The sequence below is a fragment of the Zeus faber genome (genome assembly GCF_960531495.2).
Source record: "Zeus faber genome assembly, chromosome: 14".
Taxonomy (NCBI): domain Eukaryota; kingdom Metazoa; phylum Chordata; class Actinopteri; order Zeiformes; family Zeidae; genus Zeus; species Zeus faber.
In genome coordinates, this window is record NC_137200.1 from 2,009,119 (window position 1) to 2,080,000 (window position 70,882).

The 70,882-nt window shown below is 42.7% G+C and overlaps 4 protein-coding genes across 7 annotated transcripts in view; 2 read left to right on the forward strand and 2 right to left on the reverse strand.

Annotated features, from left to right (window-relative positions):
- Positions 1-10,325: 10,325 nt before the first annotated feature.
- Positions 10,326-21,661, forward strand: pafah1b2 (platelet-activating factor acetylhydrolase 1b, catalytic subunit 2). 3 transcript variants are annotated; one of them, XM_080013989.1, is made up of 6 exons: positions 10,326-10,494; positions 11,238-11,319; positions 13,458-13,547; positions 17,006-17,122; positions 17,996-18,118; positions 19,224-21,661. In XM_080013989.1, the coding sequence occupies exons 2-6, from the start codon at positions 11,239-11,241 to the stop codon at positions 19,500-19,502; spliced, it is 690 nt and encodes a 229-aa protein (XP_079870115.1). In that variant the 5' UTR covers positions 10,326-10,494; position 11,238; the 3' UTR covers positions 19,503-21,661. The 3 variants fall into 3 exon arrangements, with proteins under 3 accessions (XP_079870115.1, XP_079870114.1, XP_079870116.1); XM_080013988.1 differs by lacking the exons at positions 10,326-10,494; positions 11,238-11,319 and adding an exon at positions 16,441-16,570 and having other exon boundaries at positions 13,463-13,547; XM_080013990.1 differs by lacking the exons at positions 10,326-10,494; positions 11,238-11,319; positions 19,224-21,661 and adding exons at positions 16,441-16,570; positions 18,289-18,934 and having other exon boundaries at positions 13,463-13,547.
- A 3,214-nt stretch (positions 21,662-24,875) lies between these two features.
- Positions 24,876-26,224, forward strand: apoa1a (apolipoprotein A-Ia; the record flags this gene model as incomplete). Its single annotated transcript, XM_080013162.1, has 4 exons — positions 24,876-24,888; positions 25,182-25,233; positions 25,325-25,469; positions 25,636-26,224. Exons 2-4 carry the CDS (start codon positions 25,191-25,193, stop codon positions 26,222-26,224), a joined length of 777 nt encoding a protein of 258 aa, XP_079869288.1. The 5' UTR covers positions 24,876-24,888; positions 25,182-25,190.
- A 1,660-nt stretch (positions 26,225-27,884) lies between these two features.
- Positions 27,885-33,269, reverse strand: LOC307239680 (transgelin-like). Of its 2 annotated transcripts, none has more exons than XM_080013193.1 (5): positions 33,144-33,269; positions 29,202-29,389; positions 28,908-29,079; positions 28,601-28,703; positions 27,885-28,467 (listed from the first exon to the last, which is right to left on the reverse strand). In XM_080013193.1, exons 2-5 carry the CDS (start codon positions 29,379-29,381, stop codon positions 28,314-28,316), a joined length of 609 nt encoding a protein of 202 aa, XP_079869319.1. In that variant the 5' UTR covers positions 29,382-29,389; positions 33,144-33,269; the 3' UTR covers positions 27,885-28,313. The 2 variants fall into 2 exon arrangements, with proteins under 2 accessions (XP_079869319.1, XP_079869320.1); XM_080013194.1 differs by having other exon boundaries at positions 29,202-29,422.
- A 30,144-nt stretch (positions 33,270-63,413) lies between these two features.
- The window catches only part of LOC307239800 (gap junction delta-2 protein-like), a gene marked incomplete at both ends in the record, with an annotated part of 17,341 nt that continues 9,872 nt past the window's right edge, over positions 63,414-70,882 (reverse strand). The window contains one exon of the mRNA XM_080013366.1: positions 63,414-64,269. Within this exon, the coding sequence (XP_079869492.1) occupies positions 63,414-64,269 (856 nt within the window). The remainder of the gene's footprint in view (positions 64,270-70,882) is intronic.

Consider the following 70,882-nt stretch of genomic DNA (forward strand, 5'->3'; position numbering starts at 1 on the left):
AGGTGGCCGCTGCGTTTCTGTCCAAGCAGCTGCTTGATGACTCCAAAAGGGTTTGCGATGAAGGCAGACCATTTCTTGGCCCTCTCTTTCCCCCATCGTCTGCGCCATTCTGCCCTTCGAAGAAAAGGTGAGCTTCTTCCTGAGGATGTTGAGAAGTTCTGATGGTGCATCCCTCTCTTCTTCTCACGCTTCCTTGTACTACCGCTTCAGGACCCACAGCTCCTGCGTTATCTGGCTGATCTTCCCTGCGCTACGGTTGTTCACGTAGGGGGTCTTGGTACCCAGCTTCTCCACTGACCAAACCTCTCGGCAGCAAGGCTGATGCTGACGATTACCATGGTTTGGAGCTTCCTGTCTGCATCACCCTTGGCTGCTACTTCTAGGATGTTGTGCACATCATCATTGAACTGGAGCCACTGTTTGTCCTTATTGGCCGGAGGCCACTTGACCCAATGATCTGGGGTTCAGTTACTCTGCCTGGGGCTGGGGCTATTTGTACGTGGACATTCCGGGCACTGTCGGGTGACTCTGGGCCTGACTCCTCCTACATCTCACCAGGGATAATCCCTGCGCGCTGTACCACTTGTTCCTCATCCAAGCATTTAATCTTGTCCTTGTGGATATTGTATTTTTGTGTTAAATAACTGCATATAACATGATTTTTGTAAACAGTGTTTTATTTGACAATTAAATACAAGTTGTAAATTGTTTATTTTTCTTTTTTTTATCACTGAAGATTTACATTTCTAATAATACACAATTAGTACATGTGTGATTGTGTGATCTTTATCAATACTGTGGTATTTTTTTGATTATTTTGTCCAGATGTTTTGGAAAACTGCTTAATAAAACAATTGTCTGACCTGCCTTGTCATCTCTTCTCCCAATGACCCAATGTACTCTGTTTTGTAAATTCTAAAGAGTTTGACTTAAATATGTTCAACTGGTCCAACATTTGCAATCGAAAATTTTGTAGCAATACAGTAAAATATATTTTACAGACCTTCAATGACTTGCAATAGCTATAATACACAAATAATTTACCTTTTGTTGCAGAAATCACTGATTATGACACACTACACAGGACAAAGATGACTCGGATGATGATCAGGCTGAATCCATGTAGTTTTATGTATCACTAGGGAACATCTTCAAAATGTACTTTGTCACTTAAACAACCAAAATGGACCATGTATTTTTGCCTGCAGCTATTATTATTATTATTATTATTATTATTATTATTATTATTATTATTATTATTATGTTAGGATATCACTGCTGATTTTCTGCTCTTGAGATTTTTTGTATAATAAATTATAAATTAATACTATTTGAATAATAAATATGATATATACTACTACTACTACTAATAATAATAATGATAATAATAAATATACCTGCAGGCAGCAATACACAGGGTCCAGTTTATAGGTTTTACATTTCATAACAATAACAATAAATACATTTCATTTAATATATATATAAATACATGTTATTTGTAATTACTTCTTTATTGTACTTTTATGTTAGTAATGTACAATTGTAAAATTCTAACCAAAAGTTTAATAGATTAGTTGTCTATATTGTAATGCAGACAACATTTATATAACTTTAACATTAATTTGCAATTAGAATTTTTATGAAATTATTTATCAAGATTACACTTTCTGCCTTTTAATTACAGTTTGTTAATTGTAGGTGTAGGAAAATGTTTAAACATGACATTTATTACACAAAAAATTTAATCTATACCCTGTCATTGTTATAATTTACCTTGTTGCATTGAAGTACATCTGGAGTATCAGTGACGGTAGATGGTTGTGTCTCGTATAAGTAAATTATGACGTATTCATGTTGATTTACGGTAGTATTGTAATTTACGTAATTTTTTGTACAGTTGAGTTGAGTTTTTCATTTGGATTACATTTTCAGTAAGTTACGTTTTCATGAAATACGAAAAATGTAGGAACCCAGGCAAAACCCTCTTCTAACGGCCGATGCGACCTATGCAAGGTTGCCTCTAAGAAGTAACAGTGCATGTGACGTAGTTTATTTAAACCCTCGGGCAACTTGGCTCGGGGGAGATGCTCTTTACTATTCTGTGTGACCTGTAAAGTGCTCCCCGCTGATCGATCTTCTATGCAACAAACTTTGACCAAGTGAGAGTTGTCGTATTTTCTGTTTAACCTGAACTATCTCACCCCACACAACCACCTGAGGGGCTGGAATTTCCATGACAATCCAGATCCATGAACAAACTACGCGTGGAGAGGTGAGAGTACAACAATTGAATATACGTCTGGGACATATTTAAGGTTTTGATGTCTGGAACACAAAACTGCTAAAAGGTTGTTTAACATTGATTGTCCCGGGGACAGGATAAACTTCCCTCTGTCAGTGTCCTAAATTTAATTATTTAGGTCGCAAATACAATCAATAAAGGAAAGCGCTGTAAGTGTTAAATGGTAAACGGACAGTATGGGAAAGTCTGGGACCCCTCTGAATGGACAGGTCCAGCAAAGATTATGGTTGATAAACATGATGGGACAAAATCAGAAAAATCAGTTTCCTCGCAAATGGTAGTTTTAGCACAAGACAAATAGACAAGTTGAGAATGAAACTAGAGGAATATGGTAAGGTTAAAAGGCGCAAGAAACATGGCCTTAATTAATTTTGGTGCGTGGGAGAAAGAAGTGATAACAAGAGACAAGAAATGTGTGATTAAATCTGCAGAGCAAAATAAACCTGGCTCCGGTACTGTATCCGCTATTGATGACCACACCACTGTCCCCAGCCCCGTCCTACAACACCTACATCCGGGAACCCATCCTGACTAGAAGCCATACAGCCCGGAGAAACCAGACGACTGATCTGAATGACGTGGGCGCCCCAATCACCTTTCAGAGGCCCATGGTCTCCTGTCCTGATCTCGCCAGCCCAGCCGGGGCCGTCATGAACGTCTTCCGCCCATACAAAGCTGAGGAGGTTGGAGCGATCGCAAACACAAAGAAAGACGGCCCAGAAGACTTCATCCAAGACTTTCGCGCCCTGATCCGTATGCATCGACCCACCCTCACAGAAGTGAATGGAGTTCTGCGCCGCAAACTTGGCGCAGACTCGGACCGTCGCTTGGGGGATTTCGCGGAGGAGGATGGACAGGGTGCAGAGAACCAAGCCTGACGCAACCAGTATCGGGACCTGGAAGACCGCATCAATGAGCCTTTCCGTCGGACCATAAATTGGTCCACCGTCCGGGACTGTACACAGAAAGACGATGAACTGACGGGTTCATATCATGCCTGGAAGCCGTGTACAGGCAGGCTAGTGCAATGACGACTCCCCAAGGGGGGATTCGGGGAGCAAACCTGGACTCTCCCCATGAGCAACAATTAAAGTGTTGTTTCCTGGATGGACTAAAACCTGAAATCAGCCGAATGGCTAAAACCACCTGCATCGGGTACGAAACAGCCCGCCTGCACGGTGTGTGTCCGCATGCTGTACAAGCCGAAAAACAACTGAGGGAGACGGACAGAACGGATGGGAAGCGGGGAACAGCCCAATGGGACCGATTTGAAGAGCTCCAAATGGCCCAGCTGCAATACCCTCAAGGGAAAGGCAGAGGACGAGACATGGACAGAAACCAGAGGGACAAATGAGATCGAGGACCTGTGAGGGGCCAGGGACTTAGACAGAGTGAGAAACGACACCTGCTATGTTACAACTGCGGCCTGGGCATTTTGCCCGGGACTGCAAGGAACTAAAGAAGCGTGACAGAGGAGATAGTGGGGGGAGAAAAGTGGGACAGAGAGCACAGCAGCGAGGACGAATGTTGACAGGGCAATGGGCATGACCACTCCACGGACCATCCAAGTAGGGATCACCAACCACACTAACAGCACCACATAGACCCCACAAAATGAAAATGAAAAAGATAATGCCTCATGTGTGTAGTTTTCCTATGATAACTGCAGCTGCCGAGCTGCCCATAATTACACTCTTGGTAATGGAACAAAAGTTAAAGTTTTTGGTAGATTCCGGGGCAAGGCATTCTGTCATACAGCTGTCTGAACTGACTACCTTCCTGGCCTTGAACGCCCCAAATTATTTGTACCATTGGGACAGGAGGGACCAAGCCGGTGGAGCCTTTCACCATCCTCGTTCTTGTGGAGGACAGGGAGGGAGAGGGCCCTGGCTGGTGAGTGAAACACTTGTTCATACAGTCAGGGATTAGCCCTATAAATCTGTGTGGTTGAGATTTAATTTGTGCATTAGGTATTTTGGTTGTATGTAACGGGGTAGGGTACATTTGGTGAAAGATGTGAACCCCTCTTATCAGATGGCCAAATTCAGCTCGGGGTCCCCCTTGTTGTATTATTCCTGGGATTTAGAAATGGATTGTCCAATGTCAGTTACGACAAATTTATTATGACATGTGCATATGGTATGTCTGGGAGGAGATGTCATGCCTGCAGAAGATTTACATGTGACAGCATTTTTAGCTGCCAAAGCAGAACCCGAGATGGAGCGTAAATTGTTTGAGAAAGGGAAAGAGACAACCCTGGCTAGGGCTATATCTCTATTGGGATGAGACACGGGTAACGGCAAGTGTAGGATTGTATGAGGAAGAGTTTCAGTTTTTCGATGTACCAGGAAGCATGCCCCACATGTTGTAACGAAAAGACCCTGCCCAGGATTGGGAGGATCTGGGGAGGACGGTTGGCTGGACGGACTGGGTGATTGGGAGGCCAGGACCCCGGACCCTCGTGGTCACCAAGGGGCCGGGCCTACCGAGAACCTATGAACTGGGTGTTTCTTGCATGCCTAGCAGTACATTTGGTAGCAAGTAAACAAGATTATAGCTCCGCCACAGGGCCCCTACAGTGCTTGTTGACAGAAGCTCAGGAGGTGCTTCTGGCCTCAGTGCCAGAGCAATTGTCGATTTGTACAAGACCTAAGGGGAGTAAATGATGCCGATCATTGCCGTGCACCAGTGGTCCCTAATCCCACTACCATGCTGGCCCAAGTACCCGGTGACGCGAAGGTGTTTACTGTGATTAATTTGGCAAACGCATTCTTTAGTATAAAGGTGGAAGAGACGTCTCAGCAGTGGTTTGCGTTCTCATTTAAAGGTAAACGTTCCACCTGCACCCACATGCCCCAGGGGTATGCAGAGTACCCCACAGTATTCATTGCGGCATTAGGCGAAAACCTCAATGGTTTCACATTCAAACACGGCAGCACACTAATCCAATATGTTGACGATTTATTAATATGCTCCCCTAACCAGAAAGCCTGCGAGGCAGACACAGTACTTTTGCTAAAATATCTTGCAAAAAATGGCCACAAAGTAAGCAAGTCAAAATTACAAATAGCCTGTTCAGGAGTGACCTATTTAGGTCACGTCCACTCAAAAAACGGGATGGAAATAGGCCTCGAGAGGGAAAAGGCAATTCTAAAAATACCTCGACTCCACACTAAGAAACAGTTAATGTCATTTCTAGGGCGTACCGGCTATTGCATGAGCTGGATAACCGACTATGCACGACTGACACAGCACCTTCAGGACATGGTCCACGGTCATGACCTGGTCCACGGTCATGACCTGAAGGGCAAGGAAGAAGTGGACTGGACTGACGTTGCGGTGTTTGAGGACCTGAAAAGGGCCCTCAGCATGGCGCTGTCATTGGGTTTACCAAACCCAGACCAACCATACACTATGACTATGGATGAGAAGGAGGGGTTTATGTCAGCAGCCCTTATGCGACCCCATGGAGACAAATTGAGGCCGGTGGCCTATTACTTTCAACAAATGCAGTAGCATGGGCTGTGCCTGTCTGCATGCGGTCGGTAGCCGCTGCAGCAGCAGCAGTCACAGCATCCGCTAGCATTGTGGCTTGGAGCCCTCTGCGGCTATTTGTTCCGCATGCGGTAGCAACTATACTGATTAAACAAGAAACAGCCCATCTGCATCCGGCTGGACAGCTACACTATTCTTACATACTTTCACTTCCTCATATCACCCTTGAATGGTGTTAAATCTAGCCCCCCTCCTGCCTGCAGAGGAGGACAGAGAACCGCATGACTGTGTGGCAGTGATATCAGAACAGACGACGCCCCGGCTGGACTTACTGGAAACACCCCTCCCCAACACTGATCATATCTGGTAAATCGATGGCTTGGCCTCCTGAAACCCAGACACGGGGAAGGCGGAAGGAGGCTACGCAATAGTCCATGATAATCGGCTGGTAGAATCAAACCCACTTACTTCTCTGCCCAATAGGCAGAACTGTATGCCCTGCCGCAAGCCTGCACCATGGCCACAGGACATTCTCTTACTGTCTACACCGACAGCCAATACGCTTTTGTTCAGTCGTTCACGACTTTGGTGCCCTGTGGAAATTAAGGGGCTTTTTGCAATCAGACGGTAACCCAATACTAAACAAAGAACAGGTCAAAGATCTCCTGGAAGCCATCGGTTTGGCCATATGCAAATGCACGGCGCACACCAGGACAACTGATCCAATTGCCCAAGGGAATGACCGGGCCGACAAAGTGGCAAAAAATGCAGCATGGAAAAACACTGCAGGCGCCAGCCATAAAAACAAGAGTGAGCTACACGGAAGAACAATGACGCCCTGGTAAACGGGATATGGGAGGGGCAAAATGGCAAGCCCTTCCTCCCAAAATGTTTATACCCTTATTATACGAAATTTACACATGGGAAGGACCATGTGTCCAAGGGGGGGTTGGTGAGTGAAATACAGAAGCATCGGTACATAACAGGAGGGGGATTAACAAATTACCCTACAAATCTTTGTAAAAAATGCTTAATTTCTACCACTAACAACATTGGTCGCAGCGAACCAACGGCGCTGTCTGCAACATCGGTCCTGGATGCACCATTCGACCACCTAATGACGGACTTCGTCACCCTCAACTTATACCGAGGTAAACAACATTGCCTCGTAGTCATTGACGTGTTTTCAAAATGGATGGAAGTATTGCCGACGGCCAAGGCCGATGCAGCAGCAGCAGTAGCTAAAGCACTGATTACGAAGATCATTCCCTGGATTCCCTGGGGGATTCCCTGGAAAATCTCCACAGATAATGGCCCACATTTCGTAAATGGGGCCCTCAAACAATTTGTGGCCTACCTACATGTAAATCTCTTAAACACACTGTGCCTTCCACCCTCAGAGCAGAGGAATGGTAGAATGCACTAATGGTATGATAAAAAACAAACTGACTAAGGCAATGGAGGACACAGGCATGGACTGGGTGACGTATCTACCATTAGTGCTAACCGCTTTGCGCAGCCACACTAACCCCTCCACAGGATTATCATCGTATGAGTACCTGCATGGCCGGCCCATGAACATGGGCCTGGCTCCACCCACTGGTCCTCAAACACTAGAATGAATAGATGATGTAATGATGACTTACTGTCGTAACCTTCTCACTGTTCTTAGACAAACCTACCTACAGGTCAAAGCTTCCCTATCATCCCCTGTGGAGGGACCACTCCACGACCTCCAACCCGGAGATTGCATAGTGGTCAAGGACTTCTGGAGGAAAAGGTGGAGTGTCCCCAGGTGGAGAGGACAATACCAGATGCTGCTCGTCACAGCATCGATCGGGAAGGTCGCAGAAACTCCGCCAGCCACTGTCGGAGGGCCTGGAACCCCCCGAGGAGGGGCAGAAGAGCCAGTCGTAGGCCCCAACGCTGGACTGGACAGCAGTTTAAGGAAGGTTCAGGCAGAAGGGGGAAGTCCAATAGAGAGGCGAGGAGATATCCAATAGGGACTCTGGTCACCTACAGTTGGCAGAAACCTCTCCCTGAATGCCCTTATACAATGCAGCCGCGAAATCCACTATACCAACAGGAGGGATGCAGCCAATGCTCACAGTCCTGACAATCGTGACAGCTAGGGCTCCTGCTGCACCATGATCCTCAAACACACATCCCCAGATTGGGAGTTCACAAAGGCCCTCAACAAGCTGGAAGTCCTGGCCATCTGGATGAAGGACAATGCAGAAAGAGGAGGCAGGCGAAACAGCACCAGTTGGCGTGTTTATTCACAAGTCTCTCTTTGGTCGAAAATAAAAAACTCAGGGCTCGCAGGCCCATATATATATATAAATAGTTCTGGGATATCCGTGGATCTCCAGCTGTCTGTGTCGGATGGTGTCCCTCAGGCTGACTCGCCTGCGAATCATCGGAGTGGCTCCGCTGATTAGGCTGATCCCCAGCAGCTGAGTGGTGGGAGACTGCACCGCCTGTCCACGCCCCCTTGGTCCACCACATGCGGATCATAGTGAAACTGTTATAACCGCCTTGTGACCAATAGGAGAAGTCACCTTTCACTCCTGACTTATCACACTCCACAAGAAGGTCTAGACAGGAACCTGGGCTGCACCCTCTTCTAATGGTCAACGTGACCTATGCAACGTTCCCTCTAAGAAGTAACAGTCCATGTGACGTAGTTTATATAAACCCTCGAGCAACTTGGCTCGGGGGAGATGTGACCTGTGAAGTGTTCCCCGCTGATTGATCTTCTATCCAATAAACTTAGACTAAGTGCAGTTGTTGTATTTTCTGTTTAACCTGAACTATCTCACCCCACTTATCGACTACCAACTGAGTGGCTGGAATTTCCACGACAATGTCATAAAGAGTCTTACTGTAAATCTCATCTCGTACATTTTAGGTTATTAGGTAGGTTTTAGGTAGTTTTAGGTTTCAAAATTCCGAGAATTCTTTCCCGAACAATAACAATAGGGTTCCAGCCCAAATGATAATATAATAGTAACTCATCTGAGTAATAAGTTATATTCACGCCATTTACGAAAGTATCTAATGGACAGTTAAAGAAAAAATAGAGCGAATAAGACTGGAATAACAACAAATCTAATAGCAATGATGAACAAAACCTGGAGCAAAAGCCTTCGTGGGCAGTTCTGATGCCATCTCTGGAATATCAAACATCTCTGGAAGATCTCTGGAAGATGGAAAAGGTAACTGATCTCAAGGCCTCTGTACAGTATGGAAGCTCTCATTATCATCACAGCACAAGATCAGGCACTCCACACCAAATGCTGAGGCGACTAAGGGCCCAAGATGGCAATTGTCCATGGATTAGGATAAGGCAATGACCCACCCCCTGACTGTGTTTAAGGATACGGTCTGGTGAACCCAAATGCAGGACACACATGGTTTTAGGAGGAGGTGCAAGGTTTAATGTTGAACCGGCAAAAGATCAGGATCCGGGGACAGGCAGGGAATCAGGATCAGGAAACAGGCAGGGAATCGGAAACAGGACACAGGCAGGGATTCAGGAACAGGCACGGGCAGGGAATCAGCATCGGGAACAGGCAGGGAATCAGCATCAGGAACAGGCAGGGAATCAGGGTCGAGGAGCAGGCAGGGAATCAGGATCGTAGACAGGACCGAGAGTTCAAGAGACACAGAGACACACACACGACTGAAGATCACTGACACTGAGTGTGGCAGACAGTGCCTGTACTTATGGGCATCAAAGCATTACCAGTTCACTCGACATAGACGTAGATAAGCCTTGGAACTGTGACAGAGGATAAGAAAGCCGAGATCCCGTGAATAATTCCACCGACACCAAGTAGGGCATTATCATCACAGGGTTCTGACACCAAACCGTAAAAATGTCTGTCGAATGTGCAGGAGAAGATCAAGACGTACCAGGACCTGACAATTATTATTCCCAAAATCGACACTCTTTGGGGTGGTTAATGACAGATTTAATCCTTCGGAGCCACACCCTGTCATGACCTATTGGTACAGTAGCCTGTGCGTGGGTTTTCATACTTTTTAATGATCTGATATTCTTCCGTAAACGCAGAATGGAAATAATCGGGTGTAATGTTTGAATAAAACCCTTTTCTTGCCGGGCGGCAAAGCGTGGGGGAAGGGGAAAGAGACCCAGTGACCATGATGCTTTGCGGTGAACTGTGACAGTCACCAAACACCTTTTAAATGTGGGAAGATAAGTCGCCATCGCTACAGTCTGCCGGTACAAATATGGCGTCCTTCAGCCTGTGGCATCTGTTCAATTGTTTTGTTTTCCCTGAAGTCGAAGCGCGACACTCGTTTAGCAACGAGTCCACCCGGAAAAAGAACAGAGAACCTCCAAGACACATGCGCACAGGGTTGGTCTTCACGAGAGGAACCATTTATTTTCCCTTACAGATGACTCCTCAGTGGGGGGGGGCGGATCCCATGATGCATTGAGCGGATACGTAGCCTGGTCGTCGCGGTTCCGGCGCCGTACCTCCCTCATTTTAGAGTCTTCGGCGAAAGGCGTCCTGACACGCCTTGTGTGGTGTGGTCTGCGCTCTAAGGGTTAGAGCGTCAACCATGCAGCTGCTCTAACACAACGGGCGAGTGGTCGAGCTGCAGCGCACACCTGCTTTGTGTCCCTCAAACCAAGGGCCTCGGATTGGCGGATAGCCGCTTACAAGGTATCCTCTGCAACTACGACCCCTAAAGTGTTAAAACTGGAAATATCAACATCAAAGACGGGTGTGTCGTGTAACGGCGATTGTTTTCACTAGCAAGCTAGCAGGCTAACCGTAGAATGCGTGGTGTAGTCACTAACCACTGCTTCTAATATCTAACGCTATTTACGTTTTTTTGTGTACGACCTGCAGCGGTTGCACTCCCCTCGAAAGTAAAAGTGACGCTACGTGCTTCCAGTCGGACAGGGCGATTAATCGATATTACGATATATCGCCTGTGAGTTATATTATCGCGACAGTTGCAATATAGGTAAATGTTGTCTTCAAAGCAACGGGCAACTTTAAGGCTTTACAGTAAAGTAAATACATTTTCTGACTGTTCTAGCTGTGGGTTTTCCTGTCAGATTGTGAATTGTTGATACAGAGGTTTGTTGCATATTGCCATTTATTATTATTTATCTTTTTAAAATTACTTATTATTGCCTAGTGGCTTTGATCTGTGTAATCAGTACCTCTACATGCTTGGTCATAACATACGCTTAGCCACATTTCTCAAATAATTCTTCCTTGTATGCAAGTATGTCTCCCCAAAGCGGCGTCAAATTATCGAGGTGTTTGTGAAAAAAATATTGTGATATTTCGATTTTTGATATTTCATTTTTTGCCTTATCTTCCATATGTAATATGAGATCTTATGTCCATGTGCATGGATGTGTCCATGAGCAGTGACGTGCTTTTCTTTTTAGGATGAGCAGTGATGCGCTGAATCCAGCTGCAGTAGCACAATCAGTTGAAGATGTGCAAGGGGATGGACGCTGGATATCCCTGGTTCGTGGTGTCTAAATGTCCTAATTTTACACTGTTTCCTTAAACCTCTCTTATATACGTGTCCTAAATAATGGTCTTAAAGAAGGAATGTTTTTTTTTTCTTTCTAAATTCACTAAAATTCAAAACCTAGTCCACTCAATTGTTTGTAAACACTGTATTTCCCTCACAGAATATGAAAGTCAAATTTAGTTCTTCTTTTTCTTCTTATTCTTATTATTATGTAAAGTTGGTGATGGGTAATAGTGTTCCGACAGGAGATTTCCTGGCCCAAAGGATTGGGTACACTAATCCATAGAGAGGCATTTGCACCATAGAGAGACAACCGTTTTTACAGTGGAATAAATCTCAAATTTAACCGGTGTAACCCTTTCCCAAACAGCCTCAGGATGGCACACAGGTCTTCAGTCTCCAGAAGCAGTTTACACTTGCAACATGCAGAACAGTGCTTGCACCTTAAAGCACCTTACAATTGGCCATAAGCTTCCAAATTTGAGGCCTTCTAGTTTATTTAAATGTAAAAATGAAAAGCTTAAGCGTTTTCGTAACACGTGTTTTATTTGAAGTTGATCAGGGTGGAATCATATGAGAGTCAGTCTCAGAAAGTTCATCGTACGAATTTCCTTCTCAAGATCTTGCGCTAGGGCTGTTTTTAAAGATGGAGGGGAACGTGACATGGGCTAACAATAACTTTATCCTGAGGATGTTACTTCTATGACCACAGTGTCTGCGTTAAATAAAGAGCCAGGCAAAAATTCTATTGACCTATTCAAGTAGCGTTGTATACTTCCCCATGGCCACCTTATGGTCTTTCAAACATTCTCTTGGCCTTAAAATAAAATCACTGTGCTCCAATGTCTTCACACCTTGATCTGACAGCATCAACAAAGACATTTGTGTGTTTACAATCTAACGGCAATAAGGAGACATTTTTTGACTATGTCCTTCTGGGGGTTTTCTCTCAGATAGTATAAAATACATTGTGTTTTATTTCATCCATACTACATTTGATATATTGTGATATATATATATCTATCATATGGGGTTTAAGCAATTTGTAGTCATTCCTGCTCAGATATGTTATGTTGTAAAAAGACATGGTAAATGCTGGAATTTCTTTCATCTGCGTGAGTAAATAAATTAATTGTAAATTTGTAAATTCCAGTGTGTGTGTGTGTGTGTGTGTGTGTGTGTGTGTGTGTGTGTGTGTGTGTGTGTGTGTGTGTGTGTGTGTGTGTGTGTGTGTGTGTGTGTGTGTGTGTGTGTTAAGTAGGGCTGAGCATCATAAGAACATGTTAAATAACGGTATCAATACGGTAACTTGACTGCCCCAAGTGATACTTCACCAATAACACTGATTTAAAAAGTACTAGCTTCAAGGTTATACAGTGGCTTACAAAAGTACCTTTGTACTTTACCACATTTTGTCACGTTACAACCACAAACGTCAATGGATTTTATTTGGATTTTATTTGATAGACCAACACAAAGTGGCGCATAATTGTGGAGTGGAAGGAAAATTATACATGGTTTTAAAAAAAAAAATTACAAATAAAAAACTGAAAAGTGTGCCGTGCAAAAGTATTCAGCCCCCTTTACTCTGATACCCCTAAATAAAATCCAGTGCAACCAATTGCCTTCAGAAGTCTATCACATAAAATCCCAATAAAATACATTGATGTTTGTGGTTGTAACGTGACAAAATGTGGAAAAGTTCAAGGGGTATGAATACTTATGCAAGCCACTGTATGTTGCTTTAACAGAAAAAATGCCACATGACATTCTTACAACATATTTGTATATTGAATGCCATAGAATGTTTTGCTACTCCATTCTATCGGAACAATTTGGACGATATTAAAGTATAAACTTTCAGTAATGTTGTCAGGATTACATAGAAGGCTGTGCAAGGATTGTTTTGAAACAGTATATGGAACCAATAATAAATGTATCCATATAAAGAATTCAACAGCCCTAAGCCCCCTCTCTTTACATACATCATGAATTAAACATGTATACGTATATGTTATATATACTTATTCATATCTTTATTTATCAATTCATTCATTTGTTTAACTATTTATTTATTTATTTATTATTATTAATTTTATTATTATTATTATTATTATGTATTTTACAGCACACAAGGTTTGTGCAGGAGTGTAAGGATGCCGAACCAGATGTGCTCTTTGTGGGAGACTCCATGGTGCAGCTTATGCAACAGTATGAGGTGAGAGAGGACATCACGCTGCATAATTCATTTATTCTATTACTTATCTATTATCACAGAATCAGAATCAGAAAAGTCTTTATTGCCAAGTAAGTTTACACAAACAAGGAATTTGTCTTGGTGTTCGGTGCATACATGAAACATAAATGTAAAACAATAAGTAAAATATTGGTTAAACATATATAAGCATATGAAAGCTGTACAGTTTGTGCAGGAATGTGCAAATGTTAAGTATAAAGTGTAACAGTATGTGCAATGTTCACAGATAAAAGTCCAGAGAATGAGGAATCTGCATTAATGTAACGCATTGACATACTCATTTCGTTTAAGGCAGTGGGGGGGCCTTGTTGATGAGGCCAGTTGCAGAGGGGAAAAAGATGTTCTTGTGGCGAGAGGTTTTGGCCTTGTTAGACCGCAGCCTCCTGCCAGAGGGAAGTGTTTCCGGGGTGGGAGGGGTCAGCCACAATCTTACCTGCCCGCCTCAGGGTCCTTGAGACGTACAGGTCCTGGAGACATGGCAGATTGCCAGATCACCTTCTCAGCAGAGAAAATGACAAGCTGCAGTCTGTCCTTGTCCTTGGTGGTTGCAGCAGCGTGCCAGAGGGTGATGGAGGCGGTGAAAACAGACTCAATGATGGAGGTGTAGAAGTGCACCATCATCGTCTCTGGCAGGTTGAACTTTCTCAGCTGCCGCAGGAAGTACATCCTCTGCTGGGCTTTTTTGATGATGGCTCCCACTTGAGGTCCTGGGAGATGATGGTTCCCAGGAAGCAGCAGGATTCCACAGAGTTGACTGGGAAATCACACAGGTTGATGGGTGAGTGGGGCAGCGTTCTTTCTGAAGTCCACAACCATCTCCACTGTCTTTACAGCGTTGAGCTCCAGGTTGTTTGGCTGCACCAAGTCACCAGATGGTCAAGCTCCCACCTGTAGGCGGACTTGTCCCCACCAGAGATGAGCCCAATGAGGGTGGTGTCGTCAGCAAATTTCAGGAGCTTGACAGACTGGTGGCTGGAGGTGCAGCTGTTGGTGTACAGGGAGAAGATCAGAGGAGAAAGAACGCAGCCTTGAGGGGAACCGGTGCTGATGGTCCAGGAGTCAGAGACGTATTTTCCCAGCTTCACATGCTGCTTCCTGTCAGACAGAAAGTCTGTGATCCACCTGCAGGTGGAGTCAGGCACGCTCAACTGGGATAGCTTGTCCTGAGTGCCGGGATGATTGTGTTAAAGGCGGAGCTGAAATCCACAAAGAGGATCCTGGCGTAGGTTCCTGGGAGTCCAGGTGCTGGAGGATGAAGTGGAGGGCCAAGTTTACTACATCGTCTACAGACCTGTTGGCTCTGTAGGTGGAGAGGAGAGGGTCTGTGGTGGATTTAAGGTGGGAAAGCACAAGGCGTTCAATAGACTTTATCACCACAGAGGTCAGGGCAACGGGTCTGTAATCATTAAGTCCTGTGGTCCTTGGCTTCTTTGGGACTGGGATGATGGTGGCGCATTGAAGCAGGCTGTTACATGGCATGTCTCCATGAGGTGCTCAAAATGTCTGTGAACACTGGAGACAGCTGATCTGCACAGTGCTTCAGGGTGGATGGAGAGACAGTCTGGTCCGGCTGCTTTGCGGGAGATCTGCCTCTTGAAGAGCCTGTTGACATCCCTCTCCAAGATCGAAAGAGTCGTCACTGTGGTGGGGGAGGAGGGGGGCTCTGAGTTGAGTAGGTTTGAAGAGGTCCAGTCTCCTGCTGTGGTCGGGGAGGTGGAGCCTGAAGGCTAGGGCTGGTGGAAGGTGTCACGGGGGATGGTGTCAGGACTGTCCCATTGCCTTTCAAAGCGACAGTAGAAGTTGTTCAGGTCGTTGGCCCAGGCGTGAGTTGTTCAAGGAGTGAGGTGTTTTTGTTTGAGGTTTGTGTTTTGTCTGAACCCTTTCCAGACAGAGACAGTCATTGGCTGAAAAACTGGTGTTGGAGTCTCTTTGAGTACAGTCGTTTAGCAACTCGCACCTCTTTGCTAAACCTGTACTTAGCCACTTTAAACATGTCTCTGTCCCCACTCCTAAACGCCTCTTCCTTCTCTAACCTTAGCTGTCTGAGTTTAGCTGTGAACCGGGGTTTGTTGTTGTTATAACTCACCCTGGTGCGTGATGGTACACAGCTCTCCTCACAGAAGATGATGTATGATGTCACAGCCTCTGTGTACTCATCCAAACTGTTGGTAACAGTCCTGAAAAGGTCCCAGTTGGTGCAGTCCAAGCACGGCTGAAGATCCTCCACAGCTTCACTGGTCCACTTCTTAGATGTCCTCACCACAGGTTTACACAGCTTTAATTTCTGCCTGTATGCAGGAATCAGATGGACCATGACGTGGTCAGAGTGTCCCAGTGCAGCTCGGGGGACAGCGTGATAGGCACTGCTTTCTGTGGTGTACCAGTGGTCCAAAATATTCTCCTCTCTGGTGGGGCATTTAATAAACGGTCTATATTAAGGGAGTTCATGGCTGAGATTTCCTTTGTTAAAGTAGCCTAGGACAATAACTGGGGAGTCCAGGTTTGTCCGTTCCAAACACCGTATCTGGTCGGTGAGCATGCGCTGTGTGTCCTGCACGTTGGCTTGCGGTGGTATGTAAACACTGACCAGTATGAATGACACAAACTCACGGAGAGAATAGAGGGGTTTGCAGTTAATGTTACACCAGCTACTGTTAGTGTAAAAACACAAACCTCCACCTTTTGTTTTGCCGCCGGAGAGTTCTGTGTCCTGATTCGCTCTAAAGAGTTGGAAGCCTGCCAGCTGCAGCGCAGAGTCCGGTATCATTCCACTCAGCCACATCTCCGTGAAGCACAAAACAGAAGATGAAGAAAAGTCTCTGTTCTTCCCCAACAGTAGTTGAAGTTCGTCCAGTTTGTTTCCCAGTGAAAGCACGTTAGAGAGAAATATTCCAGGTAACGCTGTGCGATGTCCGCGTCGGTGGAGGCCCACAAGCGCACCGGCACATCTCTATCTCCTCCGGCGTTTCACTGCGTGCACAAAGGTGAGCGCACCTTTGACCAGAATGTTCAGTAATTCCACTGGTGTGGAGATGAAAGTGGGAAATAAATCCACAGAGGTTGTAGCCCTGATGTTCATGAGCTCTTCTCTGGTGTACGAGCTCCCGGAATTGTCACAAAAAACTAATTTAACAAACAAAATGAGACATAACGGTATAACATAACATAACAGTCAATATTAAAAAAACATAGGTTGCAAAAAACAGAGTGCTTTTTTGTTCTTCAGATATGAAAGTATACGTAGTGCAGATTGAGACATATCCCACACCCTCCCTTTTTATATGCGCACCTGACCTGTGTACTTGATAATTCAAAATTGTTAAAGTTAGTGGCGATACTGACACTTCCTGGTAGTTTGGATGAGGCAAACGACTAAAACTTGTATATTGAAATGTAGTTCTTCTGTTTGGCTCCTGCAGATCTGGAGAGAGCTGTTCTCTCCGCTTCACGCTCTCAACTTTGGCATCGGGGGAGACACGACCTGCAATGTACTCTGGAGGTTACAAAACGGAGAGCTGGATAACATCAGGCCCAAGGTGAGAAAAGCCACGTGTGTCTGAATGCCACTGTGTAGCTCAGGTGGGAAAGTATCAGTGTGGGCATAATCCATGAGTGCAGTTATTTCTTTCATTTATTTCACTCAGACCTGTGCACCCAGGTGAAAAATCAGGCATTGTATCCTAATTCTTAATGTGTTATCCTTTGAAAGAGGAAGAAACAATTTGGCACCTTTTTCTGTCTTGATATTGAAGTTATGCTGCTGGATGACTACGATGAAATATCTACAGTAATGATGCATATAAATACGACAACTTTGTTGAATTATGCAGCATTCCATTCTTGCCTCCTCCAAAGCCATAGCTAAATCTAGATCATGAAATGGATGTCTTACTATCTGTCCTGCTGCTAAAACGCCACCAAAGATAAAAACTGCAGCTTTAATTCTGCAGGGAGACAACACCATTACTGCGCCATCTAATCGCCGCACACTTACACAAATCAGCCAGCAAAATCTGTGCTGTCACTACGCCGACACTCTGATGTGACATGATTCCTATTAGGTGTGTTTCCTCCTTTTTGATTCAGGCAAATTACCTGTCTAATTGAATTTTTATGTCAGTTGTTTGATTATAATCAATAGCTCTTCTGCAATGACTAGACATGTTTTATTGCACTGATATATGCTTATACTATTATGGTGGCATACAATTAACACAAAACATGAGAATGAATTATTATTATTATTATTATTATTATTATTATTATTATTATTATTATTATAAAGCTGTAGGCCTCAGGTTTAACCTGGAGTCCTTACAACGATATTCAGAACACTTAATAACAGCTTTGGCAGAAATTTAGGCGGTAGTTTTAGTTGAGGTCAAAGTGAAGGTCTCCGTCTCGTCCAGGTGGTGGTGCTGTGGGTCGGAACAAACAATCACCACCACACAGCAGAGCAGGTTGCGGAGGGAGTGCTCACTATTGCCCAGCTGCTCACCAGCCGCCTTCCCAAAGCGAAGATCGTCGTGCTGGTAAGCTCTGTCACGCTTACCTCCTGTCTGAAGTAGAAGAGGGATGTCTTGACACTTTAGTCTTGCTCATGCTGAAATGAGTCTATAGTTGATTTGAAGGTCAAAGTTCATGTGAAATTAAAATGCTGTTAATGTTAAAAAATATATATATATCTATATTTTTATCACAGTTGGCACGGTGGTGCAGTACATTGCACTGCTGCCTCACAGCAAGAAGTTTCCTGGGTTCGATTCCCGCCTGGGGCGCTGTTGGCACCGTGCGGGTTATCTCCCAAATAGGAGCCTTTCTGTGTGGAGTTTGCATGTTCTCCCCGTGCTCACTTGGGGTTTCCTCCACCTACCATCAGTAAGGACCCCCACCAAAAACATGCACCCATCATCGTCTGACCAGCGATAGACACTCGTTACCAGGTCCCTGGGCGCGTTGACGAATGCTGCCCACTGCTCCTGGCTGCCCCCCGGAGGAAGGACAAGCCAGGATGGGTCAAATACAGAGGCCTCATTTCACTGGCCACCATCCAAAGCGTGTGTGTGTGTGTGTGTGTGTGTGTGTGTGTGTGTGTGTGTGTGTGTGTGTGTGTGTGTGTGTGTGTGTGTGTGTGTGTGTGTGTGTGTGTGTGTGTGTGTGTGTGTGCATGTGTTGTAGTGTGGTCTGTTGCATGACAATTAAAGATTCTTCTTCTTAGTTGTTTGGTCATTTTGGTCAAAATTTATCCTGAGCCATAAACAGCCATTTAAAACAGTTTTACACCTTGATTCATACTTTTTCCACTCAAAGTGAAAAGATTACCGATTACACTTGGACTTAAACCCAAATTTTAGCACCCTTAATAATTAAAGGACAGATTAAACATGCTTTTATTGCTAAACCTCACCTTATCAAATTCTGTCAGATATTTGGTTGTCTCTTTCTTAGGAAGATAAATGACCATGATAATGGATTAATTCCTAATTTTTATATGATATAAATATTCTTCTGAATTCCAAATCCAATTTCAATCTATTCCATAGAAGTAATGGTTATTTAAAAATGATGACAATCCTCCTGGATCGTCCTGTAAGACTCAAACACTTACCTATCGTCATAACACTCCGTCCACATCAGGGTCTGCTGCCGAGGGGTGAGCGTCCCAATCCACTGCGCGAGAAGAACGCCACCGTCAACGTCCTCCTGCGTTCCTGGTTGCCGCGGCTCAGCCAAGTCCAATTCCTGGACGCGGGTGCCGGCTTTGTGCACTCCGATGGAACCATCACCCAACAGGACATGTTCGACTTCCTACACCTGACGCCTGTCGGCTACCGAGCCATCGCCAAGCCCCTCAGCGACCTCCTGCTGCAGATCCTGGATGAGATGCCAGAAGAGAGGAGGGCATCGCTGCTCTGAAGGCCAGCAGCCACTTGGCCAGAGGCATGCCTCACCTACCGAGACATGCCCCTGGTGTCTCCAGCACCAGGGGCCCACCCATAAGGCATGGATGAAGGACTAGGTCCTCGATATGGGAGGCCCTCTGAGGGAGCGTGGGGTCAGGGCTAGGTGTAGAGCAGACCTGGCTGCTGCTCCTCCAGTCGTAGCACTAGCCCAGCAGGGTTTTTCAAGTTCAGACACTTCAAAGCACAAAATGTATTCATGCTGATCTCACAGGTGACTTCTGTGGCACACAAGCTTCAGCATCGTGAGAGAGAATCACAGTGTTCCCCCACTTTGCCAAATGCGGTTAGCAATGAGAATATCCCCATTCAATAGTACATTTTCGACACATTCCCAAATGTAAAGCATGCTGCTCCAACAAGACCTTTCACAAGGTCAATGAACTGTGACGAGTTAGCCTGCACAATTTAGCTGTGGTACCGTAGGTCAAGAAGAAACCAGCAGCCATTACTGGCCACTTCAGATAAATGCTGCTGAAATAAATAGCCAGATGAAAGCGACAAGAATGGATACAAACGATCTTCAAGATTTCCTTGAGAATTTAGTACTTACTTGAAGCGATCACCAATGCATGTTAGGGTTGGCAATATGTAGGGACCTGTATTTCAATGGAATTCAGATGCCAATTTCATAGGTCTGGTCCACATTTCTCATTTCTCATATCATTTAGAAATGTTGGGTATTTAAGTCCTTACAATGACATTTCAAAGATGCAGTGAGAATATTTGCACAGTAACGGCAATCCAAATCTCTCTAAATCCAAATCAGTAACTCGATCTGAAGCTGTCATTCTCTGATTCAACAGCAATACAATCAAATACATTTTACTTGCTTACAAGAGACAATTGCCAAGAAATAAAATCCAAGTACTTACATTTCTGGTCTGTAGTGTGTGACTCAGCATTGTCTTAAAAGTGAGTTGTTTAAGTAGGCTTCCTTGGGAAGGAAAAAATACTGTATATATTAATGACATTCTTTTTTTTTTTTTTCTTGTGTTGTATTTAATTTGACCATTTACATCATGCATTTCTGCCCAGAAACACAGATGGACAAGTTACAGTTTTTTTCCTGACAAACGGAAAACAGGCGAAATCCGCTTTTCACTGAAAATCAACTGTTTAGGCTTTCCATGTGAAACCAATGTTGAGTTTACTACAATTCAGTTGAGAACCATAAAGATAACGGAACTGATATTATCAGGTCTTAATGAGAATTGCACATTATTAAGAACTTTTGTGGCACCGTTCTCAAAATAAAATCCTATATCTTTGTTCCAGGTGCTGCTAGTTCTCCAAATTGAGTCACTGTGATGCGATGTTATTTATCTGATTTTACCTCGGTTATCTGTTGCAATTTTTTATGTGCATTTTTTTATTAACTTCTCCATAAAAAGTACTTAATCACTATCTTCTATTTTATCTTATTTTATTTGAATACAAGTAACCTTTAAATCATAAGATCCATTATTATAGCATAACAGATTCTAGTCAACACCACCACTCCAAAGGTTTATGGAACCCCACAATATCCCAAACTAATAGAATTTGGAGAAGTTACTCCTTAACAATTAAGTGTCTTACTTGTTTAGCTAAGCTGCTTCTCACGATTTCTCTCTGTGATGTTGTATACCCATCTGCTCCTCACCCAGTCCTTGCCCTCCTGAACACAAAGTTGTTGTTTCAATAAGTAGCTTCACGTACAAGCCACTGACACAGCTATGTCTGTATCACAGTAAACGCTGCTATAGGTTTTAAACCATGTCATGTCTGAGGTTACAGTATGCATTATTGGATTTTTATTATCCAAGTCATTGCCGAGCCCCCTGTGTCAAGTATCATAGCTGTCATCACTGTCTTAGGATCTCTACATCCTGTGATAACCGTTGAAATACCTGTTACTATGAATGTGCATTTGTGCTGTGGGCCTCAAGAGCTCTTGGGGAGTAAAGTTGTGCTTGTGTCGCTGTATCGGTCGAGTGTCTAGAAAATATGCCAGTTGTATATAATATACATGAAACCTGAGTAAATGACCAGGGATGGAATGAAGGTGCATTATTTGCGCTGTTTTCGTTAGTTGTCACACACTGTTGAGAGTATTCCAATAATAATAATAAAAAAGCGTATGTAAGTACATGTTGGTAGTGTTTTTTGTTCATTAAAAAGTATAAATAAATTCATACTGATCTGTCAGATGCAAATAAAAACAAATAGTGCTGTTTATATGCTGAAATAAATCACATGGCAAAGGTGAAGTTTGAAGCATAGTCGTGGTAACGATGTGTCGCTGTGTGTCGATGTTGAATTATAGCCTACAGAGGGAACCATTTCATTAGGGAAACAAAACTGATAAATCTATTTGATCTCTCTTTCCCGCTAACTTATCGAGCCAAGAAATGTTGTTTGTCAGCACTTCATAGTGGTTTGCTGAGCACTGGAACCAGCCACAGGAAGAGTTCAATATGTACAGTAGCTGAGCACTTTCCTCACTGGAATGCTTAGCTACCAAGTAAATATTTGTGTCTCTTATGATAGTGCTCTGTGTACTTTTACTTTGGACTCAAAACCTTCATAACTGTAGGACCTTTTTGTCCGACTGACATCTTAACTGTGCATTCTGACAATACTTTCACATGAATAGCTTTTACAATAGCACAATAAACACATAAAATTCCAGTGCAGGATGGTCGACTGTGAAAGGGGAAAAAATAAAAAAGAACTTCAGGCAAAAACAATGCTGATAAGGTTTCACAGATTTACAGACAAGAAAATTCAATATGGAATGTGGTCATTAAGTCCTGCGCTCAACCACAAAACACTTCAGGTTCTAGTGGCCCAAGCTGGATGATCAATTCATATTTTCTTGAAATTATGTAAAATGACCCAAAGGTGCTTCTCTGCATGAGGGGTTCAAGCTGCAATCTAACTAATGAACACCATTGTTTTCCACAAATAATGACACAAATGAGACAATTTCACAGTTTAATGACACTATATCACATATTTTAGTTTAAAGGATCTTAGAAAATAAAGGAAAACATAACAGCAATGATGAACCAACTTTTTTCTTTTTTTCCAAAGTTGGTAGATTATTAACCCAATGGCCTTGAATTAAAATAGGGCCAAACAAAGTGTCTTGCAAATGTTTTCTACAATGCTATAGCATGTTCCCTATTTCTGGCTTTCATCAGGTCGATAGGTGGGTCTCCATATCTTATCTGCCACGGTGCAAGTCAGCACCGTATCTGATTTCACAATGCTTTCTACGGTTTTGCCACCAGTGGAGCCAATTTCTGCTCACGTGGGCAAGCCTCATAAACATACAATCCAATATTCCCGCTGCCTTCGATAGGCTCTGTGAATTGGAATTGGAGCCGAAATAAAAAGTGGTCTAAAACATGTCTTAAGATGACCCACATTACAAGAGAATGTGGTTTTAAATGATTATGAAACGCTATATGAATGAATTGTCTACAGTAAATAACATGATTTTTCTTCAGCCAGTAATTCTCCAAAGGTCACCACAGAAACATAAATGTTAATATCTTCAATGAATATTGTCTTGAAATGGACAGTATATTAGAGTTTCATCCACAGGGATATTTAATTGTTATTTTGATTACATTTTATGTATGCAAGATTTGTTGGGACATCTTTAATACACTATAAAGCAAGTTATATTATGTGGTGTTGAAAAATCCGTCACCTTATTTAATAGATTATTTCAATGTTTTAACTCGTATAGTGGTCTGTACATATATACAACATTTTCAGGAAAATTGAGCAATAACAAGCTATCTGTTTAAGCTTTCTGATAACACTGTACAAACGACAACAAACTTTTATCGACAAGTGAAACTAATTTTTCAGTGACACTGACTTTTTTTCTGAAACAAACACCACTAATGACAAACAACAACCCAGTGACATACTTGTATCTCATTTTTGTCATAGGCCTACATGTATTCCAAAACGTGGTACTAATATGTAGAAACAAAATGGAACAATTAGAAAATCCCCCAAAAAGACAAATGGCTAATGAGCTTTTTTGTTTATTTCACATTCATTGAGAAACGTGTTGACCCCCCTGCCTCGGAGTGTATAACAACACTTCTGTTTTAACGGCAAGTGTTTTTTTATTGTTGTTGTTGCCTGTAATCAGCAAATGAAAATGACACTGATACACACGGATGGATACGTGAGATTTTTTAAGTAATATATATAAATATATAATGTATATAAATAATATCTATAAATAATACAAATTAAGTACAATTGTATACATATGTATACGGTTGTTATTTTAATATATGGAGTGTAGACTTTACATTTAATTTCTCTATGTTTTCTAGCATTTAAAACTTTTAGGTGAGTTTTTCATATTTTCAAGCAGAAAAAGAGAATTAGAAGAACATGTATGACATGATGTCATACACGTGTCGCGACATGACCTTCTAAATCAACGTGCTCTTGAAACAACATCATGTTACAACTTTCATAACGTTCTGTACATTTTAGGTCACTTCCCGAAATTTTCACTGATTTTAATTCCCAATCAGTAAGTCAGGGCTGTTGAAACAATATGATCAATACGATTTCAAGTGAACGCTTCAACTAGTGAGGTTATTTTCAACTTGTTGACAATAAAATAAAACAAGGGATCCATTTTGTGACTCAATTACCAGATTTTTCTTCAAATATTTGATTATATAGAAGCTGATGCAGGATCTCATTCTTATTACACGGGTCCTGGGAATAATAATTATATAACTACGCGCAACTTGTGTAATGCATCTAACATGAACTTGGGTTTTAAAGGTAGATTATATAAGTATCTTATTAGGATAAAAGCCTTTGGATGTTTTCTGGATGCTAAAATTTAATGAAATGGTCTACTTTTGAAACCAGAAAACCATATGTATACTCACACATGTATACACACACTTGTATACTTACACAAGTACTTTGAACCTGTTTAATGCGTTAAGTCTCAACTTAGGTTTTGAGGGTAATAGGTAATCAATGTATCACTCAAGGGAACAGGATGGCTCTGTTAGGAATTACTGAGTGCATCAGAAAGTACAACATGTGCCAAGGCACTGCAGCATGTACCTGGGACTCGAGATAAAACTATGGAATGTGTGATATGTTATCCAGATTGCCTGCTTGTACAGTACATCTGGGTTGAAACTTGATGACATCCTGTCTTCTCCCGGTGACCCTTGATCCCGCTCTTCCAGGTGGGTGGTAGGGGGGTGACGTTCACCTTGTAGAGAAGCTTTTCCACTATAAAAGCCGTCCGACCCTGTGGATCGTTCTCACTCATAGAGCAGCAAACCCTCCAGGTAAGACAAGCTCACACTCTATGATGACAACAAATTCTGATTTTGATTCCGAATTGATTATAATCATTGGGAGAGATTCACCTGATAGTGGTAGTGTTCAAAGAAAGTGTTTAGTTTCACATAGGGTATTTTTATTTGACAATACCCTATTCACAGAAGGCCATTTGTGGAAAATTTATATTTTATTTCAAATATGTGAAAAAATTGAGTTAGATGTTTGATGCCGCCAATCAAACTGTCTAAGTTTAAATTGAAGTCATATTTAAATTAGCTTTTATCCCTTTAATTCTCAGGCAACCACCATGAAACTAGTGGCTTGCGCACTGACCCTTTTGCTGGCTCTTGGTAAGTATTTGTGTGTCCACTGTTGCAATGTGCTGAGAAACATGCATCTCATGTCTCACGGCTCTTCTTTTTTGATCTTGACCCTGCGCAGGCTGCCAGGCCAGGGCCATGCAAAGCGATGCTCCCTCCCAACTGGAGAAAATGAAAGATACTGCCATGGTGTACCTGGCCCAGGTGAAGGAGAGCGCCCAGAGGACTCTGGACCACCTGGATGGAACTGAATACGCTGAGTACAAGTAAGACTCCAAAATTAGTCGAGTGCTCTTTTTCCCAGCGGGAATTTTCTAATAAATTGTTCTGTCTTTTCTTATCTGTAAAACTCCTTTTTCTTCAACGATTCACTCGTAAAAACCCTCCCTGCATATTTCCATTGTCCTCCCTCTTGTCTGTGGTTGGTTTCAGGATGAAGCTGTCTCAGAGCATGGACAAGCTCAGTGAGTTCGCTCAGACTCTGACCCCATACGGCGACACTTTCTCAGTCCAGTTCCTCGACACCACCAACCAGGTACGTCAGAGGGTGATGACTGATATCGAGGATCTGCGACTGCGCCTGGAGCCCAAGCGTGAAGAGCTGCACCAACTCCTTCAGAAGCAGTTAGATGAATACCGCACCAAGATGGAGCCCATTTTCCAGGAGTACATGACCCAGAACCAGGAGAAGATGGATGCCCTGAAGGCCAGGCTGCAGCCCATGATGGAGGAGATGCGCACCAAGATGGAGGCCAACGTGGCGGAGACCAAGACCAAGGTCATGCCCATGATCGAGACAGCCCGCACGAAGCTGACCGAGCGCCTGGAGGAGCTGAAGACCATGGCCACCCCCTATATGGAAGAGTACCAGGAGCAGCTGAACAAGGCTGTTGGAGATGCCAAGGACAAGATCGCTCCCCACACCCAGGACCTGCAGAGCAAGCTGGAGCCATACATGGAGGACCTGAAGGCCAAATTCATGTCCGTGTACCAGACCATCAGCCAGGTTATGACGGCATAAATCCCAGAGTGTAGTCAACACTCCCCTGTCATCCCTGCCAGGACAAATGAACTGGGATAACTGATGAGATTACAGTACCAACCGTAATGATAGTAAAGCAACATCTCAGACACCAGCAGACGTTCAAATTTGTGAATCCACTTTGTTTTGATGCCTTGTTGCCTATTTAATAAATGTCTCTGTCACAGTCACATTTTGTGCTGTGAATAAATTGAAAAGTGTCTGAAAAACAGAAATTGTTTCTTTCCTTATTATATCAAATTGTGGTGTTTTTCTGCTTGTGGTGTATGAGAGAGAATTGTCTGTTTTTCTATTGTTTTTCTTGGTACATAGAGTACTTGTCTTTATTATTGAAAATGTTGAAAACACTTTTTGCAAATATTTATGTAGATGCAAACATGTTCCAGAATGGTAGGCACTGAACAGGTTTGAGTGTTTTTTTAGCAGATGACTGCAATTCTCCTCCTTTAATTCTCAAGTATTTCTCAATTCTTATGGCCTACTAGTATTGCATACTATTACAGCCTTGTGCATGTACTTAAAAATAACGGAAATATCTGTCCGTTGCGGTCTGTTATTTGAGTTTGTTTAGTATGTTTGAAGTTGGCTGGCTCATTCTTGGAAAGTAATATAAATTGAGGTCACCGAATGTCAAACAAAATACAATGCCCGTACTGTGACAGTTCCTACTACCTTACTCTACAGTCACCATGCAGCATTTTCATTTGGTTTCTACGATCTAACTTGTTTGTGATTCAGTTCAGTTTCTTAAGTCTAACTCAAGGTTAAAGGTTATTGAAGGACTTACAACTTAAAAATCAAATTACTGATTTATAGTAGCAAACTACCAATATTAAGTACAATACAAATCAAAAACACATGACTTTTGCAATACTAAACAATACATTTACAAATTGTCAAATTATTCTACGAGTCTGTTTCACTCTGTTTCACTACTTATGTAACTGACAAAAGGCTGACTATAGACTACTGGCCTGTTAAAAAAATAAAAATAAATAAATAAACAAGAATGAGAGAGAATGAGAGAATGAGGGAATCTGTCCTTTTAAGGAAATGTTCTCTGTTCTAGTCAAAACTCTATTACTTTGTTTCTTTTTCAAATAGGAACTCTAGCTTCTGTCCGCATTTGTGTGGAATTTTCTAACCTACTTTTTTAACTTCCTCTCCAGGTCCTTACCTCATGCTAAACAGCTTAGTCTGCAATCACCTTTAAAGCCAGTAGAAACAAACACTTGGCAAAGGACCAGCATGATAAATCCTCCATTGAACCCCCCTCCCCCTTGTTTCACCCTGCCCTGGAAAACACGCACACGCACACACCCACGTCTCCCTTTTCCTCCGCCCCTCAATTTCACATTCTTTGCTACAGCTTTTCCCTATCACATCTCACATCTACAACAGTGTGGCCGCACACCGCTGTGATGTTATTCTCTAACGCCAAACACAACGAAAGGTCATCACAGCCTAGATATCTGTCATGTTTAACATCGATGCAATGTGATATGTGTTATGTGAAACACATTGAAACATTCAAGTGTGCAATAATATTACAACATTATTGGTAGATCTAGGAAAGTCCATGATGGTCTATCCATGCACATTCACCCTTTGGTTGTCAATAATCAGACGCTTCTTTAAATAAACTTTGAACTTTATTTCAAAACCATCATAGTCAGGATATGATGTAGTAAAAAAAGCTAAAAAGAAAAGTCCAATGTCTATGGGGGAATTGGGGATTGACACTTTTTCATGTATGATATGATACAATTGTCTGTTGTATTCCAGAGCCATTCATAATATACTCATGAAAGCAATGATCATTTCTCTGCGTAAATGTTTGACTAAGTCATATTAAAACTGAGCATATCTTTAAATGTTAGCCATAGCTTACTACACCTATGATTGAGTGTGTTGTGTGAGCATATTGTAGTTTGTTGAATGTGCATATGTCCCAATTTAGGTCCTATTTAGTCATGAAAACTTTAAGGTCACGTGTCTCCTCTATGAGAGGGGAAGGGGGTGAGTGTAACACGTTTGGGACGAGAGGGGGGAGAGGTTCTGGCTGGGCTCAAGGGTTGTTGTTGATGATCTGCCTTTGTCGTCCATATCCAGTCATGCCCGCCTGTGATGCTCCCTTATTTGTGCCCATCTGCAGGCCAATGACACTTTTCCCCTCACTCAGCTGCTCGTCTGAGAATTCCCTCTTGTTCTCCTGCGCCTTCCTGCGTGAACACACAGATACACATCTCACAGTCTGAAATAAAGCTCTCCCTTTGTTGTAGTGAGCAGATAAAGCCACAGTGATACAGGGGAAGTCTTCCACCCAAAAAAAGACAAGACAATACTTCGACTCACTTATGGAACCAGTTAATGTCTCCTTGGTAATTCCCATCGCTCTTGGTGACGGCCAAACTCCCCAAAGTCATCAGGGTCCTCTGGACAGCTGTCAGGTCCTTCCCTAAAGATGAACACCATTCTCATATTAGAAAAAAACACTGAAGCAATAGTTATTTTCTCCGCCCACCACCATGGAACACTGGGCCAGATCAACTGACATACTGTATATTTCCTCCTTGAACCACAGTAAACCATTGTGTGATGAATGTCAACATCTCTCAGTGCTGGGAATCACTGTACAGATGTGCTCTGCTGTGTGCCTCACCCTCCCAGAGGTCCACTGTCTGGAACATGTCGGTGGGGATGACTCCGTATTTCTCAGCTGCTTTCAGGAACTGGGAAATTTGCTCCATCTGCTTGAAAGCCACTGTGGAGCTCTGGATCCTTTTAATTGGTTTGTTGGCACTGCACAGTGAGTTGATGAGTTCACAGAGGATCTGGAGACCGAGGAGGGAGGATAAGGTTCACGTGCTGGCCAATCAAGCACCCACACCTAACCCTGACAACAACCATCTCAACACTAAGCGAGCATCACAACAACATACTGCAGAACACTCACACATCCATCCTTGAGCCAGTTCTGGAAGCCAGTCTTCCCTGCATCCGGCTGGCCCACTGCGGAGCCACACTGGGCTATGATCCACTGAACCAGCCTCTCCTCCAGCTCCGGGTCATATTTCTTGTCGATTTTACTTTGTATTTCGCGGCTCAGACCATAGGCTGGACCTTTGTTTGCCATGGCGGATCCTGTTTGGAGGAAGAACTCTTGAGTCTTGAGTCCTTTGAGGGAGAAAACATGCTTTTGCGACATGATTCAACATTGATATTTAATAGATGAAACATTCACAGCAAGTCCTCAGCTCTCTCCAGTCAAGAAAGACAAATTGAATTTTAATTACATCTGTTTGTGTGTGTGGGTGTGTGCGGGAGTGTGTGTGGGTGTGGGTGTTTTCTGCTATTGTGTAGCACAGATGAGCATAAACCTTAAGAACATACACTCCTAAACGTCTAATACCTAGTGGCTGTGGCAGCTGCTGTGAAAAAAAGCGATCTTAACCTTTTGCAGAGAAATTCAGGTTGGCTGAAATATCCACCTCAGAAAGAACTTCCTGTTAGCAGTTTGACCCGACTCCCTTCATCCTGTTTGTATTCAAATGCTGCTTCCTTCCTTCCTCCCATGTCTGTACAAAAGTACAAATTCCATGTGTACTGTACAAGACTCTCGACAAGATAACACGTTGCACACTGCTAGGTGAACTAGTTTAAAGCCAAAAAGCACTGAACTGGTTTTAAGCCAAAAAGCAACATAATATTTAACCTAAAGTTAGCTGATTGACAAGCGTAACAATCAACACAAACATCCAAGCTATATTTATGTTATGTTAACTCCAACAGGTGATCAGCTGTTGCATGCATGAATGGTTTATGACCAGGTATATGTAAGCGACACACCAAGTTACTGCGTAACACAGTGAGCACACGCTCCGGAGAAGAAACATCTCTCTCCTCGTTTCTGAAGCACAAGCTGTCCATGTTGCTCAAGACAGGATGACGGATGGTAAATGACAGATCACTGCTGGAGCCTCTGGCTGTGCACTTTAGCAGTGGCTTTCATTTAGTTTGTAGTACGCGGTGGTTACGTCAGCATGTTTTCGCCTCCATCTGCCAAATTATGCCACAACCCGAGACAGTTCATTACAGAAACCATTGTAAATACCATCCCCATTAACAAATCGTACAGTACTGGGACCATTGAATCTCTCTCTCTCTCTCTCTCTCTCTCTCTCTCTCTCTCTCTCTCTCTCTCTCTCTCTCTCTCTCTCTCTCTCTCTCCCCAAGCATTCCCCTGGAACATCGGTGCCAGACTTAGTGCTCAGCGACATCTGTACATGGAGGCCTTAGATTAGCTAAGTGATACTCAACCTTTTTCATATCAAGGCCCCTCAATTTGATGATAAGGACAGAGACCCAATTTAATCAGATTTTGTCTCTGGTTAGATACTGTATGATCTAGTAGTCCATACTTGTCCATATGTTGGCCCAAAATGTCATATCTGTCTATTATAGTTAACTGGGAGATAACAGTGAAACTAGGATCAAAAGAGTTACCATTGTACGTTCTCTAAAGTCTTGTAAATTAAATAATGGTGAAGTTTAATTATTAATCATTTTGCTTGGCCATTTAGCTTTTAGCATTTAGCTTGCTCTGGAACCTCTTGAAGGACCCCTCGGAGGTCTCCGGGCCTCACGCCCCCCCCCCCACTGGATTAAGCCATATTGCTCTAATTCGCAACCGGATCTCTGTATGCAGGGACTGCACGTCTGGGCATTACAAGTTTAGTTCTTGTATTTATTTTATTCAGGCTGATCCTCCCCTTCACTTCACAGTTTTACTGCAGATGAAACTTTCAAAGAGTGTTGCAATAACTTGGCACAGATGCATTTTGTGAGTGCGTTTACGGACATGAGAGAGTGTGAGCTTGTACTCTTCAAATCAGACTATTATGTAACACTCAAGTGCAAAATCTAGAAGGATGGCGATTAGAAAAAGCATTTAAAGGCGTTGACTCTCAGTAAAACAGTGATGGTGACTAGAGTTAACTGCTGGAAGATTATTTTCCATCGTGTTATTTAGCCAGTATTGTAGATACTGTTATATATTGATATTTCCTATGGGTTTAAAGCAGGGAGGCACCTCTTTTTCACTGCCTTTTAACATTTAACCCCTCTACGAAGCCCCTGTGAAAAAAGCTCAATCACAAACATTTGCACGAGAAAGGCTTTGTTTGGCCTGAGCGATCGATCTTACCTAAACGTATGGGAAACGCCAAATAGTAACAGAAGAATGTTGATGTCAGCGTTTGTGGCCTTGTTACTAAAATACCAAATACTAAATTCCTTAATCTCATGACGCAGCGATACTGGTCTTGTGCAACACTGGGATAAAATATGATTTTGTCTCATGTTGCATACAGTAGTAATCCGATAATTTTTTGTTGTGTCACATACAAGTATGAATTTTCTAATGGAGAAATAAATGGAATGTCATTATGTTAGAAAGACCCACAACTTATTCTCTAAAGGTATTGTGTTACACAAAGTCCCCATTGTGTCAGTTAACCTCAATTGATTATATTGTGATCAACCGCTTATCAGCACTAGGGATCCGAGAGATAAGCTGACATCAGATTTAATTAATTATTCCTTCATTCATTCAAGCTGCGTAAACACAGCCGTTCCTGCCGACCTCACCCTGCAGTGTTCTGTCGTACCCTCACATGGGAGGGAGTCCAGTGAAAATGGCCATGAGTGAGAGCTCACACTGCCTTTGGGGCATTTTTCAATGTAAAAATGGCCTTTAGCCAAAGCAATCAACATCTGATTGGTCATTCGGTTCTCGCAAATGGTGAAATTGCAAGATGTCCTACGTTAAAACAATACTGACTCTCAGTCAATTCACCTTGCCTCCAAAAACAGATTCATCACAGGTTTGCATTTCACTGTGACTACTGCATACAGGTGATTCCATGATTTGGATGCCATTTGTGTCCAACTGATAACATTTTAATTAAATTTAAATTTACAAATATGCATGTAAAGTAAAGGTAAAATACTTTTTACACTTGAGTGAAGTGTCCAAAACGCCAACCTGCATGCAAATTTTGGATAAACAGCTTAACACACGAATAAAAACTCGCCTTTCATGAGGTTGGGGGAAAAAAGTAATAATTATACTGGCTTTTGAAATACTTCTGTCAACAACTTGGTCATTAAAACAGAGAGAGAGAGAGAGAGAGAGAGAGAGAGAGAGAGAGAGAGAGAGAGAGAGAGAGAGTGGGTGGAGTGTGTGATATACAGATATGCACACACACACACACACACACACACACACACACACACACACACACACACACACACACACACACACACACACACACACACACACACACACACACACTTCTCTTTTCTCATTTCCGTTATGGAATCTTCTGAAAGCTAGAGATCAGTGGTGAGGGAAAAGTACGCAGAGCGTTCACTAAAATAAAAACACAAAAATGACTCCAATCAACGTGGAAGTACCACGTTGACATTTCTACTTATGTAAAAGTATTTGAGTACTTGCTCTTAAATGTACTTAAATGATTAAAAGTGAAAGGTACAAAGGTACAAATTCCGTACCCTGAGCCTATACCACTGCAGCATATAGTGTACAGTAAGTGCTGCTGTACAGATGAGTGCTCAGGGAGATCCTGATTGCAGTTTACATATAAAATAAATACTACGTTATAGGGGGGTTTTTGTAGGAAAGAAAACATAGGATATGCTTTTAAAATATATTTTAAAAACCCTGATTTATCTATTTGTTAAAACTAGCGTAGTGTGACCTTGTTTGGAGTGTAACGGAGTAAACTACAGACTTTTGGGCTTTCCACCGCTGCTAGAGATATAAAGGAAGTATTGCCAAAGGCAGTAATTATAATGTAATGATATCGGTACTTACAGAATAGTGCGGGTGGAGGTGCACGCAGGTGGATGTGGGCTCTGTTCCTCCTTTCTGAGAAGAGGTGTCACTGGAAGTCTGCAATGACTTCACCACATTCAAGAGAAAGGGAGAACCAGAGGGCTACGCCTGCATGTCCTCCTATTTCGTTCTTAGACACACCCTTTTTCTTTTCCCCCTTTTTCTCATTTTTTCTCCACCCACACCAACTGTAACTCCTTATTTAGGAGAATGGCAGGGAGGAAGAGGAAGGGAGAGAGGGAGGGAGGGATGTGAGCGAAGGGGTTTTGGTGTGGTCATTGAAAAGAATTCTCCACATTTCTCCCAGCACCGCCAAGGCCGGATGGGGGCCGTGACAGAGGGTGAATGATCAACTAATACTACAACAGAGTCTACTTAGAGAGAAACAGGGACGGAGTGGTGTCCGTCTAAAGGTTAAAGTTAAAGTTCTGGAGTTAAAAAAATAAAATAAAATTGCTTGTTTTTGGGACTGTGGTTTTTGTTTTTTTCCTGAAAGCTTTCAGGAACTAAAAGAAAACCCTGAGCAGCCGAGGAATGTAATCTCCCACCCCAACAAATTGATAACACAAAATGATAATGCAGGAACATGTCACGGCACATCAGGTACATACAGTATAGGTTTGTTTAAGGAGTTGTCATTTACAAGGGAAATTCTGAGAAGGCTCTCGAGCTGTCTTGTTATTTATTTAGTGTTTTACTTTTCCTTTTCGACACAAAGGGTGCACGGTGCAGCGAAATACACAAGGATATATGACATCATGGGGGACTATCCTTCCAAGGCACAGTGGAGCAAGCCGTCTGAGGTTACACATTGACTCTGGATCGAGATGCAAGATTCGCAAATGACTCGTTCAAAACAAACTAATATTTTAAATGACTCTGGAATCAGGAGTCAATCTGGCAAAAGAATAAATCATTTTGACAGAAGTAAATTATTTTTCAGACTTTGCATTTGGAGAGAATTAAGTAAAAATATTCTAAGATCCGTTGTTTGCATTCTTCGGGCTAAATACATCACTGTGGCTGTGAATTCATTTATTCCTGTGAGAGTTCCATTCACTCAACTCAGAGCCTAACAGACTCTTCCGCCTCTCGTACAGTGTTCACCAGAAGTCCTCCCTCTCTCACTGCGTGTTACATCAACTTAATCGAATGAACGAAGAGTCTGAAACTTGGGCGACTCCCTTTACAAAGTCACTCGTCAAGAAGTGAGTCTCAAAAAAAGAGTCAAACCTTTCATCACAAGGAGGGAGCCACTCACGTGTGAAGTCAGGATCTGAGCCCATGTATGTCACTTAATTGTGGGCTTTGAAGAATTCTGGGTTACAATTCTGCCTTTCAAAGTTTTAATAAGTATCCCTGTTGTTTCACTGGTATCCAGATGTGTGTGACTTTGGGTTTTCTAGGCATAACTTGACTGAGAATTTGAATTTATTTGCACTTACTATAGGGCACTTGATGTAGACATGACAGACATATACAGTGTGGGAGAGAGAAAGAGAGAGAGACATAATCTGCCAAACCTATAAATGGTCAAATACACCCAGATGAGAAATTCCACAAGTGGATGAGCTGTGAGTAAGGGAAAAAAGAAAAAACCCTGCTCAGTCGTCTATCGACCCCGGCTACAGTGAGCTAAACAGTGTTATGTTAAAGTTAAGAAAGAAGTGCAGTTAGTTCTGAGTTTATCAGTTGGTCTCAGTGGAACACAAGGTTTGATGATCACATTTGATCATGTCATTCTTTTGACAGTTCAGGTGTAAGTCAGTTGTTCCAAAAGGGGAACTCAACCACAGCTCATTCAAATTCAAAGTGGATACAGATTTGAAACTGAGAAAGACTATTAGCCATTTTTAGGGAAATTTAATTCTAAGCTAAAATACTTTGCATATAAATAAATATAAAAAATAAATATACAAACTACCGTCTACCACATTATATAATGGCTAATTAATCCAAAAGAAAATCTGCTACTTAATAGCATTGGTAGTATGGTTAAATGTGGAGTTGGAGACTGCACTTTTTGTTTTTATGAATCCATCTACATTTAATTTGGTGGTCCACCAGATGCAGAGAGACATCCTGTGCACACATCTTAGAGTACAGTAGTTGTTTCACAAATTTCCTCTTAAATTGTGTACTTCTTCCCCCTTTTGTTAAACTCTTGCAGCACTCAAACTAACCCTTTGAAAAAAAGTTGGAGATCGTTCCTACATTTATAGCAAACTCTCAGACGTTGCCATGTTGTTTTTTTCTTATTTACAAGGGGATTACTCAAAAAAATAAAAGTGTTTCACTTGTGCTCATAAGTTTACATACCCTGGGAGAATTTATGATTTCTTGGCCATTCTTCAGAGAATATGAATGATAACTCAAAAACCTTTCTTCCACTCATGGTTAATGGTTGGGTGAAGCTATTTATTGGCAAACAACTGTGTTTACTCTTTTTAAATCAAAATGACAAAAGAAAGTACCCAAATGACCCTGATCAAAAGTTTACATACTCCAGTGACTTTGACCTGATAACATGCACAAAAGTTGACACAAACAGGTTTGAATGGCTAATCAAGGTTCCCATCCTCACCTGTGACCTGTTTGTTTGTAATTGGTGTGTGTGTGTGTATAAAAGGTCAGTGAGTTTCTGGGCTTCTGACAGACCATTGCATCTTTCATCCAGTGCTGCACAGACGTTTCTGGATTCTGAGTCATGGGGAAAGCAAAACAATTGTCAAAGGATCTGCGAGAAAGGGTAATTTAACTGCATAAAACAGGAAAGGGGTATAAAAAGATATCCAAGGAATTGAGAATGCCAATCTTCTTGGCATGGATTCCACAAGATGTTGGAAACATTCCTTTGAGATTCTGGTACATGTTGACATGACTGCATCATGTAATTCCTGAAGATTTGTCAGCTGCACCTTCATGCTGCGAATCTCCTGTTCTATTACATACCCAAAGTGTTTAATTGGATTCAGATCCGGTGACTGGGAAGGTCACTGAAGAACATTAAACTCTATGGCAGACGAGGGGGCGTGGTCAAACCACGTCTGCAGGGGACGGGGCTGGCTTGGACGGGGCTGGCTTGGCTGTGGCAGCGCAGCTTTTTCGGGTCTGTCCAATCAGCCTCTTTAGCACTGTTCTGTCTTTCATTGGGAAGCTGAGGCGCATAACGCGGAAACGTTCACGGTCCTGAGGACGATCACAACATACAAACTCTGTTAATGTATTTTAGTTTACCTTCCTGTTGTGCCTGCGTAACTTTGTTTCCAAGCTGAATAAAATCTTCGCCATGTCGGCGCTCCACTGCCCGAATGACTCCATCTCCCTCCCTGAGATCACTACCCGACAAGCCGACCACCCCACAAGTGGCGTAGTCGGCAGGATACGGGATGGACAGGGCACCGGAGGAAAGGCGCCCAGGAGCTGATCCGCTGGCTGCAGGAGCACCTCGCAGACCTGGAGGAGGAGCGGGACTTCCTCCGCTGTCGGCCAGAGCGCGTCTTCGCCAGCGTGCGTACCCAGAGGGATGGAGCGGACCCCCCGTCTGGCGGAGCAGCTCGGACATGATGAAACTCTGCAGTGGATAATGGCCTTCTATTGGCCGGGAATTTGGGCAGATGTGCAAATAGTGCGCCTCTTGTCCTGCTTGCCAATTAGTCAATCCTCCGGCTACACCAACTGCGCCATTGAGGCCCCTTCCCCGAGTCGAGGCGCCATTCAAAAGACTCAGCCTTACCGGGCCGTTAGACCGCAGTGCTAGTGTATCGTTTTGTGTAAGTCCTAGTGAATTATGCAACCCAGTACCTCGAAGCAGTGGCCCTGCGCGGATGGGACTACATGGGACCCTGTGCAGTATTACGGCCAAAAGTGCAGACGCCGTTTCAGATCATCTCCCGAGTTGGGATTGAAAAGGAAATCCTGACCGACCAGGGCAATTCCTTTATGTCGCATACACTTCGGGAACTTTATGAGTTATTGGGCCTCTGCGCAATTCGGACCAGCATTGAAAAACATGATTCAGAAATTTGTTCACGACGATAGCCGTAATTGGGACACGTGGTTGGACCCACTGTTCTTTGCTGTGCGGAAGGTTCCCCAGGCCACCACGGGATTCTCTCCCTTTGAGCTCCTTTTTGGCAGGAGACCCCGGGGTGTTGTAGACCAAATTAAAGAGAACTGGGAAGAGGGTCCTAGCACCAGTAAGAATGAGATACAGTACGTTATGAGCACAAAGCCACATGCGCTGGGACAGCAGTCATGGGAGAATTTGCTCCAGGCCCAGGAACGGCAGCACCGCTTATACGACAGAGGGGCTAGCCTCAAACAATTTGCACCAGGAGACAGAGTATTAGTGTTGCTCCCTATGTCCAGCTTGAAATGACTTACTTAAATTACTTAAGTGGCAAGGGCCCCTTGTGGTAACACGGTGGGTTGGGTAGGTCGATTATGAGGTCGCATGGTCAGACAGGTGCGGGGCAACGCAGATCTATCACCTGAACCTCCTGAAGCAGTGGAAGGAGGCAGCACTCATCTATCTCTGGCCTCTCTGGCCTCTGGTGATCGAGGGGGATGAGTTGGGGCCGGAGGTTCAGAAAACGACCAATTCCACCCCGGCCCTTTCCAGTAACCATCTCCTGCCGAGCTCGAGCATGGGTGTGGCCATGTTACAATGCTAGTTTTCTGATGTCTTCTCCCGGCCGCACGTTCCTCATACACAACCATGTGGAGATCACCCCAGACATGAGAGTATGCTCTCAGCCGTATCGTCTGCGCGAACATAAACGCAAAGTCGTGCAGGCAGAATTGAAGGCCATGCTGGACATGGGGGTGATAAGAGTCTACAAGCGACTGGTGTAGTCCCATCGTGTTGGTAGGTAAGCTAGATGGGTTTCGTGTCTGTGTAGACTACCGGAAGGTGAACGCCGTGTCGAAGCGGGTCGACGAGCTCCTTGACTCATGAGGCACAGCTCAGTTTTTTACAACACAGGATTTACTAAGGGCTACTGGCAGAGTCCCTTGTCGCCAGAGTCCAAGGAGAAATCGTCTTTCTGTACTCCGCAGGGGAACGGTAGAATAGCTATTGCCTTGGATGCACTGTGCCATCACCCCCTAACTAGCTTCAATGACACCCATTAAGTTTGTTAGTTGGAATGTAAGAGGCTTGGGCTCACATGCTTAACGTAGCAAAAGTGACCTCACCAGGATGAACCCCAGCTTCTGTCTACTGCAAGAAACCCACCTCACTGCATCTGATCACCTCAAACTCCAAGCTAAATGGGTTAATAAGATGTGTTTCGCATCAAACTAAAAAAAAAGAGGTGTATCAATCTTGATCAATAAAAGTATCCCATATCAAGATAAAACCACAATATCAGACCCAGAAGGGCGTTACATAATGATTAATGGGATTTTAGGTAACAGCAAATGAATCATAGCTAATATTTATGGCCCCAATGAGGATGACCCAAATTTCTTTCACAATATATTTTCAAAACTCTTAGAATTCTCTGAATCATATATCCTATTGGGAGGAGACTTCAACACAGTACTGGATCCAAATTTAGACCATTCTCAAGCCAGAAATATTCACAAATCCTGGCGTTTGTCAGACACTATAAAACAATATATGAGTGATCTTGCTCTTGGGGATTGTTGGTGATCAAATAACCCACATTCTAGAGAATACACATATTATTCACTCCCCACCAAAGTTTCTCTAGAATCGACCTTCTCTTGACAAGTAACTCCGCACTGTCCAAAATCACTAATCCAGAAATCCACCCTATTGTAATTTCCGATCACGGGCCGATTAGTTTCAACCTGATAAATGAAACAAACTGGAACCTTCCCGGCAGGTGGTGGTTTAACACCTCATTTTTGACAGATAAAGAATTTAACCATTCTTTTTCCAGAGAATGGACTTCCTTCATTGAACTGAATGACAGAAATATCCCCATCCTTACTCTGGGAAACAGCTAAAGCAGTTCTAAGAGGTAGTATTATTTCATTCTCCACACACAAGAAAAAGAAAGGACAAGAATGCCAAAATAAACTCGAACAGCGACTAAAGGAGTTGCACTCCCAACCAGCCCACTCATCTTCTGAGCAAATCCGAAATGAGATCAGGACAATTACATCTCAACTTCATACTATCATCCATCAAAAGACACAATTCCTTATGCAACGAACAAGAGCAAATTATTTTGAATTCAATGACAAATCAGGTAAATTTCTTGCCAATCATTTGAAACGTGATAGAGAAAAATCAATTTTTACAGCCATCAAAGATTCACAGGGCAGAATAACATACTCTCTGCAAAACATCAATAACATATTTAGACTTTTATAATAACCTATATCACTCGGATAATGAATCGAATATATCAAACATTCACTCATTCCTTGATGACATTGACCTTCCTAAACTTTCGACGGAGCAGGCTACCACCTTAGATCAACCACTTACTCTTGAAGAACTCAGGAAAGCGCTCTTCTCTTTGCCCAACAATAAATCACATGGATCAGATGGCTAATCAGTGGAATTTTATAAACATTTCTGGCCACTTATCTCCCCGTTATTCATCAGAATAGTTACAGAGGTCAAGTCAACCTCCACCATGCCTCCGCACATGAATACTGCTCTCATTTCGGTTTTGCTCAAACCCAATAAGGACCCAACCCTCACCTCCAGTTATAGACCCATAAACCTTATTAATTGGGACCTTAAGATTATAAGTAAAACACTAACCAACAGAATTGAAAAAGTAATTCCATTTATAATTCAACCCAGACCAAACAGGCTTTGTCAAAGGCAGAAACTCATCCAGCAATATGCGTCATTTATTCAGTCTGATCAGCATATCTCAAAGGAACAACTTTAATACTATTATTGCCTCTTTGGATGCTGAAAAAGCATTTGACAGAGTTAATTGGACATATCTCTTTTCAATCCTCAACAAATTTGGCTTTGGAGAGTCACTCATTCAATGGATCAGAATCCTCTACAACTCTCCATCTGCTTCTGTCATCACCAATGGTTACACTTCAGTGTTTCACTCTACAACGCGGCACAAGAGAAGGATGTCCGCTCTCCCCTTTACTATTCGCCATCTTTATTGAACCTCTCGCGGTGGCCATCCATCAAAACAGTAATATCGTAGGCATACAAACAGGAAACTCTGTTCACAAAATCAGTTTGTATGCAGACGATATCCTGTTGTACATACGGAACCCAATATCATCCCTACCAGAAGTGTTCAATCTTATATCTAAATTCTCAGCTATCTCAGACTATTTAATAAATTGGACTAAAACCACAGTCTTACCACTCAGTGGGGGGGACTGTAATGCTGCAACCCAGAAACTTCACTTAACCATCACAACGGGCAATATTAGGTACCTTGGTGTTGATATCTCCTCCAATCTATCAGATTTGTTTACCCTCAACTTCACTCCATTGCTCAAATCCATTAAAAAATACCTTATTCGATGGAACAACCTACCCATCTCACTAATTGGTAGGATAGCAGCAGTGAAAATTAATATACTTCCAAAAATAAACTATGTATTTTCAATGACCCCAGTGCAACCAACAGTACATTGCTTTAATACTCTGGACTCAATAGTCAAATTTTATTGAAAATACAAGAAACCGAGAATTAAACTAGCAACACGACAGAAAAACTAAGACTGTGGAGGCCTAGCAACCCCAAACTTTAGATACTACTATCTAGCAAACCATCTTCAATTTATAATTAAATGGTAACAACCAGAGCAACAATTGGCCCATGGATGGCGAGACATTGAACAAACTAAATGTCAGGAGTTATCATTATCCGATCTCCCATTCCTTACTGAATCTATAAGGAAACATAATTGTTTTCAAAACCCATTTATCGCAACAACTCTGTTAGCCTGGTGTAAATTCCTCAATCTCAGTTGTCACACTATCTCTAAACAAATTCATGCCAATCTGGCACAACCCAGATTTCCTGGTGAACAACAGACCAATAATCTTTAGATCTTAGAAAAGACAAGCAATTACTCATCTGAAACACATTTTTGAAAACAATTCGCTCATATCATTCCCAACCTTAAGCCAAAGGTATAATATCGTTGGCCACGGCTTCCTTCAATTCCTTCAATTACAGCAGTCTCTACAAGTTAAAATCAAATTGACGGACAACATCCTACAACCACCTCAAATGATTGAACATCTCACTCATATCGGTCACTTGAAAAATCCTTTTTCCAGAATATACAAACTTTTATCTAAAACAGACGACACCTTATCTTTACCTACAATGAAATGGGAAAGAGACCTTGCTGTTCCCACCGATATCAACCTGTGGAATCTTATTTGCAACAACATATTTTCTATGACCCGCAACTCCAAAATGCAACTCATCCAAAATAAGATTTTGTACAGAGCCCATATCAAGGAACACAAAATATTCAAAGTGGTTTTGTGGATGAAGACATTTGCTCTCATTGTTCCCTTAATACCAGAGATGACTACTTTCATGCCTTCTGGCTATGCCCAGAGGTATTCAGGTACTCCCTGGGACGTGCTCCGGGGGAGGACCTGCAGCTGGCGTCCGTGTGTTGGTTTGGGGCGTGGTTGTGGGTTCTGGGGCTCGGGTTGGGGGCGGAGGGTGTGGGTCGCTGGTTCGGGTCTCGCCCCCGTGGTTGGCGAGTCGGCGCACCGCTGGGGTGGGGGGGGCTTGGGGCCCCTTCCGCTGCTTGGAGGCGCTGCGACATATTACCGACCTTCTACACCAATACCAATCTTACACACACACACACACAGGCGGTCCCATCACACACGCACATACCACCACACCTGCTTCAAGTGCACCCCAGCACCCTCCTGGTTGCATTCGTCTCCTTTCCTCCCTCTTTTGCTGCCATAATTATAACAGGAAGAGGCTACGTGACCAGTTGTAGTTCCAGTTTTGCTGGATCTAATTCACTGTTTTCAATACATGTTGTCTTCCAATGTTCATTTTTTTGTGTAAATGTTGTTTGTTTCTATGTTTATTTGTCTCACCCGTGGTGATTCTCCCCCTCTTGGAGTAGTGATCAGTTGTTTATAGACCCAAACATGATAAATAGTTCTCCAAAGAGGGGGTTTGGTGGTGGTTATCCATAACCAACAACTATGCTCTTTTCATTCTACAGGTCATCCACAGGACAGAGTTATTGCAGCAGTTCTTGATGATTTAAGAATTAAGAAAGAGTTGCATTGCAGGTTGAGAACTTGAACTCCACTTGCAGACTAACTATGTCCTGAATGCAATGGCATACAAATACTCAGTGTTGTATGCTCAGCATGCCGACAGCACAGGTTAAACAAAAAAAAATAATAAAATTAAAAATAAATAAATAAATAAATAAAAAAAAGACTTATTTACCGGGTTATGCATCCACACATGGTATACGCAACCACCTTCTTAGATGACGGCGTTACTATTCACAGTGATACCTGGGAGCAACACATGCAGCATGTGGGTACAGAACTCGAGTCCCTGAGGTGGGCAGGGCTCACCGCCAACCCTATCACTAATCTGGGGTACCACTTGGGTGGGGGACTGGTTCGACACCAGATCGATAAAAGGGCGGCAGTCGCAAACAGTCCAAGACCAAGAAGGTGGTAAAATGGTTCTTAGGGCTGGCAGGTTACTACAGAAGCTTTGTAGCTGACTTTTCAGCACTGACCAACCCTTCGTCTGATTTAACTCGAAAGGGGTGGGCTGGCCGCTGTAACTCCCCGGCCTAAGTTGGGCAGTGAGGGGTATGTGGCGCATGAATTCCCCACTGAAAGAATTCCCCATCCATAACAACACCGCCGCCAGCCTGGACTGTTGACACAAGGCAGGTTGGGTCCATGGATTGATGCTGTTGGCACCAAATTCTGACCCCACCATCTGTGTACCTAAGCAGAAATTGAGATTTATCAGACCAGGCTACGTTTTTCCAGTCTTCAACTATCCAGTTTGGCGAGCCTGTTCCCACTGCAGCCTCAGCTTTCTGTTCTTGCCTGAGAGAAGTGGAACCCGACGTGGTCTTCTGCTGTTGTAGCCCATCCGCCTCAAGGTTTGACGTGTTGCGCATTCTGAGATGTTGTATTGTACAGAGTGGTTATTTAATTTACCATAGACTTTCTGTCAGCTTGAACCAGTCTAGCCCTTCTCCATTGACCTCTCTCATCCACAAGGAGTTTCCGCTCACTGGATGTTTTTTGTTTTTCGCACCATTCTGAGTAAACTCTAGAGACTCTTGTGCATGAAAATCCTAGGAAATCAGCAGTTACAGAAATACTCAAACCAGCCCGTCTGGCACCAACAATCATGCCACGGTAGAAAACACAGAGGTCACATTGTTCTCCATTCTGATGGTTGATGTGAACATTAACTGAAGCTACTGATTTGTATCTGCATGATTTCATGCATTGCACTGCTGCTACACGATTGACTGATTAGATAATTGAATGAATGAATAGGTGTACTGTAAAGATGTTCCCAATAAAGTGCTCAGTGTCGATATATTGACCTATTCATTTCTAGCGAATGAATCATTTGAATGATTCTCATGAATGATTTGTTCATAGGGAACCATTTCTTTAAATCATAGACAATAGATAGACGGATTTCGAAATGTCAACATTATCAATGATGTTTCATATGACCACAACCAATAGCTCATCTGTGGGGGGTGGGGGATTTTTTTTAGGAATGATCCTGTCTTAAAAATCACCACTTGTATTTATCTGAATCAACTATTTAAACAAGCGCACTCAACCTGATCTTTTCTCAGTTTACCTCGGGGACTGAAATTGGGATGAAATGTTGTTCCTGCCTTCCCTTTCTAATCACAGGTTTTATCTCCACTCAGTTTGCGGCTGCTGAAAATATATCTGCGGTTTGGGGCTGATAGCAGCGTCTTGCCTTCTCACTTAGGAGAATAATAATTAAAATAAAACCCCTTCATTAAGAGCAACGTTTTAGGGTTACTTTACTACATCATCCAGCAAGCAGTCAATCTATGGAGTGGGAAGAATACCAGAAAGATGCAGGTAATGATTAATGAAATGTACTTCAGTTGCAGCTTCATACTTATTCGTTCATAACAACTGATGATTTTGCTGTTGTCTGCTGAAATGTTTATTTTCTTACTTTTATTATCTATTAATTATGTTTTTTATCTTGTGCATCTGTTTTACATGCAACTGTAGGGGTCTTCATCGCTGGTTCTTATAATATACAGTGGCGAGCTCACGCAGTGAAACTAATTAATTCGAGACAAAGCGTTCTTGTACAAGTCACCGCCTGCATCCCATACACTGCACGTCCAGCAGGGGCAGCTTCCGTTTATTTTTACAGATATCAGAATCCCTGAGGCTACAACTGGCTACGTCAGTCCACGCCACGGTCCTGTCCTACTCAGCAACAGCAGTCAACGCTGTCCGGGTCACCCCCCAACACCAACAGAACATCCCGAACAACTGAAAACACATAATAAAACACAACGGAGACCCATTACATCTCTCGATCCATAATCCTTTGCGTCAAACATAACAAAAGGCCATGGCCCTTGGGTCGCTTCATAGCCCCCACCTGAGCGGTCAGTCGCTCCCGACGACCCCATCATCCAATACAAAGTTTGCGAAAGTTTGCGGACTGGCCCCGCAGCAGCTCTGTGATCGCCTGCCGGTCCAGCGCCTGTTCCCTTGCCATCTCCTCGAACTGGTGAGCTTGGGCTGCTTGCATGGTGGCGAGGGCGGTGACCATCCACTCCAGCGGGGGCGGAGAGCTGCCTTCCGTGTTGCCTCCCTCCATGAGTCCCTGTTCAGGTGCCACTTGTGGACTGCTCCGTCCACATTCAAGGGTTCAGGGAGGGAGATGAAGACTTCCAGTGAGGTGCCTACACGGCGGGGATTTTATTATAATCAAACAACAAAAAGGCTCACTGGCCAAATGTGAACAATAACAACAACAAATCATAAATCAGAATTCTTAGTGTGCGATCTAGTCCGCAGGCTCTTTGATCCTGCATCACGAGCGCCTCACTGCAAGACTAGCAACACATAAGAAAACTCTCCCAGCTGACTCCGACCATCAGCGGCGACAGGCTGATCGGCCGAGGCGGATAGTGAGTTATCCTACTGATTCTGTCAGCTGCAATGGTATTAACATACATTTTCCTTTCCAATGTCATCTTTATGCCATTCGGTGCACACGGCCTGGTAGCACGCACCGCACCATGCATCGAGACATGCTGCTGAGGTGATCTAAGAGTATAAAGAAGTTTGGATTAGTGTCAAGCTGTGCGGCTGGGTTTGATCTTGTGGAACATAATCCTGATTATTAGGTGGAAACAAAGGATGATTCTCAATGCCTAAAGCATCCAGGACCTTTCAATCTGTAAGTCTGTCAGATTTCCATTTCATCAAAACATGTACTTGTACATTACGAGACAACAACTGTTGACTGTATACACATCGACTAATAAATATTTACAATTAAAATTAAATAATATTTACATTGTAATAATTGATCTTGTGTATTACCAATCTTAGTCAATTAATTTATGAACGCGCAACAATTTGTGGTGTGAAAACACCTTGTAGTGACGGCCGTAAACCTCTTGGGGGCGCTGCGGGACAGTGTGACAATCAAACACTTGGCCCTTGAGAGCCAAAAACTAAAAGAGACTGGAGACGAAAAGAACACATTGAAAAGAACACATTTCATAACAAACACATTGTTTGTTATAAAAATGTTACCTCTGATGTGATGAGATCAAACACATTTTCACAATTGTAACGCTTTCACTCGTTGAAAAACTCTCAAACGCTGTGAGGTGTATGTGACAAATCTCTTGAATCTTGAATCTTGTAAATAGCCTCCCTTGTGACTTCTGCATGAATCAAGATTGACAGATTGACCTATTGTACGAATCATTTGAATGATTCGTTCATAGACAACCATTCATTTAATGATTCAGGGGCAAAAGAGTGGGCGATCAAGTGAATCTTCGACTCAAAAACTGAAAATAATTACTGAGGACTAAATTTAAGTAAGGCAACAAGCCAAGGCATTTGGCACAATTCATGATTTACATTTTGCATTTCTCTACCAAAAAAAATATGTTTGAGAGAATAAGGCTGGGATTTACAGTTTGCATTTTTCTGCCTAAATAATAACTTAAAAAAAAAAATAACTAAATGATTCTTGTGAGAATTGCATTCACAGTACAACACCAACAGAACATCCCGAACAACTGAAAACACAACGGAGACCCATTACCCATTAGTACGTCGTGACTTTCTTGCATCCTCCATCCTTCCTTTACACGTTAAAACGCCTTAAACGTTGCCTCACTGAATCAAATGAACGAGTAGTTGGAAGATTGAACAAATCTTTTTACTAAGTCAAGACCCGAAAGCTTTTATGGTATCTTGGTATTTTGCCGTCAGGTAACAGAGACCAACTCCTGGTTTGTTCACCTTTTATTAACCGTCTTCAGCAACATGTGGCGCGGCCGTAACATGCCAGGCTGGCTATCAGTACTACAACTGACAGAGCGAGCGAAGGGGCATTTACTTAAGATAGAGTCCCTCTACTGGCCAAGTCATATAACTGCACTCTATCACATCCCTCCCTTCTTAGCTCTTGCTTTTCTGTTCTTTAGTTAACCAACGAAAATAATAATACACCACAGCATTTTCTTTCCCGTCTAGCCAGTAACATATAAACTTATATATATATATTTTAGCTTGCTGTACCCTGCTTCCTTTATATAACTTTATGTAACCATCACAATGTCAGAACACCTTTTATTTCTTCCGAACACTTTGTTATCTACTTTTCTTTCTTTTTATTTATTTATTCAAACACTCATCTCTCCCTTAAGGAGACTAGGGCACATTCTTGCGCCTAAAGACATCCACTTTATGTGGAGTAGTCTTTCAAATGGTTTGGAGGACTTTTGTCCCTCCTTGATCTGTGCAATCCGTCGGCTGTGGACCCCCTGGTGCAGTATCCTCCTGGGTCATCACCGGCACAGAACTGTCCTCTCCTTGGTGAGAACTTGCGCCCTCCAGTGCTCCAGCAGCTGGTGGACTGGGTTCTGTTATGTCGTCCTCTGTAGTACTGGACACTGGTGTAGGAAGCTCCCCTTCCTGCCTGCTGAGCTGATCGACATGTCGCCTGACCACTTTTCCATCCCCCAGAAACACAGTATAGGAAACTGGTCCTGTTAACTCCTGCACTCGTCCAGGTATCCATTTAGGTCCATATCCAAAGTTCTTAGTGTAGACAGAGTCACCTTCTTCAAAGTTGCGATGTTTGGCATGCCTGTCATGGTAGTTTTTCTGACTTGTTTGTTTTGACTCGAGTTTTTGTTTTAAATCTGGGTGCATCAAGTCAAGTGCACACCTCAGCTTCCTTCCCATCATCATCTCAGCTGGTGACAATCCAGTAGTCGACTGTGGAGTGATGCGATAGCTAAACAAAGCCCTATCCACCCTTGTCTCTATTGTTCCAGCTGTGCTCTTCTTCATCAGCTCCTTGAATGTTTGCACTTCTCTCTCTGCTAGACCATTAGATGAGGGGTTGTATGGTGCTGATGTGACATGTGTGATTCCGTTCCTGGACATAAACTCTTTCATGTGTTCACTGACAAAACAGTGAGCATTGTCTGACACGATCATTTCTGGAATGCCATGTGTGCTTAAACTATTCCTCAAACCATTTACAGTCACTGCAGAGGTGGATGAAGTCACTGGATAAACATCCAACCACTTGAAATGCGCATCCACAATTACTAAGAACATCTACCCATGAAGGGACCTGCATAGTCTATGTGGAGTCTTCTCCAGGGCTTTTCAGGCCACTCCCATGGATGTAGTGGTGCACTCAAAGGTGCTTTCCTATGTTCTTGACATGTAGCGCATGATTTTACTTTAGTCTCTGTATCCGCATCCATGTGAGGCCACCACATGTAACTTCTTGCCAAACCCTTCATACGGCTCATTCCTGGGTGTGACTGGGGTACTTCTTCCAGCATATGAGCTCGTCCTCCTTCTGGTATGACTACCCGGGCTCCCCCAACATACAGCCATCTTGTACACTCAACTCACATTGTCTCTGCCGATAAGGATTAAAGTCAGTGTCATGGTTGCCTGGCCAACCTCTCAGGATATACTCTCGTACCCTGGAGAGTATTGGATCTGTTGTTGTCCATTGTCGTAGCTTGGTTGATGTCATCGGCGGACCATGGTCCTGATCCATCATCAGCACTTGCTCCTCGGATACTGAAACAGGACACTCCGGTAGTGGGAGGCGGCTAAGAGCATCTGCGTTGCCATTGTCTGTACCTGCTCTGTAAGCAATGCTGTATCGTACGCTCTCAACAGCACAGCCCATCTCATGATTCTCTGTGACGCCATCTGTAGTACCGCTTTCATCTTGTGAATTAGACTTATCATAGGCTTGTGATCAGTGCAAATCACAAACTTTCTCTCATAAAGATACTTATGGAAGCGCATTACAACGAAGACAATGGCTAGACCCTCTTTATCTAACTGGGAATAGTTCTTTTCTGCAGCGTTGAGCGTTCTTGACATAAACCCGATGGGTTTCTCCTCTCCATCTGGCATGCGGTGTGCTAAGACAGCTCCAACTCCATACGGCGAAGCATCGCAAGCCAGTATTAGTTCTTTGTTTTCATCATAGTGAACTAACACACTGCTTGACTGTAGCAACTCCTTGGACTTAGCGAAAGCTTTCTCCTGCTCTGGCCCCCAAGTCCATGGCTCCTCTTTTCTCAAAAGCTTGTGTAGCAGTGCTAGGAAGGTCGATAGGTTTGGAAGGAATTTGTTGTAGAAGTTTAACAGTCCCAAGTAAGCTTTAAGCTCAGTCACTGACGTAGGTGCTGGCGCTTCCTGCACTGCTTTCACCTTTGCTGGCACTGTATGAAGTCCCTTGGCGTCCACTCGATGTCCTAGAAATGGCACTTCCTTCTCCATGAATTTGCATTTGCTTCGTTTTAGGCGCAAGCCTGCATCTTCTAGTCGCTCTAACACTAAATCTAGTGTGTGGATGTGGTCCTCATCATCCTTTCCTGTCAGAAGTATATCATCTAGATACACAGCCACATTCTTTAGTCCCTGTAGCACACCCTCCATTGTGCGCTGGAAAATAGCTGGACTCGAGCTCACCCTGAAAGGTAACCTTGTGTATGTGAATAGCCCCTTGTGTGTATTCACTGTTGTGTATTTTCTAGCTTCCTCCTCAAGCACAATTTGTTGATATGCATGACTCATATCGAGCTTACTGTACTTCTCTCCCCCATCTAAGGATGCAATCAGGTCCTCCATTCTTGGAATGGGGTATTGTTCTAATGGAGACACTTTGTTTACTGTGAGCTTATAGTCTCCACAGATTCTCACTTCACCATCTGGTTTTAAGACGGGCACGATGGGTGCCGCCCACTCTGAGAATTTCACCGGCTCTATGATTTTTGTTTTCTCAAGCCTCTCAAGTTCATGTTCCACTTTTTTCTTCATCGCAAAAGGTACTGATCTTGGCTTATAAAAGCATGGGGTGGCGTCCCGAGCCACATGTATTTTAGCAGTGAATCCTTTCAGCTTCCCTAACTCATCCTTGAACATTGTTTCATGCCTTGAGAGTACTTCCTGTACAGTAGCCTCACTTTCCACTATCTTGTGTACATCTTGCCAGTCTATGGGTATTTTTAGAGCTTTTATCCAACTCTGCCCCACTAGACTCGGTCCCGAGCCTTTGACTACAACTAATGGTAACATTTTGGAACTGCCTTTGTACTCTACGGTTAGTTTTGATGCCCCGTGTACTTTTACCCTGTGACCACTGTATGTCCTCAGGTTTATCTTACACTTCTGTAGTCTAGGCTTCTGTACCCTCCATAAGTTGTGGAATGTTGCCTCTGCCATTATGGTCCTTCTGCAACCTGTGTCTACCTCATAGGTTGCTCTTGTGCCATTTACACTTAGTTCTATCTTGATGGGCTCTTCTTTGGGAATGACTATCTCTTCCTACATGTTATACATAGTCATTTCTGTACTCCTTATGCTGTAGATAGTCAAAACCTCATCACTGCTACTGTCCCCTCCATCTTCTTGCATGAAATTTGCTCTCTTATCCTCCTTTTCACTGCCCCCCTTTCAGCATTTTCTAGCCTTTCCTCTTCTCTCTATCAACAGGTTTTGACCTGCAGGCTCTCTTAATGTGCGCCACCTTCCCACAGTTATGACACTTTTCATCCGCAAACCTGCATTTATTGGCCATGTGGCTTATTCCCCCACACCTGTAGCATTTCCCACGTCCAACCTGCTCTTTGGTGTACGTATCGGACACTTTGCATGTGGTACCTGTCGCTCGGCTCCATTTAGCATTGTCTCTCGTACTGTTCAAATCTTTAATGTCGTTGTTCGCAGCCTCCATTGCCTGCGCGTGCCTCAATGCAGTCTCAAATGATAAGCCGTCCTCCGACAGCAGCCGCCGCTGTATGCGGTCATCGAGCCCACAGACTTATCTGTCCCGCAACCGTCAGGGTGTCTCCAAAGTTGCAGTCCTGTGCGAGCCTCCTTAGTTCCGCCACGTACTCTATTACACTCTCGCCGGAATTCCTGCTCCTGGTATTAAACTTCCACCGCTGCACTATCTCACTAGGCTTCGGGTTGAAATGGTTCTTTAACAATCTCACCAGTTCCTCGAATTACTTGTCTCCCGGTCGCTGCGGACTCAGCAGATTCCTTATCAGCGTGTAGGTCTTCACGCCCACACAGCTCAGCAGCACGGCTCTTTTCCTCTCTGCATCGCCGATTCCGTTCGCCACGAAGAAATGATGCAGGATCTCGCAGTACTCTTCCCAGCTCTGCGACTCGTTGGCAAAGGGTGCCACCGACCCCACTGTAGCAGCCATGTCTTTGTCTTTGTCCTTAATCCGTGATAAAGGGAGCGCCCAGCTTCTTCACGCTTGTAGCAGCACGCCAATATCCCGTTACCGCGATAGCCTTAGCTTTAGCTTAGCTAGCTACACTTCACTCGGTAACAACTTTCTGCTCAAACTCACGCCACTGTTTGCCGAACATTCTTCCGGTTTATCCTCGTCGCCATATGTGGTATCTTGGTATTTTGCCGTCAGGTAACAGAGACCAACTCCTGGTTTTGTTCACCTTTTATTAACCGTCTTCAGCAACATGTGCCGCGGCCGTAACATGCCAAGCTGGCTATCAGTACAACTCTTCATCACCAGACATAGTCCTCACTTTCTGAGTGAAACTTGTTCTGCTTGCGCTGGTATTTTGTCTGGAACAGAGGAATTGGTGCAGCCTTGAAATTTCAAAAACCGATGCTGGAAAATAGAGTTGAACCTATCACCACTACTACCTACCATTTGATACATGGGTAGTCAGTCAGTCAATTGTCTGTACATCCACTGTCCTGGAGCCCTGACTGCACAGCCAAAAACAAAACTGTGACCCACCAAAGAAGGGTTTAATGCGAGTCATTAACAAGATGAATGAGAAAGTGTGTGCAGATACGCTCCCAGTGGGGTGAAGGGGTTGAGGTGTGGAGAGAGGGAGCGGGGCGTTGATTAGGGAAGGTGGGGGTGTTGTGATTCTGTGTAAGACATGTCGGGTGACGTGGGTCAGGAGGTTCTTTAGACAAAGCACAGCGTCAGTCACTGTGTGTGCTGTTGTGCATTTAAGATAGATCGATAAATAGATGGATAGATAGATGGATAGATAGAATCTGAATCAGGAGTTTATTCTGCCGATACATTTACATAATGTGTCATCGTGCGGGATTGTTGTGTTTCTCTATAGACAGCTAGCATATAAAGCTTAACATTCTGAAAAATTAAACACTAATGAAATAGAATAGAATTAAAAAGTAGAATAAAAATACAAATTCACAAATATACACAAATAGCTGAAAATGACATAACACAGAAATAGTCAACTATATGGAAATACTGCATATAGAATATTATACCAAATGTGTATATAGGTATAAATGATAAATTATTGCTATGATAAATAAATGAGATAGATAATAATGATGAACTTATAAAAAACCCAAACAAACAATATATAACCAATAAAACAATCAATAAAAAAATATAAGCAAAAAGCATTTTAAGAAATATAAGAAAACAAGGCTTTGCAGTTTTTTAAGATCAAGGCGTCAGAGTCCAGAAGAGGAAGGAAGGAGCTTCTTGCCATGGTCCTGTGTTGCTGTTTAAGTCGGCTACACACGATTGACAGATGACAGCAACATGCTGTGAGGTGCAATTAGGAAATAAGATTAGCCATGCACTTAAATTATGTGGCCTCTCCTTATTGATCTGGAAGGCAGGCAGATATCCACCAGTGGGGGAAGGGAGTGGGAAAAGGGCTAAAAGATTAAGTGAGAAAACAAAGTCCATTGGCTGCTCAGTGTGTGTGTGTGTGTGTGTGTGTGTGTGTGTGTGTGTGTGTGTGTGTGTGTGTGTGTGTGTGTGTGTGTGTGTGTGTGTGTGTATTTGTGTGTGTGTATTTGTGTGTGTACTGAAAGAGAATAATGAATTTCATCTCTTTATCTAATAAAAAGCAAATATGATGCTGAACACACTGCACAATATGTACATAATTGGATTTTGCCCTTCCCTGTGATCCTAATTCACTATGGCAATGCCATAAATACTAATAATATACAAAAAGGGAACAATAATGGCTTACTTCAGACACACAAGGAGCAGAGACGTTACCAAAAGCCTTTATTTAAATTTGGTCATGTCAACATCATGTCTTTATAATTTGACATTCCCTGTGTAAGTCTTTGTTGACTCCTTTTTCTGTTAAAATTGTCATATTGTTAGTTGTCAATATGTTAGTTTCTTTACTCGAAGTACATTCGCTGTCCGATTTCTTTTGTGGTTGTTCTTCCCATTTTTTCTGCATTAGAAAGTAATAAAAACACATTATTAATGTGATGGATACTTTGTTTTAGTTGATGATTGTAGTCAGGGATCTATCAAACTGAGTCATTGTATCATGAGAGCGTTGTGAAGTGTATCCTATCTCATAGAGGCCTCTCTAGGAAAGAGGTTAACCAGCGTATCACGGGCTGTGCGGAGCTGGCCTCTTAACAGACGGCTTTAAAGATGCCAACAGCTCTTTCCTTTGGCTCAAAATCCTGCCATTTGGGGATGGTTCCCCTGCAGGGTGTGCAGAAAGCTCCTCTGATCCACACGATCAGGTGGAGGAGCCTACGTTCATCCTGGGGATATTCCACAGTTTCACACTGACTGGAAACCATTCACTAGCACTGATGTACAGCACAGTATGTATCCCTGTTTACCAGTGAACTAGTCAGCTGAGGTGCATTGTAAAACCATTTAATCACACTTATACAGTCTCAGTTGGACATTCAAAGGAGAATTTGATCAAGGCAAGGAAAAATTACCCCAAACAGTCCAGAGGGAAAAGTAAGAAACATAGGAAGAAAGGGAGCAAACAAAGAGAACATCTGTCCAGGGTGGGGGAGCAGCATGGGTGGATTTTTATATATATATAAACAGTCGACAAAGAAATTAAGAATTCAGACATGAGTGAGTGCTAATTTACAGCAATTTATATTCATTCGTTGACCTATTCTGTTTTAAGTGCAATCTATGGGGCGTTGAGGCATATTAAATATTATTTCAATTATGAATATAAACATAGAGAATATATGACATAGGTGTGTGGTTACAAATATGCAAAAAACACAAACCTTGCAACCTCTTTTCACAGCATTCTAGTTTCATATTATTTTAGTCCAGACAGATTCCTTGCTGACTTCACTTGTTGACCTTTGATGGTTTGTCCTCCCACTTTGTTCTCGTATTTGGTTCTTTTGTCTGTTTTGCTGTTGTTTTGCTTTTGAGATCATCTTTCAGGTTTTTAAGCATCATCTATCATCAACGTCTGTTGTTAATGAAAAACTGGGATGTGAATTGGACGGATGAATTGATTATTATTTATTTCATGGTGGGAGGTGAGGGGACTCCGAGGTGCTTTTCAGGCGGGTGCATGAAGTTGAAAATAGATCAGAAGAGGATCTCAGCATGACGGAACGCTCCCATTGGGATGGATCGGCCAGATTGATTGATTAAGGAGAGAGCGGGTGAGCTCCACTGTGCAGGTGAGAAGGAAAGAGAGAAAAGAGAAGGTCAAAGGAAGGCAGGAGATCATGCATGGCATGGCAGAATGGGTGTAGAAAAAAGAGCAATGAGTCAGGTAGAGTGGGAGAGGAGCATATGGAGGAAGGGGAGACAGAGCAGACGGTGCCAGGAGAGCAATAACATGGAGTGAAAGAAGACACAAGAAGCAAAGAGAGGATGAGGAGTGGAGACACATCAATGTCTAGTGACACTAAGTGGGGTAAGAGGGAAGTCCAGCCGCCTGTGGGGGAACAATACCAGAACTTTACTACTTGTGGGAAGATCCATGGCATAAACTGCGAAAGAGACATTATAGAATGTACTTTTTGGAGGGCTTTTTCCATTAGCCACTGATGATAAAGGCACGGAAATGTGAATCCACTTGGGGAGGGTTAAGTACAGTGAACACTACAGCACACAATACCTTCAAGCAGTGCGTTCAAACCTTTTTAAGCCGAGTCCCCTCCCTAGGATTTCACGGATTAAAAAAAAAATGTCATATGCAAACTAACGTAGTTTATGGTAAATCAGGTCGAGCAGTCACATTCACCTGTGGCTTTTATTGTCTGTTCACACAGGCTAACGTGGGCAGAAAATTGCACAAATAATGACAAAAAAATAATAATAATGGAACATTTTTTAAAAATGAACAAATGGTATTATTTTTAAATGGACTAATGAAAATAACAACCCCTAACAAAAGAATATGGCTTTAATATATATGTTAATCCTTAAAATATACATTAAAGGCCTACTAATTTTTAAATTTTCATTTCATATTCATTTGCTTGCACCCCCCTCCTAATTCTGCCTCCCACTAGGGGGGCACACCTCACAACACCACTGCCTTCCAAGAACTCAGCATTTTCGGAAAACCTGCCAAAAACACTTTTTTTTTGGAGAGGTTTTATTTGAAACAAACCCGCCTCCTGATGCGGGTTGCAGTATGACCAAGATTCCCATAAAATAAAACTAAACCAAACAAAACAAAACAGGACAGAAATACGACACCTTCTGAGATCCTGCAGAGTTTACTGAAACACATTTTCTCAGGCAATTCTGAGTGTGGTGGCAGTGGCACAGCTGTTAAGGCGACAGTGTTGCTGCTGCTGTGTGACCGCAAATCTCCCTGCCAGAGGCCCCTGCGGAAAAGTTGCATATCTAAAGAGCAATTTTCATACAGTGCCTCATGCCGAGTATGAATGCAAGGTGTCGCATTTGTGTTTCCCACATCGCCTGCGAATCCTATTTTCAGTTCCACCTCAAGAAAGGGGAGCGATTTGGTGCTTATGTTGAGTCATCTCACCAGGGACAAAGCTCAGAATGTGTTTTTTTGTTGTAGTTTGTTATTTTTTGGTTTTGTTTTTTGGTTTTTTTTATCAGAGTACCACCATGGAAGCAGAGAGGGAACATTTGAAAGAGTGCCCAGAGATGGTTGAGTGGTTATCTCCGCCTCCTGTGGAACCACATTTGTGCACCCACTGACCTGCGATTTAATCCTGCCAGAGCTTTCTCTCCCCGACTCTGTTTCCGTTCCTCCTCCTCTGCCATCTACATACGGAATACAATTAAAATACGAGATAAAAGATCAAATAGAAATATCATATTTATAATAATAACATACTGTAGATATTTAACAATAATATAATATATAATTCATTGTAATAATATAAAAAAATTAACACCAGTGATATTTCAGACCTACTCTTCTGTTATTACCCATGTCCATTTTATTGTCTACATTTATTCCATTTACATCTATTTATCCGCTACAGAAATATCCAGTCTATATTTATATTTATACCCACAATCAATACTACATGTAGAAGCAACCATACTACCCCTTTGCCACCACCATAGCCTTTTAATTTAATTTATCCTATGCATAGAACACATTTGGAGTATCCTGTTTATTGTTTGTACGTTCATTTTTTTAGACTGTTTAGCATTTTATGCCACTTGTCTGTACAACAATGCACCAAGCCTTACCAGAAGAATTCCTTGTATATGAAAATGTACTTGGCCAAAAAAAGAGATTCCGATTTCAATTCTTGTGCTGGAGGTTATGGTTATTGATCAGGTGGCAAAAGGAGGAAAGTGAGGACAAGCTGAGCATTAACTATACAAGGTCATTCATCAACTATGAGAGCAGACCATAGAACAACCAGCAGAGGGCTATAGTAAAATGATTAAAATTAGGTAAAATGAGTAAGTAAAATGAAGGAATTGAAGGTTAAGGAATTGTTATTGGAACAAATTTGATCAACTTAGATAAATAGAACAAATTGTATTTGTTACAAAGGACAGAACAGTTATCCACTTGCAAATGCTCATACACATGCACTGTCTATGATGTGATATTACGCCATTCAAGATCAGCATGAGCCTGAAAGCACGGTTGGTGGATTCCCTTCATGGTAGTATGTGTGCTGATTGTTGTGCCTGCTTGTTACCATGACACCATGAAGCCCTTGGTTTTCCTAAATCACCCTGCATCCAATGGCTCTAACAACACACCTTGACCTTGATACCAGTTTCAAGCAATAATTTTTAGTTAAAAGTCATAAACTGCTTCAGAACAAACACTTATGTTCTCGAATTCCATGTTATTTAGTACTTTGACATGGCCTAAAAGATGATTAAATATAATTTGTTCTCCAATTATAGGTTGTACAGTGAATTTATATGACGTTCTCTTTTTCTATGGCTCTACAAATGAGCTGATCAAAGTGTTGAGAAGCTGAATGATAACTTGGTTAACTTGAAGTGCATGTTCCTCTCTAGCATCAGCATCACTGCAGTCCTGAGCAAAATAAATTCCAACATCGTGGTGTTCACAGACAATTTTCATTTTTCGATTTTATGATCTACGACATCTGCACAGCAATCACATTTAACAACGGTTGCGCTTATCGAGATCGGAGACTCCATGTCAATAACCATGTTTGAAAAACTAGAGCTTTTCAACAAATTTGTTTTTCTTCCATCCACTCCGGGTGATTATGTCCTCTTCCCAGAGGCAAATTTGCAATTTTATAGTTCATAAGACGGCATAATAAATCACCCTGTTCAATCCAGTGAAAAGTATTTGAGTTGAAGCCAACACACGGCTCATCAGTAGGAATGAACCAGTCTAGCCGTTCATATTCTGCCAAGCAGCAGAAATGCTATTAAAATATACAACAATGAAAGGTAGGCTTTTGTGAACGCCATCGCAGTAAACACATTCTATCTAAATTCTCTTGGCTTGTGCCTGATTGTGAAATGTCACAATCAACATTTAATTCCTTTGTTTTCGGGTGGATTTCCGACGCATTCGTCTGACCCGTCATTCCTTTCCCTATACCCTGAGGTAAATGATAAATTAATGTGCTTTGCTGCATGAGTACAAACAATTTCCAGCAATGCATGCATTCCATGTGTAGATGTGTGCACGTGCATGCATGTGTGGATATAGATGCATTGAGCCCCATAGGTGTTAAAATTAAAGAAAATTAAATTAATGCTCTTAAGTGAGGACAGTCCCTTAAACCACAGCTGTGTGACTACAGCTGTGCAGCCCTTCTCTGTATGTACTGGACCATAAAGGAATACAGGCTATTTAAAGTCGTGGTAAGATTTGGGGTTGGTGGAGTTTATGAGTCCTTAAAAAAGGAAGAGGAGGAAGAAATAATATTCATTAGAAACCTACTGGACCAATCCTCACATACAGTACAGCACTGAGCACTCAACTCAATACAAGTATAAAGTGTACTAATACGATTAAAAGTATTGCGTTACCATGGAAACTATAATTGAGTAATTCTACAGTAATGCTAGAAATGTTCAGTACGTCTGAACCAACATTTCAGAGAATGTTTAGATTTGACTTTAAGCAGCAAGGACAACAAATGCCACAAGAAGAAAGCAACGGAAAAAACAAGAATATGCAAGAAGAGCTTTTCCTAATTATGATGGAATAAACTTTGACCACAATAGATACTGTTTCTATTTCAGTCTACACACCTTTCATTGTTCATTTTTCTTTTTGTTTCGCTCATTTAATATAAGTACTAAAAATCACCTTCACATTTTGTTCGTCACACTGGTTGCTTGTAATTTGCAGCAATGTGGAATAAATAGCATCAAATTCCATTACAACCATCAGTTTTGAAACATGAAACAAAGATGTGATTTTCTTTGCATTTTGATGTGTCAGAAATCACATTTTAGGGACCACGTACACATATACACTATCATCAACCATGCTTGAATGTGTGAATAAAGAGAACATGTACGTTTTTTCGGACATACATTGCCACGCACTTTACTTTCAGCACTTTGCAGGTTGATGGTGACACTTACTTAAACAGAGGATTCCGCCATGACCCACCCGCCACCATTGTTGGTTGTTGTCATATCGAAGTGGTGTCGTCGCAGTGCATTGTGGGATACACTTTTCGGCATAGTGTACAATGTCAGAATACTACAATACTGCTGATAACCCGTAAGTCCAGCCAAACAATCACTTCTGAAAAGATATGTTTGTGTCACCAGAGGGGGCGGGGTGTGTCCTTATTTTCACATGTTTATTTCTTTATCAGTTGAGGCCGATACTTTTATTAAACGTAAAAGACTGAAAACAAGTACGTCGGTTTCACTGTCACCTCTCATTCATTCATTGGACTCATTGGAGCCCACACAAGACAACTACAAACAATGTCCTGAGAAAGCCATTGCCTGCCCTGTACATACAGTATGCTACCAAATGTGGTTTTAATATACTGTAAATATGACGGCGGTAAATACCTTGTTTAAATTGCACATTGTGATTGGTGTGCACTTCCAGTGAATCTTCCTGCAGCTGAATGTTCCTATGAATAGAGATGAGAGTCCACCTCAGCACATTCTATGGGTCGAGTTGCAGTGATGGAGGAAAGAGGCTGAAATGGTGCAGGGCTGTGTCTCTGCAGGCTGCCGCTGCTGTCCTACACTCCATGTCCTACACTCCATCTCTGCGGTGCTTAACATCATTACTTTGCTCCTGTCACCACAGCAACGGCGGTCTGCATTCGCCGGGGATGATTCGCTCGGGGATCTATTGGATATATTGGATATGTAAACTTCAATCCATTTCAAAACAACCATGTGACTCCCGGTTAAATCACACCTCAACCTGCCTGCACGACTGTTAAACGTGGCCGTGATGTCACTAAAGAAGCCAGTGATGTGAGTTGTCATCCAGATGATGAATAAGTGTAGTAGGTGCATGCAGAAGCAATCTCAATGGGGAGAGAAGAGTGGAATGGGGCGTTGACGGGGAAAGGTGTCTATACAGCACGTAGGAGAAACTGTATAATATTATGTGTGTGACATTGCCCAGTGTGTGTTTGGCTTAAAAGACCAAAATACCCGAATAGCCAACGGCAGCATTAGGACACTTGGACTGTAGGGACACATATTGTTTGCCCATAATCTGGAAGGATTTAATGGTATTTTAAAGACATTTATAACTGAATTAGAATATTATCACTCTGCTGTTTTAGGTCTACATAATCCCAACTAATTAATTTGTGTGTGTGTGTGTGTGTGTGTGCATGTGTATGTGTGTGTGTGTGTGTGTGTGTGTGTGTGTGTGTGTGTGTGTGTGTGTGTGTGTGTGTGTGTGTGTGTCTGTGTCTGTGTGAGATAAGATCTTACGTTGCATCCAAGAGTCAATCACTGCTGTCAACATGCCAATAAGTACATCAAATGAATAACCTCAAATTCATTACTCTCCATCCTATCAGGAATCAACTCCATTACACACCCAACACAGTGCTTCCCCACCCCACTACCACCACCGCAACCCTGATAGACCCTGCCATGTGCAGCTAAACCATTTAAAGCTAAAGGTTTAATAAATCTGAAAGGTTTCCCAGCCCCCACACCTCTGTGTCCTCTGCCCCAGCAACCTCTCTCATCATTCGAACCATCAGCTCTGACAGCCCCCTTTGCACATTGGACTGAGGCGAACGAGGTAGCGGAAAACGGTTTGTTTACCATTGTGTGTGTTAACGGGTCCAAAATCTGGATATATTGTTCCTCTCCCGCCGTGCTGATGTTAATTGGGGAGTTTGTCATTAAGATTTCACACCGAGAGGACCACCACACGTACCAAGACGGGGGCTGTCAGTGTGAATTTGAACTACTAAGATAACAATGAAACCGTCACAGGGAAACCTCAACGCCGAGTTTCACAGTAAATCCACTGTCGTCGGGTGCTTTATGTCATTCGATTATGGCTGAACTGGTAAAAATATATATTATTTACCGGGTGCAACCACAGCAAAGTAATGTAACGCACCCTCTCAGAGATGTATCGTTTCTACATCTTGAATCATTGATGTTTAACCAGGTTTTGAATCTGTGCGGCTAAATGCCCAAACTTAACCCCGGTGCCTGAGAAGCTACTGTATATTTCATGTTAAACCTATTGGGTCGCTCACCATCTATAAAATCAAGAATATTAGCACAGACAAAGTGTTTCTTTTTTCCCAGTGCTGTTAACGAGTAAGTTAAAGAGACAGTCAAATCGGAGACATATGGAAGCTACATGTTTTGCTTTCACTGTATTGCAGAGCAGAGACAGCTGGCTGGCCCAGGGGCTCTCTCCATCAGACAGTAACAGACTCATGTCTGGACAGCCCAAGCCTTATTTCTTATCCAGTGGACCAAAAAGCCTTGGGTCTGTTGCCCATTCTTTATGCTTAGCAATATCCCAGGTAAGCACCTCCATCTCAACTTGGGACAGCAGTGATAAGCTTTGATCAAAATCCACCAGATTATCAGCCAAATCAAAGCACGTGACAGGTGATTTGCGCTTCGGTCAATAAAGTGTCTTGGGATACATGGTGGAATTTTGCTTTTGATTTTATTTAGTGTGTACCATTAAAACATTTTTTTGTAATAATAAATAAATAAATGGATGAATCAACAAATAAATAAACAAATTGATTGACAAATAAATAAATTAATGAACTAACAAATTAATTAATTAATGGGTGAATTGCTAAATGAATGAATAAATAAACAAAAATATAAACAAACAAACATATAAACAGATAAATGCTAAATGATGCTCTCATATGCATTATCAATTTATTATGAGGAAAACTCCACTCTGGGTCTCCGCTTTGTTAAAGTCAGATGGAACTCTGTGTTCTTACTCCGCCATGCACTATTGGGAATGCTGCAGCACATTCTGCTTTACAGTGTAGGCTGTTGCGATATACTTAATGGTGTGTTCAGAGTTCTTTGGAGTGGAAATTGCTTTTAATTACTGGGGTTATCATAGTCTGACTGGAGCAGAAACCCACACTTCAGTGATACAGTAATTTCACAACTGATATCTCTCAACACTGATTTTGTGGTGAAATTCTTGCATACTATGAGGTACTTTCTGGTGTTTGCTACACACTGTAAGGCAGAAATTTTGTTCCTTTTTGCATAATAATTTATTCACATATTATTAATTTTCACAGAGATATTATTGCTGCAATTCTAAAGCCTTCCACGTATTCTCTTCCCATATTCCCACAACAGGGTGCTACGTTCATATTTCATGTAATCACTTTTCATCTTTAATGCATGCTGAGTACAACATTTCACAGGAGCAGGATGCAAATAAATAAAAAATATTTTCTTTTAAGTTACATGTCATAATCTATTCATTCTATTAATGCTTCGGTAACATGCCTTTTTCAAAGTCCATAAGAGGAAAACACTATTTGGAACATACGTATAGCCTCTGTTAGAGGACAAAGGCTTAACAAAGAGCACATTAATAATACATATTGTTAAAGCTGGCAATGTGTGATTAACCACCATTATCAACCCAGTTGTCCCATTCCATGTAAAAACCAGTTATACCTGTTGGGAAAAGGCTACATGAAATCATTACATTTCATCTATGTACAGTCACTAAGAAATATGGCACTCGATTCTGTTGTGAAGAAAAACATATGTGGATACATGAATCATGTTTGTGAGTATAATACTTCTGTTTCCTGCTGAATGGAAAAAGAAATGGATCTTTTTCTCAGTTCATTCCATTAGATGGCGATCACACTGACAGATACAGTACGTTAAAAAGTGAAAGCTCATGTCACGCACTGTAGAAACACTGGAAGTGTCGTGGGGTTCAGCAGCATTTTGAAGTTTAACATTGGCGCACATTGAGTCACACTTTGGACAGCAACAATATCATGTATCATAGCAACAATTACCCGATAGCCTGTGCACTTGCACAGGCTATCGGGTACACAGGGCAGTGCGCTGCGCATTTTCAAAGACTCCAGTCTGATCACCACCTAATGGATTGGCAAATGCATGAAAATATGTCAAGAATTGTGACAGTGACAGCAATTCTGTCCAATTGTACTATTGTTTTCACATCTTCCTTTAGGTTCTATAAGGGGATAGAAAAAAGGTGCATGTGCCTCGTTTTGTCCTCTGAGTAAACTAACCGATAGATTATGAACAAACAATTTGAAATAACCTTTTCATACCCTCAGCAGTTCATATTAGCTTAAGCATTCCATTTTCTTACCTGTGTCTAAAACAGGCTTATTTCCCACCAAACATGCGCATGCGTGTACGCGCTTAAGCTCTTGCATATGCACACATACGAGAGGGTATTTTTTTACCTCCTGCAATGTCGAATGATAAAAGACTTAGGGTACTTCTAATTCTGAGCTAACCTTACTGTATACAATATTATTATAATTATGCATTTTTTCTATTGTTTTCTCTTTGAAGGCACCTAGTGTCAACTAGGTAGAGCAGAGATCCTCTTCCCATCCTAGTCTTTTGTTACAGCAAGGTTCCCCTTCTCTCTTGAAGAGTCAAAAATGCTTCTTTGTTAAATAAGGATTCGTTGTTACTAAACAGGGTACCTCTTTGTTTCTTCATAACGCTGCAGTCAGGAGTCAGAGTGAGAAAAACTCTCCTCCAAAGCGCACGAGGCCCAGGAATCCCCAGGCAGGAGAGCCTCTGTCAGACGTAGGCTGACTCGCTAGACTGGGTCCTGCCCAGATTGGGGGCCTGGGACAGGTGCGACACATCCTTTTTGCGCACTTCACAGATGGACTTCCTGCGTGCCTGCACCCCTCTTATGGCCGTCTTTATCTTCCTCCAGCCGAGGTGGTTGAGCTCGGCCAGGTTGAGCAGCACACAGATGCCACTGACTGCAAACATGAAGACCAGAAACACTGTCTTTTCTGTAGGCCTCGACACATAGCACTCCACCTCTTTCACACATGGGTAGCGATCGCATTCAAACATCCCCGGCACATTGAAGCCGTAGAGGAAGTACTGGCCGGCCAGGAAGCCGATCTCCAGTGCATTGCGGAACACCACCTGGATGACGTAAAAGCGCGAGATGCCCTCCTGTCGCCGCACTTTGGCACTCTTGGCATGCGTTAGCCCCCGGGGTGCGTTTGGGATCTCCTTGACCTCCAGGCAGTCGTGGTCCTCCTTGCTGCTATCTGGGTTCTGCACCAGGATGCCGTTGATGTTGCGGAGCTTGCGAGCATGGTGGTCGTGACGACCGTGGTGGCCGTGGCCGTGGTGATCCATGTAAGGATGCAGAAAGGAGTAGCTGCGGTCACGCTGCTTGGCAGACTGGTGCACAGAGTACGTGATGAAGCACAGACTAGGAGTGCACACCAAGATGATCTGGAAAACCCAGTAGCGGATGTGCGAGATGGGAAAGGCCTTGTCATAGCATGCCTGGTTGCACCCGGGCTGCATGGTGTTACAGATGAACATCATCTGCTCATCCTCGTACACTTTCTCACCCACGATGCCAACAATTAGGATGCGGAAAATAACCACCACTGTCAGCAGGATCCTGCAGAGGGATTGAAGGTGAGGGCGGTGAGAGGTGGAAGAAGAGAGGACAAAGCAGAAAAAGAGAGGAGGGAAGAATCCAGGTTATTGTTAAAGGTTACTTTTGTGAGGAATGCACTCACCCATGATTTGATAATGCAATACCATATTCATTGCAAAGCATCTACTAAATGCTTGACTGTGCTTGTTTTACAGAGTGTAGCTTTTAAAGGCATTAATTGGCACACTTATGAGCCGCAGCTGCGGTACTGATAAACAAAAACAGCGTTGCATGCCAGATACAAGCCTAAAATGTTCCTTAGTGATGTTGTCTGCTCTGTGGGTCCTCTTTGTGAGAGTGTGCATGTTTAAGTGTGTGTGCATGTGTTTGTGTGGGCTGGGTAAAACCACTCAGCTCCTGCAAAGTGCAGCACTATAAAAGGGTGGAGATTGCAAGCTAGAGAACATGCACCTACGAGCTTTCTACTCATTGGAGATAAAGGAAAGGCTGTTAGAAGATAAAGGTGATTTAACGATCATCTTCACAGCTTAAAACTGTGGATTGTGGTCTGCACGTGATTTTGTTTCTGTATGGCACACTGCCACGGTAATACAGATTTAACAGTTCTTTTACACCAAAGTATCAAACTTAACCGAAATCTGAGAGGTACTTCCAAGACGTGATGTCGCTGCATGAGACGTAAAGCTGAAATGGTTTGCTCAGTGCACTGGCAAGTTCCCTAAAACTTTGAAAGCGTCAACCACTGGGATTTTCTAAATATGTCTACAGTGCCCATGGCCTTATTTTTCTCTGTCTCCCTGCCCCGCTGTCACTATCTTTCTCCACCCCCCTTTTATGTGGGTCAGTGTTTGCAAGGTACATGCTATTAGGGGAGTTCCGGGGCTCAGCTGGCTTGGAAAAGTTTCCATTAATGGTAAATAATGTAAATAATGATTAGACCTTGTCGGATTGTGACGGCTTTCCACACTGAAGTAAGACATTTGCAGGTCTTGAAGGGGCGTTTTTGTTAATCCATCACTTGTTGACGTATTGTTTCAATGATCGTCATCTGCGCAATGCTGCAGTCTATCTGTATCATGGAAAAGAGTCCGGGGGCCGAGGGCGCTGAGGAGCAGTTCAGCTGCCTTTCAAGATTGCTAAGAGACTGCCTTAAAGTACCGTTATCTTCTGGTGTTGATCCAACACCGGCGCTGCAGAGGGCTCAAAGTTTGGAGCTGCACTGTCAGCTGTTTCTGATGAGTCAGGAGGAGAGTCCGAAAATCATGGGGCTCCCTGCCATTTATGCTTCATTGCAGTGTTTATGGGGGCAGCAAAAGCTTCAGCTATGGCTGTGGAGAGAGACTGAATGGGCTTATTTTCAACCCATTAATTCTCCAGAAGCCAGTCCATGAAATAGGTGTTAAAACACTAAGTCACCTGAGCCAAGCAGGCAGACAGAGATGTGAGACCACAAGGGGAGCCTACAAAACGGACCTCATGCATCCCTGGCAGCTGCATGAGTGGGTTGGATCGCTGATGTGTTAAACTAGTTATAGGAGACAAACCTTTGTTATATTTCCAAAGGGATTCCCCCTTTGGCGGAGGTGGACAATTGACCAGAGTTTTTGCAGGCCAGTTACTGACTCCAGTTACTGAGTTTTTTGTATAAAATTAAGCAACGGGAATCTCTCCCTTTGAAGTGTCAAGGATCTAATATTGCGTTCTTAAGAATGATACATTTTGATCAATTTATTTCTTATTATGTCTGTGTGTGCACATGTGTATGTGAATGAGCTCGACATGTTCACAATCAGTTACCACAGCGTCCAGATACCAGAGCAGATTTGGATCAATGTGTAAAGACAGAAAGAGGGAAGAGGTACTAATAGGCAGAATTGCTTCACGTTTGTGAGAGGTTTGGTTTTGGATTCCTGCAGCAATTGTTTCGTTTGGGTGGGAGAGGAGATGATCTTGGGTGCTCGAGTCAACAATAAATCAAATGGGGAGGCGGCACAGATTCTCACAAGGGCAGAAGTGACGGGGGGAACATGTGTTAATGTCTGAGCTGACTTAAAATAGAGCAGCATGCTTCTGCAAGACTGTTCTTGCACCACCTGTGTGTGTGTGTGTGTGTGTGTGTGTGTCTGTGTGTGTGTGTGTGTGTGTGTGTGTGTGTGTGTGTGTGTGTGTGTGTGTGTGTGTGTGCAAACAAAAAGAGAAAGAGACAGACAGGGAGTGGGAACCATGTGCTTCCCGTGTGTGAGGAAGGGATGGGCATTCTATGACCTGCGCCTTAAGCAACTGCGAGCTTGTACGGTACACTGACTCCCAGTGGGTTTGTGTTGTAGCAGCGATGGATTCCCCACAACTTCAGTGCAGTGACTCTCAACCTTTTTCATATCAGAGAGCCTCGGATTTTGGCACTGGGATATACTCCAATCTGGGAAGATGCATTGTTAGATATGATTTAGTTCCAAATTCCATACCTGTCTATACTGTAGTTAGGGAAAGGGAACAGTGCCACTATGATGGTCATTATTGTACATTCTCTAGCGGTGCCAGCGTCTTGTAAATGAAATAATGGTGAGGTTTAACTATTAATCATTTTGCTGGGGACCCCCTCAAACCCCTTGAAGGATGCCTGGGGTTGGGGCCACGTTGAGAACCACTGCTTAAGTGTACGGCTTGCTCCTGTAATAGCACGACCCTGAGTCCTGCTTGTGTGTCTTCACGAGTTGCCTTGACTACTGCCGCAAAGCCTGAAATTCATTTAGCGAATGTTTCTCTGCAGTAGTAGGAGTCAGGCTGGCACTATTCATTGAGGATTGTTGGGTAAGGTTGTTGAGTTTATTTGTATAAAAACATTAAAAAATTGAAAGCTTTGAACTGTGAAAACTAAGCAAACTGAAGTGAAAATCCAGTCTGATACATTGAGTCTAACAGACTATCAATATAAATGTAATGATATACAAAGATAAATGTACATTCTTGTGGCTTTGTTTGTGGTTTTAATAATAACTACCTTTTAATAATATACAACAACTGCATCCTCTGAAAAGATACGATAAGATTTTACTATGTGCTTCAGCCACTTGTTTTACTTTACTGCCATGTTTACAGTCCCTGCACATTTTTTCCTTTGGGGTTTTGGTATGTTTCTGTTAGGGTTTGACTCATACCCCTATAGAGGACAGTTTGAAAGTATCCTTGTATTGCACAGGGATACTTCCGCACTGTTCTTTGAAGGCTAACTTGTAAAGCCACATGAGAGTATGATACATAACCTGACTGATAATGTAAAGTGCTGACTGCTGGGTGTAGATGGAACATGGAAGAAGAGGGTTTTAACGCCCCATCCTTTTCAGTGGAGAAGGGATGACAGGAGCAGTCAATCAGCTCTTCAAGCACATGTTAAAAGGTGCCAACAAGCAGCAAGGGCCGAAGCTTTACAGCTAGAGGCACAAAGCAGTGGAGGAATGGGGCTGGTTTGAAGCCTGAATTTGGGACAGGGAGTTTTGGCTAAAACGTCTCTCTTTTTTTATTCCTCCCATCTCCACTTTCTTCAGGGGTGACCACTGTTTATATACTGTGGTGTCCCAGAAACAAAGCCCGTTTAGACAGCGCTCAACAGGCATGAGTGCCTTGGTGAACCACCCAATGAACCAGCAATGCAAACTAAACTTTATAACATTTCTAGCTTTCCTGGGTGAGTTCTTACACCTTGGACCATGAAACAACACAAAACCGACTTGTTGGCCTTCCCTCTCTGCTTCACTTATAGATTTGTGTATCCTCTTTTTTAAACATAAGCTGCGGATAACTTGCAGTTTTTAACTTGTTCATTCCATGTGTCTATCCATCTTAATTCTAATTGTGTATTTCCAACCGAACACATAATCAACAATCTTTTGTGATTGCTTTCCTTGACTGACGTGGCGTGGTGGGTGTCAGTTATTTTCCCACCACTTAATGCTGACCTGTAATTTCCTTTTGAAACCGTTAAATAATTGAGTAATAACTTGACTTCCCTTATTTCTATTGTATTTCTTTCCAAATAGACAAGTCAAACCTTGCAGTTCATTCGTCGCATCATGATCCGTTCCCTGATGGTACATGTGGATGCACAAGGAGCACAGCTTCCTTTTCAAACTAAGATCTTTACAGTTATCACACAATTCTGACCTACTTACCTACATCGATTTTACCTTTTCTCCTCTACAGCATCTGCAGTATTTTTGTCAATAATTGTTGCTATGTGAAGGGGTTTGTGTGAGCATGTATGAATTTGTGCACACATCTGTGTATTGGACTGCTGGGTATCAGGGTAATCAGCATGCAGCAGATTGCTGTATTAGCAGAAAGCAGTGGAGAGAGGTTATCTGCAAACATCAGTGTTTTAAGACCTGCAGAGAGAGGCAGGAAACCCCGCCGGTTCTATCAAGTGCAATATTCAATAGCCACTCTGGTGATCAAAAAGATTTTGGAATCATTAGGATCTCAAACCCAAAAGGCAGTTATCGGGTAAATGGAGTGTGCCTCACTGTCACATACACATTCAAGGTAGCAGCAGCCGTGCAAGGCGTGCACACCTGCTTATCTAGAGAAATTAGGGGTTCAGTGTCTTGCTCAAGGACACTACAACATGCTACCAGGAAAAACCGGAGTTCGAACCAGGCACCCTCTGGTTACTCGATGCTCTACCTACTGAGCCACCGTCACAGTTTAAGGCATTGTTTATAATGACGCAATGATTAACCAAAATGAAACAGAAACAGCTTTCTTATGTGAAATGTGATGAAGTCCCATTTCACATACAGGCAGTGATACGCAGCGGATAGGTTTACCCTTTCTCACCCAAGACCCTATTAAAATATTAGTTTGCGCCATGTATAAATGTTCATAGCACAACCTCGCTGATTGCTTTACTCGTGAGAAAATGACTGCTCGGCTGCAGCTTTTTACTGTGCTTAGATGCAGTGCAATTGGGCAAAGTCTGAAGCCTAGAAGAAGAGAATTGCCGCAAACCATGCATATTATCAGGTTTTTCAAGGTTTTATTGACTAATTGCAATCATTACTGTCATTCAAAACATCTTAAAAAAAATACAGTTAGAAAAGCGTGAGTGTGAGTTTCCTGATTTGAAAAAGATTTAACTTCATGGCTTCAGACTTTGTCCCATTGGACTGCATTTAATCACAGTGAGAAGCTGCAGCAGAGTGGTAGGTTTTTCCAAAACCAAAGTCTTTAGTTATAGTAGGGAAAGTTATAAAAAATGTGAATACTTCTTTTTAAGGCCTGGGTTGAAAAACTGTGAACCTATAATCAAATCCTCTTTGTACCTGCTACCTGTAGTGCATCCAATATGAGACTGTTTTTGTGACTTCTCATGGACCCATAGTGTACTGTAGGTTTAAAGGTGACTTATTATGCCTTTCCTTACTTACAGTTTAATGTTGCAATGCCGGATGTTCATATTAGACATGGCCATGGTGTCAAATAATGAGGTAAACTAATGACAAAGTAATCTCTGTGAACAAAATGCTCAGGTTTTCGACTGCTCTGAACAATCAGTTTTCAAAAGTTTTTTTTATTTATATGGCAATCTGCACCATCCGATCCACTGTGCCTTTCTCCAAACAAAACCAATAAAAATTGTGTTTTTATTTGTAGATGTATTTATTTATTTAATTGTATTTCCTGACATTTACATGAAACAAAAAATCCCCGCGTGTGAGAGTGTGTCGCAGTGCAGTGTCCCTGTCTCCCACAAGCTTGGAGCATGGCAGCCAAAGTCGGAATAACTTTTAAATGAGGCCTTGTAGATCTAAAATGAGTGAAGATTCAGCAACTGGATTGCTTATTTCTCGTCTCAAATTTGTTCAGAAACTGTTTTTGGTGGACTGAAGGTCACTGAAGATGAAATCTGTGAAAGTTTACCCAGTTAATAAAACCTAATTAAGTAAACAAACCCCATTGGCTCACAGAACCCGGAACTTGTGCTCAACCCCATTGGTTCAGAACTAGGGGCTTGGAGGCCCATTCCCAAACAGGCCATTTTGGAACAGGTTTAGGGGCATGTCACATCGGCTTGGAAGCAAAATCGGAGTGGTATTTTCGGTCAAAAAAAAAAAAAAAAAAAAAAAATATATATATATATATATATATATAAACAGTGTTACCTTGAGTTACGAGTGCACTAACAGTTACAAGCCGTCGTTCCGTTGATTTTTTGTATTGATTTGCGAGCAAAAATGTGAGTTACGAGGAGCGAGCTTCAGGTGCAGCCGCTAGTTGGAGTGGCGAGCAAATGCGGCCACATCCCATGTCTCACTCCTTCACTTCACGTGGTTACCTGAGTGTGGAAGCATCGCTTTTGTGTTTTGTGCTCACGATTTCTGCTTTTTGTGCAGTTATTTTGCCAATTTTTTTTTCGAACCATGGGTCCGAGAAGAAGAAGCGGATGATGTTCATTGACTTAAAGCGCAAAATCATAGAAAAACATGAGCGAGGTGTGCGTGTGATGGAATTGGCGAGGCAGTACGAGCGTAGTACTTCTACCATTTGTACCATACTGAAGCAGGAGACGATAAAGGGTATTACGCCAGCCAAGGGCGTTAAAATAATGTCTAAGCTG

Bases quoted from the DNA above. Each gene is read 5' to 3' on its own strand.
- pafah1b2 (XM_080013988.1), top strand. From the start codon at position 13,486: ATGCCGAACCAGATGTGCTCTTTGTGGGAGACTCCATGGTGCAGCTTA. The intron at 13,548-16,440 runs GTGAGAGAGGAC...AAGTTCGTCCAG, and splicing joins AGCTTATGCAACAGTATGAG to TTTGTTTCCCAGTGAAAGCA. The intron at 16,571-17,005 runs GTGAGCGCACCT...TGGCTCCTGCAG, and splicing joins GTTTCACTGCGTGCACAAAG to ATCTGGAGAGAGCTGTTCTC.
- LOC307239680 (XM_080013193.1), bottom strand. From the start codon at position 29,381: ATGGCAAACAAAGGTCCAGCCTATGGTCTGAGCCGCGAAATACAAAGT. The intron at 28,704-28,907 runs GTGAGGCACACA...GTTCATCTTTAG, and splicing joins GACAGTGGACCTCTGGGAGG to GGAAGGACCTGACAGCTGTC. The intron at 28,468-28,600 runs GTGAGTCGAAGT...GTGTTCACGCAG, and splicing joins GACATTAACTGGTTCCATAA to GAAGGCGCAGGAGAACAAGA.